This window comes from Haemaphysalis longicornis, unplaced genomic scaffold, assembly GCF_048455015.1.
Source record: "Haemaphysalis longicornis isolate Haplotype H1 unplaced genomic scaffold, Haemaphysalis longicornis Haplotype H1 scaffold_1, whole genome shotgun sequence".
Taxonomy (NCBI): domain Eukaryota; kingdom Metazoa; phylum Arthropoda; class Arachnida; order Ixodida; family Ixodidae; genus Haemaphysalis; species Haemaphysalis longicornis.
The window spans coordinates 396555336-396612878 of record NW_027526203.1 but is presented as its reverse complement, the minus strand read 5'-3'; the positions used below and the strand labels follow the sequence as shown (position 1 = coordinate 396612878).

The 57543-nt window shown below is 48.4% G+C and overlaps 1 protein-coding gene across 1 annotated transcript; it reads right to left on the bottom strand.

Moving 5' to 3' along the window:
• Window positions 1-30667: 30667 nt before the first annotated feature.
• Window positions 30668-32530, bottom strand: LOC144155339 (carotenoid isomerooxygenase-like). The gene has a single exon (XM_077686706.1). It carries the CDS (start codon window positions 32351-32353, stop codon window positions 30830-30832), a length of 1524 nt encoding a protein of 507 aa, XP_077542832.1. The 5' UTR covers window positions 32354-32530; the 3' UTR covers window positions 30668-30829.
• Window positions 32531-57543: the final 25013 nt, after the last annotated feature.

Here is a 57543-nt window from a genome sequence, read left to right as displayed (position 1 = left end):
AATGTTTACGGAGGAGGGCATGAAATGTTTCTCGTCGTCTCGGCGGGCTTGTCGCTTGCGCTCGGCTAGTGTCTCTATAGATAAGGGTACAGACTCGGCACTCTTTTGTTCTTTTGTTCCGTGCCGCCGCCATGATCATTGATCAGTTCGCATTACGTGGCATTTGTTTACACTGCGATGGTTCATGGACGCCGCCATTTTGTTTTTTATGAGTTTTAGTCGGTAAGCTCCGGTAGGCTTAGCTTGTCCTCCCTGCTCTGCGGCTGCGCGCGACTGGCGTCGTTCCGAATGCGAATCAAAGGTAACGCGTGTAACAGCAGCAGAAGTGTGTCCGAAGATGCCGTTTTGGTGCATCTGCGGTAGTGTTGTTAACAAACGACCCTGTCGAAGATATCGGCGATTTAAGCCGTAGATGCGGCAATCTCTCAGCGCTGACAAACGCCAAAATGGCCGCCGTTGCTGACTTGCGTGCCCCAGTGGCGGTGCTCTAACACCCTATCTGATACGCTCGGCTTCTACGGCAGCAAATGCTGGGTCCTAGCTAGCCTGACGCGTGCGCCCGGTGTCTTGGCCAAGAACTGCTTTATTTAGTGGCACTAGTCCTGCCTGACCTTCAAAGATAATCTGCAAACATAATATTTACCAGGAATACATGATGAGGGGGTCCCATTGTTCAAAGGCGCTTATAATCCATAATGCGGTTTCGATGCGTGTTTTGTGGTTTCCGTAAACTAATTCTGAGCTCTATGCTGAATGCCTATACTAGCCTGGGCATCTCAGGCCTTGGCGTTTTTGCCCACGGAGATGAAGCCGTTGGGGTGTAGAGGTATGCAGCTTAGCTGTAAAAAAGCCACAAAAGCAAAGTGGAAAAGGAAAGTGGATAAATGTCGTGGCGAGAAAACCGGGCAGTGCCACTCCGTGCTGGCGATAGCTAAGGCTTCTACAATGCTTCAAGTGTGAAAGAGGGAAAGAGTGAACGGACGTCAGAACTGTTAAGAATAAAGTGGTTGCCCGCCGGCGCTCATACAGGCAGCTTTCTAGAGTCTTCACTTAGCAAGGCCAAATTAGCCGATGAGCTGGTGACTATCGCGAGTGGCCGGCCGATCCTTTCATCCGCAACAGTGGGCTTTACTGTCTTCACTGTTGCTGCCCGTTTTGTGGTATGTACATAGATACGTTCGTATATACGTCACAAAGAGTGGAGGTTTTACGAGTCGAAGCAACACCTAGGCTACGAGGCGCGTCGGAGTGGCGGACCAAGTATTAATTAGAACACCTGGAGGTTTTTATCGTGCGCCAAATCTCGACACATAGGCGTCTTCATTTGTCGCCTCCATCAGAAAAACGACCTCCACGGCCGCGAATCGAAGCAACAATCTGGTGCTTCGTAGCGTGCCGCTTTAGCCACTGAGCCACCACACCGGGTAAATATACATCCCCCCTCTTCTTTGTCTGTGCCGTCACCTCCTGGGGGCCATCCGAACCTGGGGACCTTTTATGGGTGCCATCCGGGCATTTTAAAGCAAAGCTTTTTACCTCTACCCCCCAAGGGTTCTTTCGCGACCGTTGGTGTCACCAGAAAACTCCAGCTAACAAATAAAAGAATTTACTGGCAACGCCGGGAATCGAACCTGGAACTAATAGACTAACAAAGCGAGAGCCCGTTGTCTTACCGATTTAGCTACGAGCCCACACGAAGACTGGGAAGACAGGTGGTGTACTAACCAAGCACATCTACGGGTTTACCCCCTGCGTTCTCGCTGAATGCCACGTGAAAGCGTCACGCGACCAGTCACGCCCATCTAGCGGCCCTGTGCGCACCTTACTCATGTGCTAAGAGTTACAAAAATTAAAGGAAGCTCACACCAATGCATGACATCTCACTTCTACTACGCCAATGTGCTAAAGCCTGTGGCATCCAGTGTTCACGTAAACAATCACAGCTCCTTGTCATCCGCCCTCACGCCAAACCAAGGAATACACTCCAATAATCCTTGATGGCCAGGCCATCACTCCAAGCCCCAGCATCAAGATCCTAGCTGGGCCTACATCTCGAGGCTAACATCAGGAGTGACGTCTCCTTGCAGCGCCTCAAAAACAGCATTAATCAAATCATACACATGATCAGGCGAGTTGCCACCAAGAAGCGAGGCCTAAAGGAATCCGGTACCTTTCGATTAATTGAAGCTTTTGTCCTCTCGAGAGTTACTTACGTCAACCCCCTGTCTTCTTCTAGACAAGGAAGACATAGAGACGCTTTATATAATGATTATAAAGGCGGTCGAGCAGGCCATTGGTCTTCTTATGAGTGCGTCCACACAGAGGCTGCTTAGCACGGGGCTCCACAACACCGTGGAAGAGCTGATATAAGGCCATCTTTCTAACCATAAGGTCCGACTCAGAACTGCGATGGGTAACCGCATGCTTCACCAGATTGGCTGGGCAGCCCAGAATGTCACTCCGCTTGACGTACTCCCAGACTCTTGGCAAGTAAAACTAAAGATGCTCCCTTTGCTTAGAAATATGAACCCCTCACATGACGAGGGTCACCGAAAAGCACGGGCTCAAGCGCTAAACACCACCCTCGATGGGAATCATGCAGTTATCTACACAGACGCCTCCAAACATCGAGGGCAGCGATACGCCATTATCGTGGCTACCTTCAGAACCAACCTCCTTGCGTGTACCTCTCTTAGGACCCAAGAAATGACGCCAGCAGAAGAGGCAGCCATCACCTTGGCTCTCGCTCAACCAGGGGTTCGGAGGGTAGTCATTGATTCCCAGCAAACCTACTGGAATTACCAGTAGGGTTGGGTGTCCTGACCTGCACTGCGTGTGCTAAAAAACCACTCCCCAAACGGTTTCATTCAGCTCATCTGGACACCCCCCTCACACTTCAATGGAGGACAACAAATACGCCCACCCAACAAGCCTGTGCTTTTACCTCCCATGCTATGGAGCTGCACGAGGTCAGTCACCCGCTTGTCACGTTCAGGGAGATAACCCAGCATTATCGCATTCTGAGACAGACCGTACCTTCGCCTTACCCTGACCTTTCCAGAGAACAACAAACTACCCTACGGCTTATACAATCCGGGCTCCTTCCCACAGCCAACGCGTCTTCACTTAACGCATCCGAATCGCTACGACGCTGAATGTAAATTTTGCTCAGAAGTAGGAACACTCCGCCCCGTAATCGGGGTGTGCGGCTTTAGCCTTGAGCACCCTCCTCTCTTTCCGTCAACTACCCAACCAGAGCAATGGGAGATGCTGCTCTCCAGGCCCTCTTTACCTACCCAGCTTCAGTGGGTGGACAGAACACAGGCGCGCGGACTGCATATGGGCCCCACGGAAGAAGGAATCACTCCCCAGGGCTGCACTCTGGGCCGTTCAGAAATCTGAACAGAAGTATTTCTTCCCCCTGCTCCTTCTCTGCCGCAAATCTCGTCGCCTCCGTCCGCGGCGCAGAGACGGAGAAGACAGATCGTCTAACACCGGGTTGGAGCTTACTTTAATTTTATAAAAAAAGTTTCCACTCTTGTGCTACACCAATACAACTCAACCAAACACCGTTCATGCTTCATGCATTGATTTAACCTTAACAAGAATGTCTCTTTGAAGTAATAAATGGTGTGGTTAAGTGCATTTCCCTTCTCTCTGGTTTTGCTATTTGTAGAGCGATGTGAGTGAATTTAAGTGACGTCGCATGGGTAATCGTTATGGGTGCCGTTTACAGCTTTGCTTTCCAACCACATTCACGGGGTGGATTGGCGCGATTTTTTTAGTGCTATGCCGATTTTCATTGACTTTTGCCTAGTCGACTACTTTCGCGTAGTAGCCGAATGGGTTGCAGTCGAGGCTGAAAGGAAGCCACAACTAGGGGCGCTATTCCAGAAGGCCCGAGTTCCGCCTACTCCCGAGTTTCTAGCTGCTTGGGTTAGGAAAGTAGAAATGGTGGAGCATTTCATACACCTCAAGCGAAACCACCGGAATCGCGCGCAGCAACGCCTGCCAGCATGCCTGGCCAATGGACCGCTTACGTTGATAAAGCACGGCTTGTGCTATCTTCCGCATGCAGCAACATCTGAAATCGATCTGCAATACTCATTCCCTATCAAATACTAGATAACCCACTGCTACTTTGAAATCCCCAGCCTGGCTGTTGGCCTCGCCCGGCGCGGGGCGGTCCGTTTTTCTCGGTGTTCTGTTCTTTCACTGAATTATGTTTGCTGCTTGGCTTCAGGGTAGTCCCAGTGCAGCTCTGCGCAAGCACAAACCACGTAATCAAAGGGGTCCACTGTAGCGAACGGAACACGCCCTGCTCCCGGCCATCAAATATGGCTTTTGTTTACGGCTTGCTTCAGTCAGTGTTCACGGCGGGCGCTTTAAGAAATCATCCCGTGTCAAGAGCGTGTTTGAGCATTGGCGAGTGCGTTTTAGACGTTGAAGTTGTGCCATTTCTATCTACTGTGTTTTCACGGTGTATGAAGAAGGCTCCCGTGGGAAAAGCGTGTCGTCTTGGCCTCTCCTATCGGCTTGTGCAACAGTGAACTCCAGTTCGGACCGAACACCCCCGCGACTCTGGCACCATTGGCTGACGGTGGCCTGTGGACTTCATTTTTGTTTTGTGCTAAGTTCTTGTCGCTGCTGGCAGGCATCAAATGACGACTTCGTGGCTACGACGCTACGCCCACACAAAGTGGATGCCATGGGTGGGTGTGGCTTCGCTTGTTACGCCGCGCCCATGAATGGGCTGGGTGTGTTTGATTGACATTAGAACTCGGAAGAAACTCGGGCATGGTTTTGCACGGCCGAGTTGATCTCGGGACGCGCGTGGTGGCCGCTGCTGTGGCGTGGTATATTAGATGCAAAGCATCTCTTAGTCGACCCTCCGTCGTCCGGCGTCCGCACCTCTCTTCCTCTCTACACCACCTGTGATAACACCTCTCTCCCCCTCCTCCTCTCCACACCAACTGTGCGCTACGCGCGCTGCTCCTCCTCTCCCCTCTCCACACCAGCTGTCCAATCACGCGCATGCGCGCTGCTCCTCCTCTCCACTGTCTCTGCTCTGCAAATAAACCCGGTCCGCGCTCCGCTCAGTTGCTTCTTCGGTACTGCGCCGTCTGATGACTGGAAATGGACGCCAACGATTCCGTCAGCGAACTGGCTGGCACACTGCCAGAACCGCAAGCACCTCCGAAGACAAGGCTGCACAGAGGAGAGCTCGCGACGCCGAACGTAAACGGCAGCGTCGAGCAGCGGATTCCTTGCTTCGAGAATGAGAAGCCGCTTTGAAACGCCAGCGGCGAGTAGCTGATCCAGATTGCACGGCTTTGCATCCCCTCAGGGTTCCCACGTGGGAAGATGGTGTATTTTTTTATGGTCACCGTAGCAGGCATATTTCTACCCCGACAGGTCTTTTAAACGAAGGCGGAATTTCGAGCTCGTTTTTAGCTCTCTAAAATTGTTGTGCATTGGTTGTGTAGTCGTCTGGCGACAGACCCCCGTTTGCGACGACTTAGAGGCGGCTTTCGCTCCACGACCGTCGAGGAGGAAGTGTAGTGTGGGCTGTGGTTTTACGCGACGGGCATCATCTACAGGAGCGTTGGTGGCGACCGCACCATCGACCGCCACCAGTCGACCGTCAACCGGTGTGTGCTCAATACGATCAGCGGAGACGTGTTTCCAAGACCTCGCCTTTCTTTTGGGTGATTTGGCGGACATGGCTTCCGCAGGTTCCTACTGCGTGTCTATCCCTTTGCAGCCGGAGCGTGCGCTTTAGTTATCGTCTGCTCGCAGAACAGTTTCGAACGAAGCATTGCATGACTGTGCGTTTTGTTTATCATCGGTGCGGCAGTCTGACCGCCTTGATAGGTTGCGTGACGCACATTTCTTGTGAAACGGTTACTGGCAGGACAGCTTATACGTATTACATATACTGTCAAGGAGACAGTCGACGCACCGATAGCCGGTTGAGGTGGTTTATTCGCAGGGATGAAGCCGATAGCAACCCAGGTCCGAGCGTTGAGATAACCCAGCTCGTTTCTCGCGCATGTACCTTATGGGGTTCTATCTTCTTCCCCTGACACGTCTTTGGCGCATATCCTCGCGTCTGGATAGGACATAATCCCAGCTTCCTCTTCCACATGGTTGATGCTGGTACGGCGCATACCCCGATAGCTTGATGGCCTGTTGCATCTGTAATCAACGATGCGTGCCTATTGTCGGAGGCGATCTTTACACATTTCAACGAGTTTTGTTCAGCGTCACCGTCGTATGGCAGGAAGAAGAGCATGGAAAGCGAGTAAAGGGGAGAGCTAAGAATTAATGTAACCGCCTGATGCCAGAGGGAGGGTAAGCGGGAGTGGGAAGGGGGCGAAAGAAGAGAGGGTTTTGAGTGGATTGAACTCCGTAAAAGCGGCGAAGAGCAAAATAAAATAAAGCAAACAAATCTGAAAAGTTGTTGTCCTTGTTGCTATTCCTTCCCTTCGTAACACATGGCCACAGGGGGGATTGGCCCGCATTTGGGAGCTTTGAAGAATTAGCGTGCCCGGTTCGCAAAATTCATAACACTGTGAATTTGAAAAGTAGCAGTTGTAGATTAGTGAGTGCAGAGTGAAGCCTGAACCTGATGTCACGGGAGTAGGACAGGTGCACACCACCCTCGCAGAACCCCGATTCTAGGGAGGCTGTGGCGTGTTCCAGTCTGATTGCACACCAAGACGAACAAATTAAATAGAAGAAACTGACGCGTACACGTAATAGCAGAAAAGAAGTCGTTTAAATTATTCCGTGCCCAAAGACAAAGAAATGAAAGCGAGGAAAAAGGCGCAAGTACAATGTATTAGAAAAGAAGTTGCTAAAACGTATCGCCAGGCTTTCGCCCTAAAAGCACGTAGGCAGACTGGACCGCCCCGAGGAAATTTTGTGCCGCAAAGCGGAGGGTTTCGATAACGTAAAACGAGCAGGAACTGTTTTGAATGTGGCGCGCTTCTATCACCCGCTTTCTTTTTTTGCCAGTCGGTCATAGTCACGTGATTGCACTGTCTGCCCCCGATGGCAGAAAATACTTCTTAGGGCGAAAAATATCAAACAAAAAGCTCATATGAACGCCTGAAATAAAAAATAAAATGAACTTTGTAGTGAAATACAGATTAAAAAAGTAAAAGTACAATAAAGCAAAGTAGTTGGATTTGCTTGCCCCCAGTAACCACCAGTGCAACAGTGGAACGAGAGAACGCACTGAACGACGTGTCACGCCCAAGTCGCGCATCCTTGGTGCGCGCTGGCCTGGACCGATTACGTCACTTCAATAATCAGCAAGTAGCATGAATCGCATTTTAAAGCGTTTTAACCCTACCCCGAAATATTATCATGAACTTATTATTATCACCACAGCTCCACCTTGCCCGAGTTTCGCTCAAGCACAGGCCTTCTGGAATAGCACACCTAGGTCTGGTATAAAGTGCAGTGGCAAATTGCCATGAAACCAGGCTTCGGTCTCCTTTGTCGAAGCTAAAAGGCACCGACCAATGAATAAAACAACAAACTAAACTAAAATAGACGTTTTGGCTCCAACGCGGGAGCCTTGTTTACAAAATGGTTGAATGAAGATAGGAGCGACCTCACGTAGGCTTTAACACGTGACGTAGGCAGCGCACGTACATGGGGTGCAGGGTTCTACTGTTCTGAAGTGAGTGTGGCGTGGGCTGTATTATGAGTGATTCAGAGTCTAATCTCGCGGCCAGATTCTTCTTCTTTCTGATTACGCGAGGTTTTGCCCAGTCTCACGTGGCTCGCCACTTGTGCGTGTTCGGCGAGGTACACTTGATGTCACTTGGTTTTCATAAGTAAGCTCCAAGCTGCCGTGTTTACAAATTCACGGCGACGACATTAATGTTGCGGCTCTGAGGGGGAGTTTGAATTGTTTTTCAATATCAATGTATTTGCGCAGCAGTGCACGAAAAGAGCGACTACGCGGCGAGATTCTAATCGTCACAGTGGCATGCCGAGTTTAATTGATGTTGTGAACTGTGGTAAATTACAAGAAACGGATTTAGTCGTTCTATCAGTAAATAAAGTTTGTTTGACTTTGCCGTGGGGTTTGTACTGACTAGGCGAATTCTAGTTGCGGATGAATGAAAGTAAAGTTAAGCTAATTTGCGCAGATTAGTTGGGTTACGGTGCAAATATATCTGGAACCCTTTTCTGCAGATCGTAGATAATATAAGCAAACGACGGAGGCTGGGGAAAACATTAATGCCAAGGTATTGGCAGGCTGTAGCTCGAGGTAGTGCTGAATTATTTGTGCAGTGAGAAATTAATGTAGCCGCGGCCCAGCTCGCGTTTTAGTATGCGCGTCTCTTCTTCCGGCAACAAAGAAAATTTGGTCGCGTGGGTGCACGGTCCGTCCTGACGCCGTTTCTTCTTTTTTCTATTATCCTACATACAATCAAGCAACACTCAAAGTCCGTTGTAACGTCACGGAATAAACGAAATAATGGATGTAACGAAGTAAATGAAATTCCCCTTGAAATCTTCATAGAGAGCCATGCATTTGAAACCTCGTTGTGAGGAAGTAAAATTGACCTGTTACTGGATATAACGAACTATGTTAGTCTCCCCCTCCCTAAAAAAAAAAAAGAACCTGACCACGGTGCGTGAAATATTCCGCAAAGTTCAAAAAGAACCCGACCACGGTGTGTGAAATATTCCGCAAAGTTCGACTCTCGTTCGACGAGGCTGTTTTAGAACTCCCGCGTCGACCTCACGCCCAGGCCCAGCTACGCCACGCGCGACCGTGCGAGCCATCCTCCTCGCCCAGCCTTATCCCGGGCAAAGCGGGCGGGCGGGCGGATGACGTAAGTGTTGTTGCGGCAATTGACCTTTCTTGCGGTTGTATGTCAACGGCAATGCCGACGCGGTCGCTACGGGGGAGCCGACCGACGATGCTACGTCACCAGACAACCCTATGCAAGCGACGACGAAGACGCCGTGGTCTCCCATGCACACGTTCGACGTGCCAACGTCGTCCCAGGCACACGATGCGGTTGACCTTGTATACGTCGTTTCTTCGGCGCCCATTGCGGCGGTGAAAACGGCCTCAAAGCGGATGTCCGAAACAAAGTATCATCACGGACTTCTTTCCGGCTATGCCTAGAGTTCCTGTATATAGCTCCCGCAGGGAGCTATATACAGGAACTCTAGCTATGCCTAGCGGACAATAAAATAGGCAGTGTGCGCATAGAGCAAGCAAAATATTTGTCTTCTGTTCAGTTTCTGTCGCTTGCGGGGTCGCGTATCTGCACAGTGGGTCGCGAGGTGGTTTCTTTCTTTGCATGCTTACTGTTGTGCACCCAACTGAGCATACATTCCCGTAAACTGTTATAATTGATATAACGAATTGATGCATATAACGAAATAATTGCGGCCCCCCTTTAACTTCGTTATAACGAGGTTTGAGTATTATCTTTTCATCTAATCGGCATGGCTCTAACGCGTTGACAACACCGTCATATTCATTAATGTCTGCTAGTGACATACATCTGGGCGCGCCACATTGGTTCATGCTGCTGCTACATTCTTCTATGTGACCTCGACATGGCGATGACGTCAGTTACGACTTGTTCGGCATTTTAGCCGTACCCGTAAACGTGTACGTGAAGATCAAAATTGAATATGTCATGAGTGTTCGTGTTGTTTCAAATTACTTGTAATATACTAATGTTAATTCGAAGATATCTGGCGCTGAGCTAACACAGACAACGTAGCTAAAAACACAAGACGATTTAGGCGCTCCGATCGCCTTGTGTTTAACGTCGTCGTCTGAGTTAGCTTAACGCCAGCAGTAAACAAAATACAACTAGCCCCCACCCAAGCTCTGCGAATTTGATCCTAGTGGGACCGCAAGAGTTTAATTAAATGAAGAATTGAATTAACCGGGTACGAAATACAAACTTTTATACGCCTCGAGCGCGGCCTGTAGGGGCGCCACTGAAATCCCCCTAGCGGCCCGTTTCGAAAGCAGGCGCGGGAGTCCGCGCCCCGCTCCCCAGTGCCGCCGCTGATTTTGCGGCACGTTCACGACTGAGATTTACCGTTTGTGGGCGTTTGAAATTCATGTTTGTGTGGAGCAGTCACTCTGTTCGCAAATGGGGTGTGTTTACGAGAGTGTAAATGTTTCCGACGCAATCTTAGTGTGGTATTTTCGGTCTGTATAAGCGCCAGGTGTGTGTCACAGGCCAGCGTCGCGGAACCGGCGTATGATGGAGCCGATTGTAGTTACACTGACCTGAATTTACTAGCCGTGTCTCCGTAACCACCGGTTCCTCAGATGTTGATGCTACGGGTATACACTACGATTTAAATCGGTTTTGTGCGCTTACATAATCAGCGGAGCACTCATACCTGACAGCACACCAGTTACGTTTGCCAATATTATACCTCAGATATTGATCACCACCATTTACAAGCCAGTCTGTGTTAAATTCGGGAATATTCAACAAAAGTACGATGGACAATGCAAAATTATACTCGGGGATCTGCACATGACAGAGTCGTCTTGTCGTGAGGTGCGCGCCCGCAGACCTTCATCTGTTATATATATCCTCTGCGAGCAGCGCGGAGACGGGCTTACAATATAATCCGCGTCCGCGACTAAATGCTTCTTCGAAATATCGTCATATGGTACAGGGAGCCTGCACAATAAACCAGAAACTGAAATCAGAGGGCCTTATCACATACCACACTCTTCCAACGACACATTTCATCGCTTGTTGAACAGCCTGCCCTGTATACTTCCAAAAATGCGTCCGCCGTACGATCAGCTCTTCGTTGAAGTAGAAAAACAAAAGGAAAGTGACCGCGAGACTTAAGTGTGGGATCACTAAAGCGTTCATTGCTTGATTCCGCTCCGCATTTGTACACGGCGTCCCCCTCCCCGCACCCCCCCCCCCCCCCCACACACACCGATTAATCGCGAAATAGCAGTGCATTTCGCGTATAGTTGGTCTAGTGAAACCTACCTGGCTTAAGTTTAGACGAACGTCTTTAGCATGCCAGAAGCTGCACTGTTTTTTTTTTTTTCCGTTAGAGATATTATGCTACTAAATTCCGCATTGGCACAGTATTTATTTTTCTGTGGTTTCATTTCCTTGGTTCTTGCTATATGGCGTGTGTGGGCACATATTTAACAACGCACAGGCTTGGAATACACTTTACATTTTCGCATGGTTTATGTTTTTATAAAAGGCATAAGTTATTGTCCGGGATTGGGTAATCACATCCCCGAAACATATTTTTCTGCGGCGTATATATGCGAAACGAAGCCGCATTCGTTGTCCACGCTGCAAAATGAAGCCAACCTCTCATTGTGCCAGTATCAGGTCTAAACGAGGCGTCAGTAGAATTCATTTGTGCCTGATGTTTTGGAGGTGACATGGGTGATATGTTGCTGCCGTCGCCGACGCCCGGAAGAGCGGCGACGAAGCGCGCTGAACCCGCGTCCCCGGGTAGCTCTTGCAGGCGATCGCGTACTCTACGAAGACACAGCTGCTTTTTAAGTGACCTAAACGTACTCTTTGCCTATAGTCGTCACCATAACAAGTTTTTTTAGGGCGCGGAAAGGCGAAAAGAAGCGAAATAGAACCAAAACACTGCACGAGCCCCTATCAGTCACGCAGCGCAAATCCCGTCAACGCCGCGGAGAAGCGGCGGCAGGCGGCGCAGCGATCGCGAAGCTCGAGGCGTATAGCCTAAATCTGGTCAAAGTAAGTGATAACTTCACTCATTTCGCTTAAATTTTGATAACATCAAAATCACAGAGCTCAAATCAGCTGGAGTCAACAGTACGCTTAGAAAAGCATGGCAAACTTCAAAAAAAGTTTTCATTTCATGCCTCTAGTACATACTTGGAACATGCCAAGCGGCCATGCCTCTGTGAAGGTAATCGCAAGTTGTTTTCAAGGCCGTGAACACTGTCGATATTTTTTACACATCATGAAAATGATAAGATCACTATTAACTATAATTAATAGTGATCTTATCATATATGCTCTTGGCCCATAAAGGAACAGGTTGACCTGCGCCCAATTCCGAACCTGCACGCGTTGATATGGACTTGTTTATTCGTTTAATATATATATATATATATATATATATATATATATATATATATATATATATAGCGAATAAGGATTGGCAGACAAAAAAAACCTCGGAAAGCAAAATGAGGAATGCGGTAGGTCATAGAAACAGATGAAGGATTTTTTGAGTCAGAAAGAAAGTGGTGAAAAGTGGTATATATATATATATATATATATATATATATATATATATATATATATATATATATATATATATATATATATATATATATATATATATATATATATATATATATATATATATATAAGCAGTAGAAGAAACTTCTCGAGGAGCCAGAAACGTTTCGTTCGACTGGAGGACCAGTCTTCAAGATGAAGACTGGTCCTCCAGTCGTAACGTCAGTAAACCACGGTTTTTGTTTTTAATCGTGCGTCTACCATTTTCTCAACTATATATATATATATAGCGAATCAGAAAATGGGAAATGAGGGGCTCCGTGAAATAAGACAGAAAATAAGGGTTGGCAGTCAAGAAAACCTCAGAAAGCAAAGGGGAGGTTGTGGTGGGTCATAGAAAGAGATGAAGAATTTTTTGAGTCTAAAAGAAAGTGGTGAAAAAATGCCCGCCGGGTGGGATCCCAACCCACGACCTCCAGAATACCGGTCTGGTGCGATAACCACTACGCTACCGGCGGGCTGTTTCCCCAGCACTTTCTCGGGTATTTATGTTAAGGTATTTTTGTTTCCTGCACTTGGGGGTGGTAGCCAGCGCCACTCGGACTCCTCGGGGTGAAGGGGACCTTCTTTTTAACCCCCGGGCCGTGACTCGAGTGTCTACGACATGTCGAGAGTGGTCGACCAGCGTTGAACCCTCTTAAGCTCCCTTTGGCACCAAGACTGCCAGAACAGAGGCCCTCGCTACGCATGTAGCGAATCAGAAACTGGGAAATGAGGGGCTCCGTGAAATAAGACAGAAAATAAGGGTTGGCAGTAAAGAAAACCTCAGAAAGCAAAGGGGAGGTTGTGGTGGGTCATTGAAAGAGATGAAGAATTTTTTGAGTCGAAAAGAAAGTGGCCTTTGCTTTCTGGGGTTTTCTTGACTGCCAACCCTTATTTTCTGCCTTATTTCACGGAGCCCCTCATTTCCCATTCTCTGATTCGCTATATGCTTAGCGAGGGTCTCTGTTCTGGCAGTCTTGGTGCCAAAGGGAGCTTAAGAGGGTTCAACGCTGGTCGACCACTCTCAACATGTCGTAGACACTCGAGTCACGGCCCGGGGGTTAAAAAGAAGGTACCCTTCACCCCGAGGAGTCCGAGTGGCGCTGGCTACCACCCCCAAGTGCAGGAAACAAAAATACCTTAACATAAATACCCGAGAAAGTGCTGGGGAAACAGCCCTGCCGGTAGCGTAGTGGTTATCGCACCAGACCGGTATTCTGGAGGTCGTGGGTTCGGATCCCACCCGGCGGGCATTTTTTCACCACTTTCTTTTCGACTCAAAAAATTCTTCATCTCTTTCTATGATCCACCACAACCTCCCCTTTGCTTTCTGAGGTTTTCTTGACTGCCACCCCTTATTTTCTATATATATATATATATATATATATATATATATATATATATATATATATATATATATATATATATATATATATATATATATATATATATATATATATATATATATATATATATATATATATATATATTGCCGCGAACCATACATTGGGTTTGTTTATTTGTGTTTTGCTTTTACCGCCCGGCTGCGCCGGTCTGTGTTATCTCTGCGCCAAGGGAAGCGCGTGTTCCATTCTTTCTTTCTGTGCCGCATGTGTTATCTGTCGTGATAGGGAGAACATTCCGATCTAACGTGAACAGCCCAGAATAATCTTCTTGGATCTAGTATGTTCTCGACGCGAATCGACGTTTCGAGAACCACGCGCGCCAAAAGATAAAAAGCCTGCAGTGCGGACGCCGGGGCATTCGATTCGACGACACTCGCCTGTGCCAGTCACTTTGTTGACCGCTGCTTCGCCGTCTCTGTATTCTTTTGAGTTGTTAGGGGAGCACAAGTTCGCTCCAATAAACGTGTTTCTCATTCAAGACAACTGCATCCTCCTTGTCTTCGTGACATCTGGTGGAGGTGCTGGGTACGCACCCTTCATGCCCACTACAACCTCGAGAAGCCGCCAAGCCAGTCCAACAAGAGCCAGCCCCCGCCTGCAAGATTTACCACCCGAGTTCGGTTTGATGCCAGAAGGGCCCAAGAAAAGGAACGCTGCAACCAACACCATGGTGCAAGAAACAACGTCGCCAATCGTCCTGCAGCAGCCCCGGGAACCGCCATTGTTCCGGGGAGCCCCCGCTGAAGACCCCGAAGAATGGTTGGAGAAGCTGGAGCGCGTCCGCATCTTCAACAGGTGGGACGACGAAGAAACTTTCCGGCATGTCTTCTTTTACTTAGAAGATGCTGCTCGAACTTGGTTCGAGAACCATGAGAGTTCTTTGACCGACTGGACTCACTTCAAAAGGGAGTTCCTGAAGACATTCACTACCGTTGTGAGAAAAGAGCGAGCTTCGCTTTTGCTTGAAACTCGGACACAACACCCCAACGAAGGGGTCGTGATCTTCGTTGAGGAGATGAAGCAACTATTTCGCCGCGCGGACCCCGAAATGACGGAAGAAAAGAAGTTACGCTTCTTGATGCGCGGTGTGAAGGAGGAGCTGTTTGCTGGACTTGTCCGCAACCCGCCCAAAACCATCGCTGAATTCGTGACCGAAGCCAGCACGATTGAGAAGGCTCTCGAAATGCGTGCTAAGCAGTATGACCGGAACTTTGTTGGCGCGGCCAGTGCGAACTACGTCGACAACATGCGGATTCCGGCTGATAGCCTACGCGAGACCATCCGCGCAGTAGTAAGAGAGGAGCTGCGGAAACTTTTCCCGACGACTCCGCAACCCCAAGTCGCTTGCCTAACTGACGTGATCCGGGAAGAAGTTCAAAACGCTTTGGGAACTTCTGTGGCATCCGAAGTACACTGCGAGCCCAAAGCTATGACGTACTCCGCGGCTGTTCACCGACCCCGCCCTGCTCCAACACGTCGTCAAGAGGCCCCGCCCTACCGCCGCCCACTGTCGCCCGCCCGACCCCCGGTAGCACAAACCCAGACACCGAGGAAGACTGACGTATGGCGAACACCGGATAATCGTCCTCTGTGCTACCACTGCGGAGAGGCCGACCACATCTACCGTCGCTGCCCATACAAGAGACTCGGACTACGTGGTTTCTCCGTCGACGCACCACGCCCCCGACCCGGCCAGCGCCCATCTGAGATTGAAGAATACCTGTCGAACACCAGCCGTGGACCAGCCCGTTTCAACCGTTCGCCGTCGCCCTACCCGTACAAGTCGCCGGACCGCCGTAGCAGTGCTGCCTTCGCACGTGGAAGGTCTCCCAGCCCACGCGGGGGAAACTAAAGGCAGCAACTTCTGGAGGTGAAGTTGCACAACGGCGGAAAAATGAAAACCCTCCAACGACGCAGCGACTCGCTGAAGACCATCATTCACGACATGCCCTCAACCCGACGACCCGACCTAGCCCTAACGAGACTCCTGAACACGACGACAGCTACACGGCGCGACGCGTACCCGACCTGACCGAGACGTCCGTTGAGAAGACGACGACAACGACGGTGCACAGTGCCCGACCGTCAACACATACAAGCAGAGATACGACGCCCCGACGAACCCGGAACTCGAGGAAGACTGCATCTGACGTCAAGGTGTCCATCGACGGCTTTGACGTAGTCGCCCTCGTAGACACGGGAGCTGACTATTCGGTAATAAGCGGACCATTTGCGTCTAAACTGAAGAAAGTTATGACCAGATGGGACGGTCCGCACATACGCACAGCAGGAGGCCACCTCGTGACGCCAAGTGGAACGTGCACATCGCGCGTCACCATAGACGGCACAACGTACCCTGCGGCGTTCGTCATTCTGCCTAACTGCTCCCGCGACGTAATTCTTGGAATGGACTTTTTGATGGACAACGGTGCAATAATCGATCTGCAGACCAAGTCAATAACTTTTTTCCCCCAATCACTCCATGACGCCGGAACCGAACCCCGAACGACGTGCTGCTGTAAGGATTGCCGATGATCATGTCACCCTGCCACCCCGCGCAAGCTTGATGGTCGCAGTCTACTGTGAAGATGCTGCTCCTGACGTCGACGCTATCGTAGACACCGATCAAAGGGTGCTTCTCAACCGTGGTGTGTCGGTCGCAAGAGGCATTGCGCGCTTCAAGGAACACCAATCCCACATTTTGGTTACGAATTTCACCGAGGAGTACCAGCATTTAAACAAGGGCGCGGCAATTGCATTCCTCGAAGAAGCGCAAGAAGCAAGTGACGTGATCGCGGTCGCCGACTTTGAACGCACACCCGTAGAAACCTTCAAGCTCCCGCAGCCTTTCGACGTGAATCCGGCGCTACCGCAAGAACAACGGAACAAGTTATTGGCTTTGCTGCGTCGCTATAGCGAATGTTTTTCGTCGAGCGCTAAACTACGTCAGACCCCTCTAGCGAAGCACCGAATAATAACCGAAGATGGAGCCCGACCCACCCGACAGTCACCGTACCGCGTCTCTTCACACGAACGGGAAGCCATCCGGACTCAAGTCGACGACATGCTCAGCGACGACATTATACAGCCCTCGAAAAGCCCCTGGGCTGCGCCCGTCGTACTCGTAAAGAAAAAAGACGGCACATTAAGGTTTTGTGTTGACTACCGGCGACTGAACAAAATCACGAAAAAGGACGTGTACCCCCTCCCCCGAATCGACGACGCCCTCGACCACCTCTGCCACGCGAAGTACTTCTCATCGATGGACCTGAAGACCGGCTACTGGCAAATTGAAGTGGACGAGAGAGACCGAGAGAAGACTGCATTTATAACCCCAGACGGCCTATACGAGTTCAAGGTGATGCCGTTAGGGCTGTGCACAGCACCAGCGACGTTTCAAAGAGTCATGGACACTGTGCTAGCTGGCCTTAAGTGGCACACCTGCCTCGTATACCTCGACGACGTAGTGGTATTCGCCCGGACTTTCGACGAACACCTTGCAAGGTTGGAGTCTGTACTCGAGGCCATTCGTACGTCGGGGTTGACGCTGAAGCCTGAAAAGTGCCGTTTCGCATACGGGGAACTCAAGTTCTTGGGCCACGTCGTCAACGCCGCGGGAGTCCTACCTGACCCGGCAAAAACTTCAGCCATTGCGAACTTTCCAAGGCCGAAAGACAAGAAGGGCGTGCGAAGATTTCTCGGGCTGTGCGCATACTACCGGCGCTTCGTCGCAAACTTCGCACGCATTGCAGAGCCACTCACGCGCTTGACGAAAGATAGCACCCCTTTCAGCTGGGAAAACGACCAAGAAGAAGCATTCTGCGAGCTCCAAAAACGCCTGCAAAGACCGCCCGTGCTCGCTCATTTCGACGAAAATGCCGAAACTGAAATGCACACGGACGCCAGTGATATAGGCTTGGGTGCCGTCCTTGTCCAAAAGCAAAGCGGCTGCGAAAAGGTAATCGCCTATGCCAGCCGTGGTCTGTCGAAGGAGGAGAAAAACTATTCTGCCTCTGAGAAAGAGTGCCTGGCTATTATATGGGCGATTTCAAAATTTCGCCCATACGTGTATGGAAGGCCATTCAAGGTTGTAACAGACCACCATGCGCTGTGTTGGCTAGCCAATTTGAAGGACCCCTCTGGCCGTCTTGGGCGGTGGAGCTTGCGCCTGCAGGAGTTCGACGTTACAGTCGTTTATAAATCCGGCAGGAAACACTCCGACGCCGACTGCCTGTCCCGCGCCCCCGTCGACCCACCACCACAAGACGCTGACGAAGACAGCGCGTTCTTCGGGATCGTGACGGAGAGCGACCTAGCCGCCCAGCAGCGTGCCGACCCCGACTTACGCGTCATAATCGAGTACCTCGAGGGATGCAACGTTGCCGTTCCTAGGACCTTCAAACGCAGCTTACCAGCATTCAGCCTGAGAAACTCCGTCCTCGTGAAAAAGAATTTCAGCCCCGGAACAAGAGCGAATTACCTTCTCGTCATCCCCGCGGACCTTCGTGACGAAATTTTGGAAGCGTGCCACGACGACCCGTCTTCCGGACATCTCGGCACAGCGCGCACTATTGGAAAAATCAAGGCGAGGTACTACTGGCCCGGCCTCACCTCTGACGTCACCCACTACGTCCGGAGCTGCCGTGACTGCCAGCGACGAAAAACGCCGCCGACAAGACCCGCCGGACTTCTGCAACCGATCGCCGTCCCATCGAGACCATTTCAACAGATTGGAATGGACCTTTTAGGCCCGTTCCCTACGTCACGATCACAGAACAAGTGGATTGTCGTAGCGACAGACTACATGACGCGCTACGCAGAGACCGCCGCTCTTCCGAGGGGGACTGCACAAGAAGTGGCAAAGTTCTTTATAAGCCAAGTTGTGCTGCGACATGGAGCCCCGGAAGTCCTAATCACCGACCGCGGAACGGCATTTACTGCGGAGCTGATGCAAGGAGTATTACGCTACAGCAACACGGATCACCGAAGAACGACGGCGTACCACCCCCAAACGAACGGACTTACAGAACGTCTGAACAAGACAATCGCAGATATGCTGTCTATGTACGTTGACGTTGAACATAAGACTTGGGACGAAGTGCTCCCGTATGTCACGTTTGCGTACAACACGGCTATCCAGGAGACGACGCAGCTGACGCCGTTCGAGCTTGTCTACGGTAGAAGGCCAACTACGATGCTCGACGCCATGCTTCCGCACGTAGAAGACGACGACCTCAACGCCGACGTCCACGGATATCTTCAACGTGCGGAGGAGGCCCGCCAGCTCGCTCGAGTTCGTATAACGGACCAGCAGCTGGCGGATGCGGGCCGCTACAACCTCCGACGCCGAGACGCCGAGTACCAACCAGGGGATCGTGTGTGGGTCTGGACTCCCATCCGACGACGCGGACTCAGTGAGAAGCTCCTGCGACGGTATTTCGGACCCTACCAGATTCTACGACGTGTCGGCCAACTTACCTACGAGGTGATCCCCGATGGTGATTCCGGACCATCACGACGACGCACGCGGCCCGAAGTCGTTCACGTGGTTCGCTTAAAACCTTTCTACGGACGATAACGAATTTTATTTTTATTTTCGGACTGTCGCTTATGTTAGCATCGGGTCGATGCACTCTTAGAGGGGGGGTAATGCCGCGAACCATACATTGGGTTTGTTTATTTGTGTTTTGCTTTTACCGCCCGGCTGCGCTGGTCTGTGTTATCTCTGCGCCAAGGGAAGCGCGTGTTCCATTCTTTCTTTCTGTGCCGCATGTGTTATCTGTTGTGATAGGGAGAGCATTCCGATCTAACGTGAACAGCTCAGAATAATCTTCTTGGATCTACTATGTTCTCGATGCGAATCGACGTTTCGAGAACCACGCGCGCCAAAAGATAAAAAGCCTGCAGTGCGGACGCCGGGGCATTCGATTCGACGACACTCGCCTGTGCAAGTCACTTTGTTGACCGCTGCTTCGCCGCCTCTGTATTCTTTTGAGTTGTTAGGGGAGCACAAGTTCGCTCCAATAAACGTGTTTCTCATTCAAGAGAACTGCATCCTCCTTGTCTTCTTGACAATATATATATATAGCGAAGAATAAGATCCGGGATTTGGTTTCAAAAATACACGAGAAAGTAGACACACGTATGAAAACGATGATTGAACTAACGTTTCGACCGGGGTCCGGTCTTCGTCGGTCCTCTACGTTAGTTTAATCATGGTTTTCATACGTGCGTCTACTTTCTCGTATATATATATATATATATATATATATATATATATATATATATATATATATATATATATATATATATATATATATATATATATATATATATATATATATATACAACCCTCAGCTCGAACCCTCACGTTGAGGAAGAAACGTTTCCAATGGTCCAGAAGAAATATCAAAAAGTAGAGAACGACGCGTCTCAGGAAACAGAAACAAATATATATGTATATATATATCAGGGGGTCGAACCGGAACTGAACCAAAGCGAAACCCGGAACCAAACCGGTATTTTTGCCGAAACTGAACCCGAACCCGAACCGTTATCTTTGAGCTCGCTGAACCCGAACGGGAACTGAACTGAAAAAAAAATAAATACCCCCCCTCCCACCTGTTGTTGATAATACGATTTCTCTTTCCCGCGAGATCGACTTCGTAGACTCTCACGCACTTTTTCCCTTCAGGTCAGCCGCAACACTATCAGCGCTCTATACGTGCACGGTCGCAACATAGGGAAAGATATGTCCGGCAGTGTTTCAATGGTAAGCTGCTGCTGGTCGCGCGTGCTGAGTGCAAGACTGAATGAGACACACTTTCGGTATCCTGCAGGCCATATGAAACATCGACTTGATCCCTCCTTCACTGTCACTGTTTATGAGTAATCAGGCTGCAAGATTGCTGCATCGCGCGCAGGTGAAGGTCGACACCATAAACGTTCCTCCCTGGTGCGTTTCGTAATTTGCTTGGAGAGGTCCCACACACGAAAAGTGTAAATATTAGGGGTGGGCGATTGATCGGTTAACTTTATGATTGATCAATTAACGATTTAGTCGTGATTAAATCTTTTAACAGATTAATCGGGTGAAGCCATGTGCATGTGAGCGACATTAATCAAGAGTGCCTTGTAAAATTCTGCGCAAGCAGTCAAGGCTCATACTCGTGTTCAAAATAACCCGCCTTACGTCACAGCAGAAACGATGCAAGTATGCTCAGAGATTATAGTGATTAAAATCGCAAGTTGATGGCCAAGACTGTCGGAAAAGTGTCTATTCCTAGTAAAAATATGCACGATAAAAAAACAAAACTACGACAAACGAAAAAATAGGTATGCTTTGACAGATCAATTAACCAATTAAATTATGCTGATTAATCGAATTAAAATTGTTAATCGATGCCCAGTCCTAGTAAATACTTTACAAATGTTACTCGTACGAGTGGTTCTGTGGCTGAGCTACTAGCCAGGATATATGTTCGATTGCCGCCCCCGGCCGCTGCTTTTGTGATGTAGACGAAAACTAAAAACGTCGGTATGTTGTTATTTCGACGCTGGGTAAAGATGCCCAAGTTCTAGAAATTTTTCTGCCTCCCTGCAATATACGGTGCGCCTCATAGCACAGGCATGGCGTCGGGGCGTCAAACGCGCAACATTTTTACAAGTACGTTCGCACGGGCAAACAAAAACAAAAAACCCATCACTCAGGTATAAATTATTTCGCATAGAGTTCGTACAGGAATAGCTTCTGCTCTTTTTAGTTGCCTTCAGCCCTCGAACACGTGCAAAATAAAGTGGCACATTGCTCTCTAGGTGTCCCTCCTTTTTCCGACCGTTCACATAACTAGACTTGCCGTCACTGCGATGGCAGCAAGTGCCGCGGTGCCTCGTACAATGATTAGTTGATCACGATGCGTGGAGCGGACAAGTTTGGAGTGGCCATTTGCCCTCTTACGTTGATGTCAGAACTTTTTACAAACCACTCTAGTATGTCACGGCCATACAGCTAGCAAGATCATATCTTGTTCTTCGTACCTCCGAAACTGCACATATAATGAAACAAGTTTTTGAGGCATACGATAAAGAGCAACATTGACGACTATTGAAAGTTCAAACAAATCCAAAATGACGTTTCTTATATTAGTTTCAGAATTAGAGCAAAATCTCTGACTTCCATACAATGCATGACATTTTTCAATTAAACCATTTATTATACATAAACTATAGTATTGGGACGAAAATGAAAAATTATGGGCGAATAATAACAAAAAATGCACTCCTAACATGTCAAGGGGAAGAAAAACGGTACGTAACATTTTGGCAGTTTCTGAAGATGAACCGTGCTTGTTACTTTAATTCTAGGGAGTTCCTTTCTGAAATAAAACATAAATAAGTTCGCTTCTTCAAAAGTATGCATGGTCTCGAGAGAAAGGCCTGCGTGGATAGCGTCAATAGTTTGTGTTCACTTAGAGGAAGAGTTTCGAATTTTGAGTGATCCGTCCAACGTGCATGCGACCCAAAGCCGTCTTTGCGATTTTTTTAGCAAGGAAATGTTTCTTTCCTGCAAACACACTTCTGATATCTCATAGGTTGCGTCAATGAGCTATATATAAATTTTTCTCCCAAATTAAAAATATCGAGCTGACACACTTGTCCCATCTTTCTAGAAAATACTCCAAACTAAAGTCTCTAGGACGACATAAGGGCTAGACAAGAAAAGTGCTGGTGAATCGCCATTACTTCATTTGTTTACTTTATATCTGGCCGAATCATTTAAAGCTTGTCTTTGAAAACGCACCACTGTTGTAACGAACTGCACAAGTAAACTGAGACGGGCTAGTTGGTGCATGATGCCACTTAGAAAAAACAGCGCCAAAAAATTATACGACAGGGAGTAAAGACAAACACTGCGCTGAACTGCCAACTGGGGTTTATTTAGAAGAACAATGAATATATACTACAATCAAAAACAAGGAGGAGAGAAGGAAATCCATAACACAAGAGAGCATTAGAGAGGTCGTGCCCTCATGATGCGCAGGACAGCTTTGGGGACCAGATAGCAAGGCTGACCGATGCAGGTTTTCCGCGCGAGCCGCATAGCGCGCTAGCGGAAATTTCGCAGACCCACAAGCAACGCACACCATGCACAAGGGAAGAAGGGGCCCCAAGAATTGCGGTGATACCGCAACGTTACTAGAGTTGGTGATACCGTATGTCCATAGCGTGTCCCATCGGACTAAGAAGGCGGGAGGTCGCGCGGGCGTGCGTGTTGTTTTTTTCGGCGCCTAGAAAACTTAGCGGTATGTGCGGCCGGGTGAATGCGGGGCCGGTAAACAGCAAAAAATGTAGCAAGAAACACGCCAATCGCTTCAGGGAGTGTATAGAAGGTGTTGTGTACAAGATTGAGCTCTCGTGTGGCAAAAGCTATGTCGGGCAAACTGGCCGCTGCATTAATGACCGGTTCAGGGAGCACGCAAACACGGTACGGACAGGCACTGGCAGCAATCTAGCTGCACACTGTGCAAAGCAACGTTACTAGATAGGTTCAGTTGTCAAACTCCCCATTCGTCCCATGCATTGAAAATGGCACCGTTTCTTGAACGTGTCACCAGGTGGCGGTAGCGTTCCACCCGGCTCCACTTTGCTCCACGTCGTCTGCTCATAAAGATGGTTATGTTTCGTTTCTCACAAAGATGGTTATGGCACGCACTTTCCCATAATAAACTACACCACCCGACACCACCAAACAGCAATCGCTCACGAACCACACCGCACTTGCGACGAGACGATACTGCCGACACTGAAATCAGACGATGCGACCCAACGTTGATGCGACCGGACGGCAGCCAGGCCTCGGCTGCCGCGACGGATCCGCTTGCGACTGCAGCGCCACTGGCTCCCGCGTGAGGTGGCAGTCCCACGAAACGCGGCGGAGTTTGACAACTGAACCTATCTAGTAACGTTGGTGCAAAGTGCCAGCAATTCAAGATATCCCCACCAGCATTTGACCGCACCGTCATCCTGAAGCGGTATCGCGAGCAGCGCACGAGGGAGATTCACGAGGCTTTCGTCATCCACACAATGGGAGATAGGTGCGTGAGAACACCCTCTATCGAGTTGTACGACAGGGAGATAAGATAACTAGGATCATGATCAACGCATTACACGTGGCTGCTTTCATTTCCACAATCAACTTCCATTTTTTGTGTGTTTGTGTTATGTCTTTCCTTCTCTCCTCCTTGTTTTTGATTCTAGTATATATTCATTGTTCTTCTAAATGAACCGCCGTTGGCAGTTCAGCGCAGTGTTTGTCTTTACTCCCTGTCGTATCGTTTTTTGGCGCTGTTTTTTCTAAGTGTCGCCACTGTTATTGTGAAAAATCAATATTTTGAATTTTTGTTGGTATTTTGTGTTTATGGCCGCTATAAACTAGTAAACATTTTTTTTCTCACTTCGCTGATGACGCAACGCATAAAAACCAGTTCGCGAACCGGTTGGGCAACATCATTTAGTCTAACTGGAAATGAACCGGAAAAGGAATTCAGCCGAACCCCGGAACCGAACTGGTTCTTTCTGTTCGACACTCTGATATATATATATATATATATATATATATATATATAAATATATATAAATATATATATATATATATATATATATATATATATATATATATATATATATATTATAAGAGGGTTTTCAGGCTTTATTCTTCAGCCGCACCAGCAGCAGCGGTAGCACCGAAGCACCAAGTCGCGCTGACCAGCAAGTCGAGACGGAGAGCCAACGAGACGAGACTTCTTCTTCGTCCCCGCGATGGCGATGGGACATCCACGAGTTGGTGCCTCTTCCATGTGTGGCTTCTGTGTCACATACCCACGTATTGCGAATGACCAGTGCTGTCCACGCTCCTACATTATTTAAACGAGTATGGTGTTGGCGATGGTCTTCCTTACAATTGCCCCCGGGAACGAAAGAGCCATCCTGGCGACTCAGGGAGATGAAACTACGACGGGGTCAATGTAAGGCTTGAGGCGCTGAACATGGACTATATCTTTGCCGCGGCAACGCTGATCGGGCGACGGAGTGAGAGGCTCAACCACATAATTTACTGGAGACGTCCGCTTGACGATGCGGTAGGGACCCTGGTAGCGCGAAAGCAGTTTACTGCTCAAGCCTGGCGTAGACACTGGAACCCACAGCCAGACAAGCGACCCTGGTGAGTAGGTAGGAGCGGGAGTCGTTTCGTCGTGGTGCGACTTCTGACGCTGCTGATCTTCCGTAGTTAACGATCGGGCCAACTGACGACACTCTTCGGCCTGCTTGGCAACGTCGGAGATGGGTGTGCACTCTGACTCATCGGGCCGATAGTGAAGTATGGTGTCCAGTGTGCATGAAGGCTCACGGCCATACAAAAGAAAAAACGGAGAGAAGCCGGTCGTGGCCTGCGTGGCGGTGTTGTATGCGTAGGTCACGAATGGTAGTACTGCGTCCCAGTCGGAATGGTCCGCCGCGACGTACATAGCAAGCGTGTCACTCAGAGTGCGGTTGAAACGTTCGGTCAGTCCATTGGTCTGAGGGTGATACGCCGTGGTGGTGCGATGGATCGTGCGGCAGGATTTAAGAAGGGCCTCTATAACTTCAGACAGAAAAACCCTTCCTCGATCACTGAGGAGTTCACGCGGCGCCCCATGCCGTAAAATGAAGCGCCGAAATAGGAAGGAGGCTACTTCGCATGCGGTAGCAGCAGGCAGGGCGGCAGTCTCGGCGTACCGGGTCAAGTAGTCGACAGCAACAACGACCCATCGGTTGCCATCTGCAGTGCAAGGAAGAGGTCCATAAAGGTCGATTCCTACACGGTCGAATGGTCTTGCTGGACACGGTAAGGGCTGCAAAGGCCCAGTTCCTTGGCGGGGAGGATATTTTCGGCGTTGGCATCGAACACACGAACGGACGTATTGACGAACGAAGCGGTACATGCCTCGCCAGTAGTACCGCAAGCGCAAACGCTGGTATGTTTTGGGGACACCAGCATGGGCGCAATGTGGCTCCTCGTGAAAATAGGCACACATTTCAGAGCGTAGGTGGCGCGGAATTACTAAGAGCCACTTGCGACCTTCGGGTTGGTAGTTCCGACGGAAAAGCAGTCCGTCGCGAAGGGCAAAGTGCGACGCTTGCCGGCGTAGTGTCCGAGATGCAGCGTTCGTTGATGAGCCAGACAGAAAGTCCAACATTGAGGAAATCCAAGGGTCTTTCTTTTGCTCGGACGACATAGAGTGGATCTCCAATGGCGACACGTAGCAGTCGGAGCTTGAGACCCGGTCGCTGTCATGAGGCAGCGGGGAGCGCGAAAGGGCATCAGCATCATTGTGCCGCCGGCCTGAGCGATACGTGACGCGAATGTCATACTCCTGTAACCGCAAAGCCCAGCGCGCTAGCCGCCCAGAAGGATCTTTGAGCGAGGACAACCAACAAAGCGCGTGGTGATCTGTGACAACATGGACAGGGCGCCCGTAGAGGTACGGGCGGAACTTCGCAAGTGCCCAAATAACGGCCAGGCATTCTCTCTCGGTCACAGAATAATTTGTCTCGGCCTTTGTTAGCGTGCGACTTGCATAAGCAACGACATACTCGTCATATCCTGCCTTGCGCTGAGCGAGAACTGCCCCCAAACCAACTCCGCTCGCGTCCGTGTGAATTTCGGTAGGGGCCTCAGGATCGAAATGGCGCAGGATTGGCGGAGATGTGAGGAGATGGCGCAGTTTAGTAAATGCGTCGTCGCAGGCCGTGGACCACTCACAGATGCCGCCTTCTTTGCTGAGGAGCTTTGTCAAAGGCGCGATGAGAGATGCAAAGTTGCGAACGAATCGGCGAAAGTATGAACACAGCCCAATGAAGCTGCGGAGGGCCTTCACAGTTGTCGGCTTGGGAAATTCCGCCACAGCACGTAACTTGGCAGGATCAGGCAGGACACCAGCTTTAGAGACAACGTGGCCAAGGATAGTAAGCTCTCGGGCAGCAAAACGGCACTTCTTCAGGTTGAGCTGAAGGCCTGCGGTCGTCAAGCACGTCAAAATCTGCTCAAGTCGAATTAGATGCGTCGAAAAATCGGGAGAGAAGATCACAATATCATCGAGGTAACAAAGGCACGTCTGCCATTTGAGTCCACGGAGAATATTATCCATCATCCGCTCGAAGGTTGCAGGCGCATTGCAGAGGCCAAACGGCATAACGTTAAACTCGTACAGGCCGTCAGGAGTAATAAAGGCCGTTTTTGCACGATCAGCCTCTGCCATGGGAACCTGCCAATAACCCGAGCGTAAATCAATGGAGGAAAAGAACTCTGCGCCTTGTAGACAATCAAGGGCGTCATCAATTCGCGGCAACGGATATACGTCTTTGCAAGTTATCTTGTTGAGCCGGCGGTAATCGACGCAAAACCGAATAGAGCCGTCCTTCTTCTTGACAAGTACTACCGGCGATGCCCATGGACTGGTGGAGAGTCGAATCACACCGCGTTGGAGCATGTCCTCGACTTGTTCATCGATTACGCGGCGTTCAGTGGGGGAGACATAGGGACGTTGCCGTAAGGGTGCGTGACCACCGGTATCGATGGTGTGTTCGACTGTGGTGGTACGTCCCAGACCAGTCTGGACAGAATCAAAAGACGTCCGAAATCGGTTCAGCAGAGCGAGAAGCTGGTCTCGTTGGGACGGTGAAAGGTCGGCATCAATGGCGCGAAGGATGACGTCTGCAGACGGGGAGGATTTTGCTCCTGAAGGAGCACACAGCCCACTGATGTCAAACGGGGTTGAATCGTCGGGCACAGCCACAGCGACAACAGAATGAACGGTCTCGACATGGCCGACGCACTCTCCGCGTTGCAAGGTGCACGGACACGACCCGTAGTTGGAAAGGAGAAGTGTAGTTTGGCTGTTACGGATGGGAAGCAGGGAGAAAGGAAGCCGAAGACAACGTCGCTGGTGAAACAGGTCAGAAGGCGTAAAGAGTACTGTCGCATTGGACAGAAGTCGGCAGGATAAAGAAGCTAGCACGGCAGAGTGAGGAGGAATGCTAACTTCTTCCGTGAGGACCAGTTTGATGGCAGAAGGAGCGGGCGGTTCACCGGTGGTATGATCCATGAACGGGAAGAGCTCTACTTCGGCACGGCCACAGTCGATGACAGCTCTATGTTCAGAAAGGAAGTCCCACCCCAGTATGACATCGTGGGAACAGGAAGGCAGGACAACGAACTGAACAGCATACATGACGTCCCGAATAACGACACGGGCAGTGCACATGCCAGTTGGATCAATGGGATGAGCCGTAGCAGTCCGTAATGAGAATCCAAGATGCGGCGTCCTAACCTTCTTCAAGCGGCGGCAAAGTTTGGCGTCCATGACAGAAACGGCGGCTCCAGTATCGACAAGGGCTAAGATTTCAGCGCCATCTATGGTAATACGAATGACGTTTGCGGGAGAGGGAGGAGGCCTTGGGCAGGTCGACGACGGCGCAGTTCTTGCCTCCGGAACTGCGGCGCCTAGTTTTCCGCTTCCGTTGGAACAGGACGACGACGCAAGGGAGATAGTGAGCGGCGTCGCGGAGATGAAGACCGACGGCTTCCGAAGTCACGACTATCGGGCGGCATAGACGTCATCGGCGAATACTCCTGCATCAGTGGGGAATGGGCGTAAGGAGAAGCTGCGGCAGGGTTGCGTCCTGTCACCGTGGCGCGGCGGCAATAGCGTGCCACGTGTCCAGGAGCCCTACAGGCAAAGCAAATTGGGCGATTGTCCAGCGTCCTCCAAGGGTTGGTGAGCGAGGGACCAGACAACACCGGCGGACGTAAAGGCCGGGTGGTGGGGAAAACGACGGGGCTCCGAGGCATGTACCTGGCAGCGACTTCAGCGTAAGGTCGTTGAGGGATAGAGTCGGCAAAGTGTATTGGAGCGGCCATCGTCACGGGGTGCATAGAGTCTGCATAAGGCAGGGTTGAAGTCGCTGGAGCTTGGGGTATGGTGGCGGCATAGGGCACAGGGGCAACAACGGGGCTTGACGGCAGTGCAGCTGGGAGGGAGTCAGCGACTTGCTGCTGGATAACGGTCCTGAGTTCAGGGCTGAGAGAAGATTTGTGCTCGGGCACATAGTTGATGATGGACAACTGCCGAGCCACTTCCTCTCGCACAAACTGCTGGATCCGTTGAAACAAGGTACCGTCGCCGACGTTTCCTCGACGATTCCGCCCGGGCCGAGACGATGCGATGTGGAGGCCAGGATGGGGATGACACCGCACACTCCACCAAAACTATAAGAGGGTTTTCAGGCTTTATTCTTCAGCCGCACCAGCAGCAGCGGTAGCACCGAAGCACCAAGTCGCGCTGACCAGCAAGTCGAGAGAGAGAGAGAGAGTAAACTTTATTTGAAAATAGGAAGACGGGAATGTGGAAAGAGTTATGGGTGAAGTCCTATTTCCAGGACTCCAGTAGCAAAGGCTCCCAGCTTGGCTCTCTCTAGCAGCTCACGCTGTGTCGAAAGGTCCGAGCTGGACAGTGCTAAATCCCAGGACTCTCTGGATGTTTTGTAGGTGTTCTGTTGCCAAATTATAGGGCAGTTCCAGACTGTGTGGAATAAGTCTGCTCGTAATTTGCATTTGTGGCATTCTTCGTTATATCTCTCTGGAAACATGAGAGACAGTCTGGATTTGTGTGGGAAAACGTTGGTTTGAAGTTTTCTTATGTTTCGTGCGTCTTCGGCATCTAACATATGATGCGGTGCGGGCATGGTCTTTCTCGCTTGCCTTTGAGTGTAAAGCCTTTCATTAAGCGACATGCAACGGACCACTCTTACACCCTTCCTCCCAGCAAGTCGAGACGGAGAGCCAACGAGACGAGACTTCTTCTTCGTCCCCGCGATGGCGATGGGACATCCACGAGTTGATGCCTCTTCCATGTGTGGCTTCTGTGTCACATACCCACGTATTGCGAATGACCAGTGCTGTCCACGCTCCTACATTATTTAAACGAGTATGGTGTTGGCGATGGTCTTCCTTACAATATATATATAAAGAAAGAAAGATAAGTCGGCAGTGTAAAACGCGAAAGGAGGCACAGGGGTGTTGTTACGCTCTTTTTTTACTGCGGTTAGTCAAGTTAACATGGGTTCGGTCCCCACTCTGGGCGCGTGTTTTTCTTTCTTTCTTAGGTATATACTAACCATGGTAAAAAAAGAGCCTAACAACACCCCTATGCCTCCTTTCGCGTTGTAGACTGCCGACTTATCTTTCTGTATTTCCTCAACGATCCCATTTCCTAACTATATATATATATATATATATATATATATATATATATATATATATATATATATATATATATATATATATATATATATATATATATATATACAGTAAAAGAGAAGACTAAAGGGTAACGAACGAACATGTATAAACGTTTCGGCTTGGGGCAAGCCTTAGTGATTCTGACGAAGGCTTGCCCCTAGCCGCAACGTTAACACATGTTCGTTCGTTAACCTTTAGTCTTCTCTTTTACTGTACATTTTACCGGCCCCATTGTACTTTATTCATACGCTATATATATATATATATATATATATATATATATATATATATATATATATATATATATATATATAGTCTGAAAAGATAAAAACTCACACAGAGGGCGAAAAAAATAAGGTTAGTAGAGACAGAGACAAACGAGAAAGACGTAGAAAATAAAAATAAGTTTACTGACGTTTCAGGGAGAGGACTCCCTTTCTTCAGAGTACAAGAAACTTTTTGTACTCTGAAGAAAGGGAGTCCTCTCCCTGAAACGTCAGTAAACTTATTTTTATTTTCTAGGTCTTTCTCGTTTGTCTCTGTCTCTACTAACCTTATATATATTCTTTTTTTGCAGGTCGAAATTACCAGGCACGCCATAGTGGTGGGAAAACGATTTATTTACACCACTTTGAAAGCTTTAAATTGCGCTGAAACAAATTATAGCATTCGACTTGCTTGTTGCCCTTAATGCTTTTGATATATATTTTTTTCGTTACGTACGTGACGCAAGCCCATCGTGGGCTCTTCATTGTCGTTTCCTACGCTTTCTCGTTCTCCTGCGGTAGAAACCACCCGTGGAAATCTGCTGGAATCGGTTGGGGGCATTCGAAGTCCACAATGGCAAGCTGTTCGAAGGTTCGCGCGTCCAGCACAACCAGGGCAAGTTTCTTCTCGTCATCACCGTGGACCAGGGAGCTGAGGATAACACCGTCATCTTCTTCGACGGCGCCGGGTCGAGCGACGAAGACCGGTTCGGAGGGTAACCAGCCCTCTCGTTCCCATCGCAGCCAATCTCCCGTGGTGAAATCAGTTTTGGAGAGGAAAGCCTTGTGCATCTCGTCCTGGAGCTGGCTGAGGGCGTACGCGAAGCGATACGGCTTCCCGATCCACCCGTCGTTGACTCGGGGAAGGTCCCCGCGCAGGTTGCCCTTCGCCAGGGTCTGCGGTTGCACGCAGACTCGCTCGCCCGGGCCTCTGTTCAGGGGCAAGGTGAAGCGCCACAGATAGCCCAGGTTGAACCCACCGCGATCTTGCGCTGTGTAGTCCAGGTCACTGATGATACGGCCGTCGTCGTAGCCGCACAAATCGACCACGATCTCTTCTTCTCGTTCGAAGGCGTTGACGTGGTGGAACGTAAAGAACGCCGGTGCCTCGAACACGGCTGGGTGCAGTTCCCCCGTCCTCTTGTTCATCACGTGAAAGCGAACATTTTTCTTCGCGTCGAATTTCAGGGCCGTCATGAAGCTACCGCCTCCGAAGTACCGACGTCGTAGCATAGACGGCACGTGCATACCGAGGCTCTGCTCCAGGATGACGACCCACTTTTCGGTGAGAGCGAAGCTGTGGATGTAGGGCACGAACATGCGGGACTGCGTCTCCACCTTGCCCACGGCGCTCGCCCGATCCACGGAGCTGGCACCGTGAGGAAAACGAACCAAGACGAAGCAAGGCCGACCAGCCATCTGCGTTCCAACGTTGTACGTGGCGCCGTCCGTGGGGTCGAGAAGCGGGTGCGCGGTGGCAATGTGAACGGCCACCAGGTCGCTCAGGTTCTTTCGGTCCAGCGTTTCCAGCGTATCGGGGTCCACCCGCAGCATGTACGGCGTCTCCGTGAGAGCGTACACCTCGTCTCCTATCGGCATCACGTTTACCAGAGCATTGTCCGTCACATCCGGGGAGAAGTACGATGCCAGTCTCTCGAAAACGCTCGCACACGGGTCAGGGTGGGCCATAGTTCCAAACTCAGAGACGACGATTCGGTTGGCCCTCCGGTTGCGTATGTACGCCTGGCTTTGGAGGAAACGGTTCTGGTAGAGCACTCGACCATTTTCGATGCTGAACTGCCTCACCAACGCCGGGCCGTCGAAGACGTGGTTGTATCGATCAGGCCCTATGCCGTTCGCACCGGGCCCGTTCCGCAGAAGTTTTCCTCGAAGCCAAGCTGGCAGCGCGCCCTGCAGCACTCCGCCGACCGGCTCCGACACCTCGGGAACGCACGAGCGCCCGTAGAACTTCCTCAGGTCGAGGCGCGGGGCCGATGACGATCCCTGTTCGGCCGACATTCCGCGCCGTTCGCTTGGGAGAGAATGCTCGACGCGGCCAACGCGGCGGCTGTCAGCGGAGCACGAATGCGCCGAGAGCTTCCAAGGTCGTATCGCTCAGATGTCCTGCTGGGGCGCCACTCGAAGCCCCACAGCGGCTTGTTGCGGAAACAGCTGTGGGTAGAGAGGCTTCAGGTAGCCTTTGACGCTGCTGCTATCGGGAACGTTCGCGGCTGCAATTTCTCATTATCTGTAGACGGATCAACCGTCGGGAGTGTTGGTTATCATACATGGCGAGTTGAGACAAAACAGCGTAGAGGGGTGCAGAATGGAAAAACGCCGGGAGAAGCTCTATGAACTGAAGTTTTACTGAAGAAAACGAACTAGCGATTTTTTTTTTATTGCTGAACATGCGCACACATATCAGGTAACCGGCGCAAACTTATGTAAAAGCAAACTAACGAGGTGAGTGAGTAAATAAATATTAACAATGGACATCAGTTTCTGATGGCAGGGCATCCGCCCGTTGGAGCTTAACTGCTCACGCCTGCATTTACGAACATTTAAAAAACGAAAACACTTTGTTGGGCCAAGACTCGACTAATGCACTTATCCGCAAGCTTGTTTACGTCCATGGCCTATATTATCGCCGGCTGAAACCACGATAGCGACTTGCCTATGCGCGCCGATTCTGCGTGCCAAATTTGTTATTGCTTTTTCTTTTGTTTGTTTGTTTGTTTTCCTTTCTGATAACACTGCACCGGCTGGCGCTGCTTTTAACCCTCATTTCCTCGCTGCATACGCGTTTGGTCGGCCTGCCATCGTTGTTACTTTGTCATTTTCTCGGTCCGTTGGGCTCAGTCTCTGCCGATTTCCACTTGGGCACGTGCACACCTTCTGTGGGCTCGACAGTGGGCTCAAATAATTGTTTTTGACTCGAAATTATTACTTGGCTAGGCTGGCGAAAGCACGCACACGGCCGGCGTCCACCGAACGCGCACCCACTCGGATTTCGTCCACAAAAACGTTTCCACAGCTGCTAACCATTTGCTAACGCGTTTCATGGCTTCCCACATGTTCGATAGCGCGCTTACATCTGAAAGAATAAACCCCCCCAAAATATTCAGCGCGTTTCAACAGAAAAAAATGCAACAGAAAAAATTAACAAGACGCACTTTGCGCCCACTGTTTCACATGGTGCAACAAAAAAAAAAAAAAAACACGGGAATAAACACTCAGCGTGCGGTCAATTCCCATTGGCCTACGACGCATAGCACGATTATATAACAAGAAAAAAAAATTGTGCGCGTCAGAAATTTTCCGCGGTCTTAGTTGACCTTCAGCTTATGTGCGGGCAGTGTAGCAGTAGCATGAATAGTGGTTTTTTGAAAAAGTAGCGGTCGTAAGTCTGATACCGAGGTGATAGGTTATAGTCGACTTAAGCAGGAGCACGGCCGCTGGATGGGAGCGTGAGTGCACCCTTTATCGAGCGGCCGTGTCAAGAGGCTCGACGACAAACCTAGCCAAAAGTAAAGGTTCCGATAGCTGCGGTACGAAGGCAGTGGCTCAAAAAGATATCGTGAAGATAACTGTGGTCCTCACCGCAAGCATTTAGCGGGGACGGCTGCCATAGCCAAGTTTACCATTTGTTGGGCTACCCCGACGGAGCTCCTACAAACGCGGCGCTCCGTTACGGTGAAAGCGCCGCACCCGCTTAAAAGGTTGCCGTCGATTAGTGCTCCCTTCGCTGGAAAAAAAACATCATTTTCCGGCAAGAATGAAGCACTTCCACGCACGGATGGGCCCTGTTGGGATGTTTATACAAATCCGAGCCTTCCCTGAGCCCTTTTGCACGTACATAGACGAGCTTCACGTCAAAAGAAAGTTCCTTGGCGTAAACCGAATGTTGACGAAGTTTCCGCGTGCCTAAATGAACAAAAATGCTCCGAAATAAAGAATGCCAGTTGCGCAGCCGGAAATGGTAGCAGTGTAGTTTACTTGCATACGTTGACATTTGCATAGCAAAGAAACGGTTCTGTTGACTTAACCATTAATTCTCGTTGCTGGCTGGTATTATAAGTAGTGATCTTTACAATCGGCATTAATTGGCAGGACCGCTACTTTTTATGCGAGGAGCCGCCGGCCACACTGAGAGCGAACCGAAGCTGCGACTGCGAGTTTGGGGATTAAAATTGGCTCCATCTGTCGGAGCGTGCCGTACCTACACAGCAGTCTTTTGGCACGCCGGTTCCCATTATCTCCGGCGGCGATGGGCAGGTTGGTATCTGTCGTGGCCACGGGTCGTGGCTGAAACTGACTGTCGTGTTTGCACACAGTGCTTGCGTTGTCCAGATGGAGCACACCTGCGCTCGTGCGACTGTGCAAGAACCACTTGCAACGAAGCTTTCCTTCGTTTTGTGCGTTGCCCACGCTATACTTTCAAAATGGCCTCCGCCCTTCGATCAGCTGTTGGTTCAGATCTTCAGATCGACAAAAAAAAAAAAAAAGTGCGCAGCTTCTGCAGCAGTTATCGCCAAAGCATTTCTTCCGTGATTTCGTTCCGCATTTGAACGCGGCAATATTTAAACGTTCCGGATATATGCGTTCAGAAATAATAGTGCTATTCACGTCGGGATCCGACGAGTCCTATAGCTGGCTTGTGTTGAGACGAAAGGCATTGACATTTCCGAGGCTGCGCGAATTATTTCCTATCTGTTTTTGAAAGACACGTACGAGATTTTCTGTTTCCTTCCGACTGACGGACGCTTTACTATTACGTAACTTTCTTAAATTACGTTGCCTTTTCCTCTGAGGCGTCAGTGAGTATGTTAAACGACGCAGAGCCTTGCAGTATGGAAGTATACGAGGAACTTTTCAGCGTGGCTCCTATTCAAAGAAGCACAGGTAGTTGTAAGCTATTGTGCAGTCACATATACGCAACCAGGGGCGGATTTGTGGGCGAGTCCTGGGAGGGGGGAGAGTTTTCTTTCGCAGCGATGACAATGATGATATTACAGATAATATTAATTATCTTATTGTCCTTCTACTACTAATATAATTAAAATTATCAATGATAGTAATCAATCGCGTTTATTTACGCGCCCAGGGACAGCCAGTACGGAGTTACGGGCGCCCGAAACAGCAATTTCTTGGGTTTATTTAAACATTCACTTTATTTATTTAAACATTCATTTAAACTAGGGGTTTATTTAAACATTCACTCGGTGTATCTTAGCTAACTGTGTAGCTTAATGTAGCTTAGTGTAGCTTAGCTAATATGACTTAGTGTAGCTTAGCTAACTAGGGGATTATTTAAACATTCACCTGCGTATCTTAGCTAACTGTGAATATCACCATGATTTTTATTTACATTACATTGCGGTCGCAAGTAATAATGCAAATAAAAGCAAGTTGCACTTAACTTTCACCATTTTTTGCTATCTTGCGCTGGTGTAAAGAACTGTGCACGTCCTCCTCAATGCCTCGTCCGTCGTCGTGAACCCCCCCTTCGGACTGCGTGTTAGCACTGATCGATGGCAGAAACAGGTGGATGCTGTGGATCAGTGGTGTGAAACGGTGCCATCTGCCGGCGCATATTAAGATCCCGCCTACAATGAGCGCCAAACAATGAAGCAGAATGGAACATATTGTGCCCTGGCGTGCATGCACGCAGCTGTCCCGGAAGGGCTGCTTTGGCCATTGGACCCCCTTCCCTCGCCGTCCGTTCCTTCTCACTGCCCCTGATCCCACTTCCCTTCGGTGGTAAAAGCAAGGCAGTTGTATGCTGGAAATGCTTTTTGGGACCCACAACGGGGCTCTCCATTCTCGGTTGTGTCGCTTTTACTACTGCACTACCTGTCCCTGAACGGGAAAGCAAGAGGTGCGCCTAGATTATGCAAACTTTTGCCTGTTTATGCGCTGCAGTACTGACTCACGAAACGAAGGGGGGCCTGCCCTTTCCGACATATTCAAGCTCGGGGAACGGACGATGCAGTTATATCTCTACCTCTCGCCAAATGACGACTTCCAACAATTATTTTTCTGTAGCGAGATACGCACCAACTTCACGAGTCTTCTATGGCTGCTCTCCCCGCGACGGTCAGCCAATTTCGTCATGCCCCTGAATCAAAACAAAAGCTAACAAAAATTTCGGAACGTTATATACAGAGCGTCCGCAGCATTCCACATTTCTATCTTATTTTTAGTTGGCAACTGATTTTTGTAGTTTTTTTGTGTGTGTCTGGTTTGTATTTTGTTGTTCTATTTTTTCCCTTGCGTGTATTCCTCCCTCCTCCTTTTGGAGGCCAGAGCCCCCCGAAATGAAATCCTGTGTACTTTACCGCGCTCCTAGAGAGAGAGAGAGAGAGAGAGAGAGAGAGAGAGAGAGAGAGAGAGAGAGAGAGAGAGAGAGAGAGAGAGAGAGAGAGAGAGAGAGAGAGAGAGAAAATAGCGTTTAATAGTACTGGCGAGGTTAGCCTGGCATAAGCGCCTAGCTTGCTACACCATATTATAAGAAAAGATGAATTTGATGAACGTGACGATGGTGACTACGATGACGATGTATTTCGCAGCAAAGTCAAAAGGTCTTTGGTATTTCGGGATGCGCGTGGGTGAAATGTGTAGAAATACATAGCTATTGTGGATGTGTCAACGGAAGCGCGCATAGTTGCGCTCACAACGTTGATGCCATATAGCTACCTTCTTTTCAGGGAAGTTGAACAAGATGTACGCATCATACGAGGTCTTTTCTGAGAAGTAACTGGGAAGGGTAGCAAAAAGTGGCTTATTGGTTTCTCTATCACAGTTCCACGTTTGGTACGGCGTTGGATTATTGTAGAAGAGTTACAAACGAAAAAGAACAAGACCAACGCGCAGCATTTGCGCAGTTGCGAGGGAAAAGCGGTAACTCGAGTTATCAGCATCGGGGATGCCGCGCCCTGGAACACGTAGGATGACAGAGTTCTTAAAAATGTTAAACACAGGCGGATTGGTGTTACCAAAAACATACTCAACATTGCAGAAACATTTTCTCTCTCGTTTTTTCTATCTTCGTTTGTGGTGTATAAACTAGACGAGCGCATTGAATCGCACCGAGCGAGGAGTGTGCTTTCCGTGCGTATGGGCTTCGATCGGTTCCCGGCAAAAGCGTGTGCGCCACGTTCACGTCGCAATAAACGAAAAACAGGAAACGAAAAAAAAAACGGAAAAACAACTGTGCACAGCGTGCACCAAAGCGCTTTGTACGGAGGGTGCAGAGTGCTTCAAGAAGCGCGTCAGCCCTAGACAGGGAGTTATCCCGGCCTCTTTCTCCCCGCTTTTAGGGAATTTATAATGAGGTAGGGAGGAATACATCAACGCCAGCCGCTATTCAAGTGCGTCATGTTTCAATCGTTGGGTTTGGTGGCTCTTTTCCGCTCTGTCCAATGAATGTTCGGGAAGTCTTGCGATGTCTACTTGGCGGGGAATAAGAAAGGAAGTGAACGTTTCGCATGCAGGGGGCACGATGCAAGGAGGAAGAGCACGAGGTCCTGAGGTCCCCAGGCCTCAAAGCGCCAACGTAGCTCGGCACACAGAGGAGTGCAAGTAGGAATAAAAAAAGGATCCACCAGGATTGTCTCTTTTTCCTAAAGTTTGTGGACGTTACAGGTCACATCCTGACGGGTTCAGGCAGTCGTTTTATGCCATGTTTAAAGATAGCCTGCAATCTATGACGTTTATAAACAGCCACAACTAAATTAAGGTGTTAGCGATGGGTGTAAGCTATAAGCGCCTCACAATATTCTGGTTATGTTGGGCTCGCGGGTGTGAGCGCAAGAACCGCATAAGCCAGGAGGGCGAACGGCGCAACTGATAAACGTTCAACGGAGTGGAGTGACCCGAAGCCGACAATGGTTTTACGGGGACCCGCAGCGCGCTGCTTAGCACGGGGCAGCAGGTTTGATCCCCGGTGGCGACAACTGTCTTTATTGAGAGAGCAAAAAAAAAAAAAAATGAACCGCCCGTATTTCAGCCCATGTTAATGACCCCCTGGGAGACTAAATCCGCAGTTCTCTACTACGGCGTGCTTCACCCCGTGTAGATTCAGTGTACAAAACCCCCATTTTAATTTGAACTTTGGCTTTTTTTCGGCATAAGGTTCCATGGCAAGCGCCGGCAAAGGATAATCCACTCATAAACTATTTCTTCCCGTTTCCACTCCTTAATTTGAGCACCTGGGGAAGATGCTTGACTCTGCATATCATCGAATATAACAGTCAGATTGGTTAATTGGCGCTTTCCGGACGATTCCAACACAAAGTTTTTATGGCGAATTCGATATGTGCTCACTGAAAAACAGCGGCCCACTTCCACAGTTTTATTATATGAAGAAAGAAGAGGAGGAGGCAAAACGTTTATTGAGCAAAAAAAATAATAAAATGTGGGTGGCCTCCTCAGTCCAGGGGGCCGCGCGCCGCCGCTGCCCGCTGGATCGGGCTGCGCTGCTCCAGCTGGTCAGAGTTGGTCAACGTTCATTCACACTGCTCGGCAGTTGGGGAAGGTAGAGGAGCAGGGTGTTGAGGGCACAGCAAGGCGAGGGGGGCAGTGGTGGCAGGAACTTAAAAACTATAGTGTGACGAACCTAACAACCTTGTAAGACCTAATTTATGACACCGAAATTCTGGGATTGTTCTTACAATGGTTCTCACTTCGAAAACAAGATTGTGAAGGAAAATCTATTAAGGCCACTTTTAGTAGACACCGCTCTGACCCAAACATGGACTCCAATACCGGGCGACATGCCGTTCACGGGTGTTGACAACTACAAGTTTATTTATGCTATGATCATCCCTCGTTTATTTCCTCTCCAACGCAGATACAATCCAATGGGAAGAACGGTGCAGGGAAGAATCAAGAACATCATGTGCAGTACCATGTTCCATGCACAAGCCGAAGTTATCTCAGTGATGAGCCATGAACATCAAGAACAACATGTTTATTGGCAAATCGTACGGGATCTTTCTAGCTTCAAAAAATATAACACAAACAACGACACAAAAGTATTCCGTGCTATGTAAAGACTCACCGAGCGCAGTGACGGCACTGTCTTCGACCAAGCCTCATAGAAGCTTGGTTTTAAACCTGGTAATCAAATCATTGGCGCCAGCTTGTTCAAACTCCGAAATAACAGTCTGCTGTCTTCCGGGTTGCCCTGACATTAAAAGAAGTTTAAAAATATAACCTCGAGGGATAGCGCACGCATCTCCCCCTTGTAAATAGAAACCGTCGCCATGTCATCGGGACGCCGAGGCCCTTGGTCTCCTTTTGTTTAACGGGAGTGAAGAAGAGGACCAAAACACTGCAGACACTGCACATAGAGACACAATCAGCATACAGAATTTTCTTTATCAGCACCTGAATCCTTTTATAAGATGGAAGCTCAGCCCAGTGCTTCGGAGTTGCCACTGCGTAGCTGGAATCAGTCCGGAATCATTCCACCGTTTCATGACAGCGGAGTGGAATGGAAGCACTACTAGGAGAAATGAAACGAGATGTCCACCAATGCCGCTGTCGGCTTGGAGTGGGGCTTGAAGGAGCCTCAATGGGAGCCGCAGGCTCCGTTGTTCTTCAAAGGTTCTTGGCTCCCCTCAGCGGGTGGGTGCCCCTAACACCAGCACCTTACTGCTCAATAAATGTTCATTCATCATTATCATCTCTAATCTGGCGAGGATGTACTGTCATGGAAAAATGAAAAGTGAACATGAAAATATGAACTAGAACACCCAAAATCAAAGAATATGGTTCGTAGAGATTACATAGTGGCTCAATTATGGTATATTAGCAAATTTACGTTTACAAACCTTCTTATGGAGCCATGAGGCTTTCATGGGCAGAAATTGCTGTATTTGTGTGTTCTGGTTCATATTTTCGCGTTCGCATTTAATTTGTCCGTGACTGTACGTGGTTGTTGTGCGGTCTGAAGGCGTGCATGTACAGTGTGGTTCACCGTTAAAGGGAACGAGACAGCATTGTTTCAGAACGTCTCCTAAAGCTGACGCGTAAGTATACAAAAGCAGAAAGGCGCGCCTCCAAAATCTGGCTTTCAGCGCGGCCTGAGGCACTCAATGAGCAGACGCTTGTGCTGAATTGCGCATTTTACAAGCGTAGCAAACGAATTTCGGTGTTCCCTTTAACAGTGGACCACACTGCACGTGTTGCGTAATGGGTTTGGTGATCTTAAACTTTTATGTGATGGGGCGAATGCATGGACGAGAGACGGTGTCCTTGAATTAGTGTAAGAAGTTGCATTATTTTAACATAATTTTTAGGTATCATAAAATCAATTTGCTGAGTCATGCACATACTGGGAGGGAACACTGCCCCTTGCGAATAAAAAAGGCGGTTTTCTTCTTCCCAATCTTTGCAAGTATTCTAAGCTTGATCGAACAAGATATGTTTGCAGGAGGATGTCACCAAACGCTATGTGCGGCCATCCTTCGGTCTTGCAGATGCGCATTTAATATTTTTTTGGCATCCGATGCGTTTCATAACGTAATCCTTACGTTGAGTTTGGACGTACTTCGACATATCAATCAGTACGATAGTTTTTTTTATGTTTTAGAATTAAAAGAATGGAATAGAGTCGTCCAACCATTCAATAGGAGAATGTGCACGCCTATACATTGCATTCCTGGAAACTGAAAAGAATGGAATTTCCGCTACAACTGAAGAGACTGGGAATGAAGCAGGGGTGCCAGCTCGGCAATGTAGGCTGCACATAAAATGGAAATAACTGTGGAATGAGCAAACCAACAATAAGAAACATTAAACTAAACCCATGTACAGGACAACAAAACGCACGCACGCGCGAATGCACTTGTTTTCCTTGCCACCGGAACGCTAAAGCCTGTTAGTGACGTGCAGTGGGAAGCTCACGATGCCCTTGCATCATTCACAATTTTACATCATCATCATCATCATCATAATCACCACCACCACCACCACCCCCATCATCTTGTAGCATTCTGAGTCTGAGCATTCATACGCCCTTCCTCCGTACAGTGCGGCTACCGACCGACTCTGGTTATGCCGACTAACCAGAAAAACAATGCCGACACCTCATCTTCTACTAGACGCAGAGGAGGCCAGAAATCTTAGGAAAATTTAGACAAATACCTACCCACATAAGTCTAGATTAGCACTCATGTTTCCGGATAAGTATAACGAAGAATGCCATAAATGCCATCAGAAGGCAGATCTCTTCCACACTATATGGAACTGCCCGACCATATGGCAACAGAACAACTACAACACATCAATAGAGTCCTGGGAAGCGGCACTGTCCAGCTCGGACCCCTCCAGTCAGCGAGAACTGCTGGAAAGAGCCAAGGTAGGGGCTTTCGCCACTAGAGTACTGGAAATAGGATTCCACCCTTGACTCCACCACCTCCTCTTCTACCTTTGTTGTGAACAAAGTTTACCACCACCACCACCACATGTATAGTGCGCAATTTGGGTGGCGGTTTTGTACGCTTTCTCCGAAAAACTTTTTAACAACTTTCCTTGAAGCGGTAGCGAAACGTAGCTGCTCGTCTGCTCAGTTAAGTGGGCGTTGTCCCTCCAGGCGGCATACTTTGCCGCTAAACAATTGTTTCGCGAAGTTTGAATTCAAATATCTGAAGCGAAAATATAACGGGGCCATGGCAGATCCCAATTTGCTACGCTCGGTGATGCTCGCTCGCGGTCATTTGCTTCTGCAGGACTAACGCTGTATACGCTGGCACGCATTTACAAAATTTTGCCCTGATTCATAAGGCCAACGTCTGTGCTGTGTTAGAGCGCATACAGCCTTAGAGCCCTAACACACAAAAATAGAAAACGCATACGAAGGAAAGACCACTTCAGGCCCGTGGGACTCGAAGAATTGACAAATGTATACGAAATGCGGTCGCAGAACACGAGTGGATTCCCGTTTCTGCCGTTTTCTAAAAAGTTGGTACACACTTTCTGCGGACGTAACCTCCCAGATAGCCAGGTTCTATACCGATAATAACCTCTGTCTGGAAAGAAGCGCACATAGCGTACCCCCCTGGCACTTGCAGAATGCGTAGATGTATACGTGATGCGTGATACGTGATACCTGTGGAGTGGGTATGTACGGGTCACTGCAGGCGCGGCCTTTCAGAAGTCCCGGCATAGACCGATAACAAGCGCTGCCTGGAAATAATCGCATGATGTGGATACGCGCCCAAAACTGATTTTTTATATATCGCTGTGTCTTCCGAAAGCACCCTTGTTTGCGCGTTGGGCTTCTGAGCATAATGTCACTGGTTCAACGCCCGTCCAAGGCAGTGAAAAACAAAAACGACCCTGTGTGCAAGATTTCAGCGCACGTTAGTGATCCCCGGGGGGTCCAATTTAGTCCGTATTGCCCTACGCCACGGCGTCACTCGTATACCCCAGGTGTAGGTTCGGTGCATGAAATTCCAGTTTAAGCTTGATATTTGGTATTTGGTAATGGTCTGAACCCGTCGGTTCAGACAGAATTTGCAGGACTGTCAACCGAAAGTCGTCGGCTGTTTCTTTCCTTCTGGCTTCTTTTAAGAAAAATCTAGAAAGAAAATCATGAAGCACCACTGTCAACTGGAATTTATTTGCTATTTCAATTTATACATAAAGGTGTACAGGATTGCAGACTCCAAAAGTACCAACCAAGGCTGTAGCGCACGCGTTAAAACTACCTATAGTTGCCAATAGAGCTTTTTTGATCTTTTGAGAACAGAAGAAGGGGCACTGGCAAAATAACCTTAGCCTTATACGGCATCGAGTGCGCCTCTTTGGCGAAAAGATCTCATCTACGCAGGACTGCTGTTTTTCTGACCCCACGAAAGATTTGTAGCCATCACAATGCGCAGCCGAATCGTCGGATATCGCTATCAGCTCAGACGCGCGCCAGTACTCCTCGAATCTCTCGTTGACACAACGCCCACATGCATCCGGAGAAACAAGTATTGTACGTAATTCTTTCAAGCATTCCGCGAACTAGCATGCTTGCCGGATAGATTTCGATTTTTTTTTCTTATTGCCTTGCACCGTTTGTCCTATTTCAGAGGGACGACAAATGAAACCTGCACGTCGCGCCGAACTCCTGCCTTGTCTGAGTCTACATGCTTCACACCACAGACGCATTGCAACGTGCACTCGTTTTTAAACGGGAATGAACTTGTACCGCCCACTCCCGGAGTTTAGGGGTGTCCAGCCATCCGTAATTTAATACCTTCTTCGCACCACGTTGCCTTGAGAACTCCTATCAGTCTACGAACTGTCTGTAACCTGACAGGAATTGTCAACATGCGAGACAAAGCAAAGTGTCCCCCAGCCTTCCACTTCGTACGCGAAGCATTTCGTGAACTTGGCATCATTCTTTTAGATGCGACTGCATCTCATTGACTCGCCTTGTCCCTCCATACGGCGTTGTCCGTCCACACCCCTCCCCCTAGACTATAAAAAAAATAGTTAGCGGCACCCGGTTTCGATCCAACGACCCTGTGGGCGGAACGCGAGGTACATGGTGCTCTTCCCACTGCGCCACAAAACCGATACGGAATCAAATGCTACGAACGCGCCCTATATCCTTGACTCATTCAAACTACGTCAAGATGCTACTGATACAACGCATGATGGGGCAATGATTAACACTTGCAATAAAAGAAAAGAAGCTCCCACTTACAGCAACAATGATGGAGTAAAGGTCGTTGCGACAGCGGAGCCCCAAGCATACCACTTAGAGAGATTGACCAAGATTGGCCAATAAAACATAATAATAATTATAAAACATAATAATCATACGCGTTCCCGACACGTTTCACGCGATTTCAGAATCAATCCAACGGAAACACCAAGTGAACCCCACGATGCGTCGCATCTACACAGGGTTCCCCTCACGGGGAGGTGGGCGAAATTTTTTCTTTCTTTTTTAACCAGAATTAAGCCAATAACGAAGGCATAATTCCTGGTACGCTGCGGCGACCACAGGGAGAAAGAAGATGAGGACCCTACCAAGTTATACGCAAAATCATTACGGTGGTAGCTCGTACACGCCAATTTTCTTCATTGCAAAAAATATATAAAAAAACCTCGGGCCATTGAACGCTACATTCCTTCTTCAACAAAACAAGAAATAAAACCTGCGCAGCTAGGTTTAAGCTTTCTAAAGGTCATGAAATAGCATCAGCCCGTCACCTAGAGCAGTGATACGCGTGTGTCACCCGGAAGGAGTACGTAAAAATAGCGTGTTCGCAAACAAATTAGGAGGGGTGGCAGCAGGTATAAGCACCCGGGCACATTTCCACAGAAAACATAATCGGGTATTACACCTGGCCCGCATGAACACAGAAGAAAAGCACTCGGTCCAGCCGTATCTAACGTTTTATTAGTTTTTGGCGTACCAAGATACGTTTGAAGGCTCTGGACCGTCTGCTAAAACCGAGTCCCGCAAAATTGTCTGCAATATGGACGTGCCCACAGATATCAGATGGAAAATCCACAATAGACACTTGGTAGGCTCTGATGCTCAGCTCAGACTTAGAATCTCAACGAAAGATCATCAACCTCAGGCAGCCGCCAGGCCCCGAGGGATGATTGACGACTCCTGAAAAACCCATTGATTGATATTGAATAAAAGTGTTCCATCCGTTGTGAGTGAGGGCGCATTCTTCGTTGACGTCAGTCATCACCTTCCAGTGGCTCGAATGCCTCTCGGTTCGAATATCTGGCTCGAATACTTCTGCGGTTTTTACGTGAAGCCCAGATGCAGATGTCATCGGCATTTCGGGGAAATGGTCACGCCGTTAGGTGATTTAGATGTCGCATGTTAGAAATGGTGGGACTCAAAATGACGCCTTGGGGAGTGCCTTGTGTAACCACATGTCGCATCATGTCGGTTTCTTTAGTGGTCATTTAAACAAACCAATTCTCTAGGAAGTCGCCTTGCTATGCATTATACGCCCTCGGGACCCCACGAACGTCATCTCTCTTCAAATAGCCTCATGGGCAATGCAGTAATTAAAGGATCGAAACCTTTATGAAAGATTATCAGTGGCTTAAAGCTCGAGTCAGTTGAATTTTCTATAGTTTGGATCGACACGCTATGACGAAACAAAGAACTACACGAGAACTGTGTCTCAACAGACGAGACAAGTTAATGTACTATAGGCTGCGCACTTGCTAATAAAGCCCTAATAAGTTAGCGTAGCGAGGTTTTTTCTTTTTTTGTTTGCGATAATGCGAATGGGGTGACAAACCTGGGCGACCATAGCGGTGAATCAGAGAGTGTATCGGAAGCCGCATACGTCAAGTTCCCACCAACCCCAATAGTCGTTGACTGCGCTCACTTCCGGTCCGGGTAACTTCCGGTGGACCCCGCTTACTTCCGGATCGCCGTCTCTCTCGTTCGGTAAAGCCATGCAAGACATTGCGTGGCTTTCGGCTGTACCGCCATCCTCAAGATCGTGGGCAGTGGGGACTCGAGGATCTACAGCGGTCGATTATCGCGACACGTTGTTCAATCACTGCTGCACAAGGGACCAACGACTGGACGCTACGTGAGCATAGCAATACCCGCATGGAAACCCCCCACTCATTGCATGGCCTAACCTTCTGAATGTTCTATTTTTCTCTTTTGCATATAAAAATTGTATGGCATACTCTGCAGTTACTAGCCACTCATAGTGGGTCGTAGCGCCTGATCGAAGCATGCAGCTCCCACAAAGATTAATCGTAGAATCTTCCCCATCAAGTACAATTACTTTTAAAGCGAAGCTTTCAGCCTCTCACTCATGATGTCCGTACGCGAAAACGCAGTGCATAAAAGCCAACTTTCTCACAGTAACCTCACGGTAACCTCACGGTAACAACACGGTCACCTAGTCGCGCAAGAATCCTGTTAATGCAATTAGTTTCAACAGAGGTGTCGCATATCAAAATAGCGCCCGTTTCCTTCCCTTTTCCCCGCGCCTTTCATAGCGCTGTTGAAGTTACGGCGCACCGGCTGCACACTAGGAAGTCCCCATAGGTCGCCTTCACCACGGCGCTCCGGGATAACCTGTTGTAGTTAGAGAGTGTGCAAATTCGGCATATATGCAAATTCGGCATACAATGTATTGACATGTAAACCGCAATAATTATGATTTGGGGGTTTTCGTCTCATTATTCAAATTACCCGTATGAATACAGTTTATATCCCAAATGTGCCCACGTAAATCGAAAAGCATTACCGTTGCAGGCTCACTCCATGTTCTGAAGTTGATGATAATGAAAAAGTATTTTTGTTAACTTTATTTTGAACCTATAATGGTTCGAACTGTTATGAACTGATACTTTTTGCGGCACAGCTGAACCGTAACTGAACCATTTACTCAGCGCCATATCGGAACGAGAGAGGGAGAATAACGGAATGAAAATAATTTCGTTCCACACGCAGAGCCCAAGCGAGGGTCGTAGGACGACTAACTGACACCACGCAGCCAAAGAGGCCTCCCAGTTTGATTCTGCTACCTCCTTATATCTCCACGCTTAGCGCATGGCTCGTTCGTTGTAGCATGTTGTCCGTATGAATTGATATGGCTCCTGCTCCACGATGCGATATATCAATTAATTTATTCCGTTTCTTTGGGGACAGCTGTCGATTGAAATTCTATGAAGGTTCATCATGCCGATAATGCCATTGTTACGGTTTTTTTTTGTGTCGGTTGTTGCTCACAGGACGCTATTTTGATGGTTTCGTTCCAGTATGCGCCTGTGGAGTCATTTTTTTAATTATAAACGTTAGTTTTGTGAGCCGAGAGCGGTCGTTCTTTTTGTGTGTTCATTTTCGGTCTTGCCCATCCTTCTTGTTCTTGGCTGGGTTGTGGTCATGAGGCTGCCCTCCCATGCTGGTAGCTTCTGTTAACGGTTATGACGACCGATGGGGCTCCATCGTAGAGCTGAGGGGCTTTCTGTGTTCCTGTCTTCTGAGTCTTGTTTTATCATGATTTCCTCGTCTCCATCTTGTATGGCGTCCTCTTGCTGCCACACCTGAGCCTACCGGTTAAGTTTTTTTCAGTTTTGTGTGTCTCGGTAACCAAGCGACGGTTCTTATATATGGAGCTTCAATGTAAAGGAATTCAAGTTTCTCTCTTTTTATCTTGGCGATATTGGAGCAGTGTACCATGACATGCTTTGCACAACAGTATCCCGCTCGGTATGCACTAATTACGAGGAGATAACGGAGAAAAAGTGAATCGACATGACTTTAGATGAGAAAAGAACGCTTTTCTTTTCAAGTAACCAACAAGCCAACCTTCTACAATAAGCGTTGGCGGTGACCATGCAAGGGACACTGTGCGAGTGCCACGAACGTACAGAGCACCTAAAGGGCATTTTGAGCCCGCACAACGCAGAGCTAGATCGACTACGTGAGTCCCAATGAGAAGGAGATAAGGGAATAGATAGGACGAACAAAAAGGAAATTAACAGCAAAACTAATCTGCGGAGTTACAGAAAACGTGCGTGATTCGTGATGAATATACAACAAAAATCTCTTGTGCTTTTTGTTCCTATTCACAACTATTTCACATTTTGCGCAAACCGAATTGGCATGTGCGGAATCAAGGTAATCCATTTATTCATTTTAGGCCTTTTCACGATTAATGCACTAACACATCCTGCATTTTAGGTGATGTCGAATAATTGATGTGCAAAGCTTGGCCTCATTAAAACTTGTCTAAATCTCAATACGGAAAAGCTTGTTATCGGCATAATTGCTCATATGAGCAAGTGGCCATGTTTTTGCCCACATTTTCTGCAAATAATGATTGTCAACGGAATGTGTGGCACACTTCGGCTTGGTGTATATTTCGTTGGGCCGTTGTTTCTGGGGAAGTGCGGGTACGGTTGGCTCTCGTAATTGCACCAAATCTATCCTGGGCTTAGATGCCAAGGTTCAGAGCCAATACCGCCTTTTGAAGCTAATGATTTCTTAGTGGGAACGATGGCGTTCTGTCAAAAATCTAATGCATTTCCCTATAGACCGGTCGGTAGATCGAAAAGGTCTGATAAGATCTCTGGACACACGGCGCGGGCGTGAAACCGGGCTGCCATTGTGCCAAAACAGTTACTTGATTATCGCGAAAAAGGAATGGTTCTAGATAAGACAATACACGCATCGATCATGAAGAAGCAGTACAATAGTGTACTTGTGTCTCATAAACCACGTTTCGGCACACATTTAGATCGTTCGTAGATGCGTTTACATAGTGCGCGAAAAAATCGTTGCATGGGATCGTTACTCATTTGCGATTTGGGTCTTTGAAGGATCGATGATCGATTGAACGCACTTTTAGCTTTCGCGTTTCTTTGAACTTTCTCGGGGAAGGGATGGGAAACTTTTAGTACTTACATATGCTTATGTAGCTCATGCAGCCTCGTGCCGTGGTCACCCCCAGCAGATTGCACCATTGTGTACGCTTTGCACACTTTGCGAATTCTCGATCAAACAATCTGTGAAGCAGCTGCCAGTTTTGGGCTGTTTTGCAACAGTACTACCTACAGGGTGATCAAAATTAAGTCGACAGGTTTTTTTTAAAATTAGGTGGTTAAATTTACGTGAAAACCGCCTTTACAGTGAGGTCATGCGCCCAGGGGGACACATAATTAGGTGGTAATTATTGATGTCGGTGGCCTAATTATTTAAAATTGAATAATTAACTTTTTAGGGGCTGCAGTAAGCAGACATGTTTGTATTGAAAAGTTATACGCAACTGTCTTCCTACGCAGTTTCATTTGGCAGAATTCTTCTAGCGCATCCGTACTCCGAGATATCTAACTGCGAAGTTTAATTGCCGTTCGCATGATTACGCATCCTAGACAGCGAAGACCGGCGCAAAGCTCCTTCCCTTTGTTTTGTGTTTCGATAGCGGTTCCGAGTACTGCAGATTGCGATAACGCCAGCGAAGACTGAAAGGGTGCCAATTATCACTTTGCCTATACCTCCACCCCGTTGTCAAACTAAAGACGGTACACAGAAGGCACGTCACAAAAGGGAGGAGCCTGGCGCTGGTCGTCGCTGTATTGCATGCGTAATCATGCGAACGGCAATTAAACTTCGCAGTTCGATATCTCAGAGTGCGGATGCGCTAGAAGAATTCTGTTAAATGAAACTTCGTAGGAAGACAATTGCGTATAACTTTTCAATACAAACATGTCTTCTTACTGCAGCCACTTAAAAGTGAATTATTAAATTTTAGTTAATTAAGCCACCGACATCAATAATTACCACCTAATTCTGTGTCCCCCTGGGCGCCAAACGTTACTGTAGAGGTGGTTTTCACGTAAATCTGGGTGCCTAATCTGAAAAAAACCTGTCGACTTAACTTTGATCACCCTGCATACTATGTCTCGTGATCAAGCATTCTTTCGCTTTGGCCGGACTGCTGCATCGACAGACAGACAGACAGACAGACAGAGTATGTCCTTTGATACAACGATGCCAGACGCGTTAGGGAAGACACGTCTCACTGAGCAGATAAATCGCTCCCATTTTTTATGACATTTAGCCTCGACATCTCCTGCTTTTTTTTTCATTGTTTTGGTTTGTTTGTTAATTTACACTTTCAGGCGCTTTCGAGAAGAGCTGGGCTGCACACATAAATGGTCGACAAGCACATTATAAGTTCAGCGAAAGGAGCCAGTTAACGCTCGTCTAGTTAATAGAGAGTTTTAGCTAACCGTGTTCGACGGTCCGCTCCGGTATTGGCGGCACACTCAGCGCAACCGGAGCCAATGCCGTTCGCTGCCAAGCGCGCCACGCATGCGCAATGACGCTCCCGCTCGCTATCAGAGCGGAGCGGACCGTAAAAAACGGTCAGCTAAAACTCCCTATTGTCTGCGCGTTATTCTAACGCCATTCCAGCTTACGATCCCAATTTCACCGATGCCTACAATCACGACATTTGCGTCCCTCCGATGGAGGTATGCACAGGTATGCTGGCATACACAAGTACACGACTTCCACATTTGTCTTTGCGCCGGTGGTCTAGTTAACTTTTCTCTCCGAGCGACGAACACAAAGCTTCATTTCCCTCCCGCCAGTGGTATCGGCCAGTAACGAACGACAGCATACAAGTCGTTTCTATAGCGCAGGCGACGACACGCAACCAATGCCGCTCCCAGCGATACCGGCCGTTGCTTCATCTTACACCAATCTATAGCCTAGTCACCGACGAACATGTGTCGCCTACATAATTCGCTTGCCCTTTCACCGTGACAGAGGCTCAGCGCTGCTCGTTTCCTCCTGGCGGACGTCGAAAATGACGACGACAACGTACCGAGTTCTGCTGAAACACCCTTCAAGGAAAAGGCCAGGCGGGCGAACACAGAATTCTCTCGAGGGTTCTCGAAGTTGCGAAGGTCCAACTGCAAAATGTTGGTTGTATGCGGATTACATTGGCGTGCTTGGAAGACCACACAGCTGTGGTCTATACACGCGGACAAAAAATAAAAGGAGATGTATGTTGCATGTACGTGACAAAAAGGCAAAGCTTGGGCTACGCACAAATCCAAGAGAGTAGGCGTAACGATAAAACCAGTGACATGTATAGTTAGAGCCCACGGACACTCAGCCAACAGGGGCCAACAAAAAAAAAAAGGTGTATAAAAGACTACGACGACGTGATGCGTGGTCAGGGGAGGAAGGCGACGTATAAAGAGAGCAGCAGAGCACACGAAGCTTCGGTCCTGGCTTCGCCTGCAGCGATAACAGAGATTGCATTAGAATAAGAAAATAACAGCCGCAGGCGCACAAGGAGCCAGCCGCATTTCTCTACCCCAGCGACTCAGTATGTACGGGAGGCTGCGCGCGTCTCTTTATTTCAGCTTTCCGGATGAGGGTGGACCCTGAGACAGAATGGAGCCCTCTTGGAGCGGTTTTTTGTTGCAGGCCTCGTGGAAGCATGCACACGGGCACAAATGCAAGAATGAAGGACGAGCCAGGGAGGACGGCGGCAGGAGCCTCCTGCCCACAACAGGAGCAGGGCGGAGGGAGGCCCTGTGCAGTGATATGTGGACACATCCGGTGAAGCGCTAAAGGCAGCTTGGCATCGGACGCCTGCACGCTTGACCCCCTCCCCGAAGAAGATGGATCTCGCTACCATGGCTGCTGTGCCGCCGCCGGAGGCTCGGGCTGTAGCCTCGCTCTGCGGACAAATTGATTCCGCCACGATCGTGGGGACAGGCTCGGTGGAGAGCGCCCATCCATTCGATGCGTTTCTTGCGCGTGATTACCGGCTAGGCTCAACACAAACGACGGCAGAAAAAATTCTAAGCAAAGATGATTTGCACGGTATTCTGACCATAAGGGTCTACACAAGACATGCACGTTGAATTGCTTATTAAGAAAAAAAGCCATGTCAACGGCATCCGACTCACTAAGCGTATTGAACAACTATAAGTATAGATGCCCATGGCATCTATAGACAGTACGTATAGTCGGGCGAGTAAAACTAGTTTGAGGGGAGTCCCATTATCAAGCACCAAAATACCTTATAAAGCGGAATTTACTAACTGTTTTAGTAAAGGGAAAAATATTGCTCTACTGATTCCACTAAAAATAAGAAAGATTGGTTATCATTATATAAACAACTAACAAACCAATATGCAAAATCCACTTGGATTGTGTAATTAGCGGTTAAGGAACAAACCAAAGTGATTTTGAGGGAAAGAGGAAAATTAAGTGTCATGTCATGCACCAGTGCAGCTGCCTGGGGGTTATTGGTTGGCCACAAACTCAGCTATTGCTAGAGGAAAAGGCGAAGACAGCCGGCCGCACCAGCGGACTTTTATACTGAAGACCCCGAACACGAATATGCTGCTTCACCTTTTATTAAATGGACTCTGCAACACTTCCGATAAACGCTCTCACTCCTTCCTTCGCGTCTGGAAGCACTGCGAAAGCTATAGCCATCGCCAGCACGGAGCGGCACTGCGTGATTTGCTCGTCGCAGCACATAGGCCTTCCGTTTCTGCTTTGCTATTGTGGCTTTTTTTATAAAGGGGATATTGAATGCTTTCATTGCTGCAACTGAAGAAAAAAGTCTACGAGGACACCTAAGCCTCCTTACGATGTAGCGAATGTGACAACATTAGTGCATGTTTCAGGGCTCGAGCTCTTCTCGGTACAATTGAAGTTTCCTCTTAATGCGTACACGGTGGCCACAAACCGGAATCTCGTTGCGAAGAAACTGTCCTCCATGTTGGAGGTGACGGATGTGAAAGCAATCAGAAGCCTCTCTCTCTCTCTCTCTCTCTCTCTCTCTCTCTCTCTCTCTCTCTCTCTCTCTCTCTCTCTCTCTCTCTCTCTCTCTCTCTGTCTCTCTCTCTCTCTCTCTGTCTCTCTCTCTCTCTCTCTCTCTCTCTCTATATATATATATATATATATATATATATATATATATATATATATATATAAGGTTAGTAGAGACAGAGACAAACGAACGAGAAAGACGTAGAAAATAAAAATAAGTTTACTGACGTTTCAGGGAGAGGACTCCCTTTCTTCAGAGTTTTTATCCTTTCAGACTATATATATATATAGATAGATAGATAGATAGATAGATAGATAGATAGATAGATAGATAGATAGATAGATAGATAGATAGATAGATAGATAGATAGATAGATAGCGAATCACAATAGGAAATGAGGGGCTCGTTGAAAATAAGACAAATAAAGTTTGGCAGCCAAGAAAACCTCGGAAAGCAAAGGGGAGGATATGGTAGGTCTTTGAAACAGATAAAGAATTTGGAAAGAAAGAAAGAAAGTGGAGAAATAATGCCCGCCAGGTGGGGATCCGAACCCACGACCTCCAGAATGGTCGTGGGTTCGGATATATATATATATATATATATATATATATATATATATATATTCTTTTTTTTCCTCGTCCATTTCCTTTAACGATTCCACGTCACATTTCTTGATCACCATCATCCTTTTCCCTTGCGTTGGGACTGCTAAGCACTTATGAGTTGTGAATGCGAAAGTATTGCTTTCCAACAGATCATCTCATCATCATCATCCTAGCGCACACCCACATCCACACCGCCATGGGTTCTTTCTCCATGCACGCCGCTGAGTGACGAATTTTTAGTCGAAAAACTGCGCATAACATACGGGATTGTGAAGGAAGACAGGGCTGGCGCAGGCTCGCAACTGAATTTACAGTCGCACATGAGTGTGCGAATGAAGATTGCCCTTGTGGGGCAACAGATTGGGCTGAAATGAAGGAGTGATCTCCTCGGTCTGAACAACATTGCTTGGGTCTGATTATATATGCACACGCTTACGCCTCCTTCCCGCAGTGGATCCGGTACAGAACATTCAGAGGCTCATTTGCATATTTGAAGTGCAGTAGAAGTCAAAATATTGCGAGTTTGCGGCGATGGTGCTACATTGACCTGCTTCAGTGAACGTGCTAGTGCCGCCATCTACCAGACATCGCACAAAAGTACTCCCGCGGCGTACTCCTGCTGCCCTCTACCTAACATCACGCGAAGCGTGCTGCCCTAACGAAAGCGCGCATTTTGAAATGACTGCCTCCTACTGCGGTGGCCGGGTTCGTCCTACCACGCTTACATCAGGGCTTCTGTCTGTACACATTTCTCGCGCTGGGAATAGTTTTACCACAAAAAAAAAAAAAAAACGAAACGGCAAAAAATTAGGACCCACTCTCTGAAGGTGGATGACCAGCGAAGCTGTCAAAAATACACATCACATGGTTATAACCATGTGATGTGTATTTTGTGATGTGTATTCCCAACTGCACGCTGCTGGTCCCAGCTGGGTGGGACCAGAGGTGCTCAGCTGGGAACCGGCTGGGACCAGCTAACATTTTTTCTTGAGATACAGTACAGAACAGACGTGTATTCACTTTTCTCACCATTAGGTAATGGTAGTCGCTACGGCTTTGGGATAATGAAACTTCGAAGGACCAGCGTTTTATCCTAGCAGGTGAACTTGGGGCTGTACGTTTCCCTTCCGTAGGAGACCATGCATTTGCATTAGACGGGCAACCCTTGCAACTTCACTGGGAACTACCTAATGATAACGAGTCACTGAAACTCGCCGTAATGATAAGTCGTCTTAGCGGTACTACGTTGCGGGATAGTTTCGATCGAACAAGAGTTAGAGCCGTTTTCTGTAACCATACATTCTCCGTAGACGGCCAAGTGTTGACAACAGTTGCAACGTTTATAACTTACTGTGAACTAAATAATCAATAAAAGTAAATGAAGCTCGGAGTAATGATATAGATTCGTTTTAGCGGTCAGTTGTCAGTTAATTGTTTGTGGAAAGTTTCGATAAAACAGGAGTTACCGTCATTTGCTGCTGAGAATTGGCGATAAATTTGGCTTTGCTACAAGGCTGTTTACGCCCCGCTGAACAAAAATGCATGAAACCCTAGCTATAAACAGGTACGCTTTATGTATTGCCCGCATCGCGATCATTTCTTCAACGCATTAACTACTTAAATAAACCCAGCGTGTCTCTCGGCGTGCAAATACTAGTTGATTCGTAATTTTTCGGCGTGAGGAAGAAATTTCTCATGCAGCGCGCTGGAAGCATATTTCTCACCGTTATTTCTCGAAAGGTTAGGTTGTGCCAGTGGCGTTGCTGGGTAAACTTGCACCCGGGGCCCAGAAAATATGCCCCCCCCCCCCCCCCCCCCACAAATACAAAACAATTATTAATAATAAAACTAGTGTTATTGTTACTATTAATGATATTAATGTCTTCCATTGCTACCATATTAAGGCTGGTTCTCACTTGCGACTGGAGCTACCAAAAGCGATTTCTGTCGCTCTTGTCACTCGGCATCGCCCTCGTCGCGTGACAAGAGGGATTGGTCTCGACAAATTTTGTACCTTTCATTTAGATACCAATGTAAAAAAAAAACTTTTCACAGATATTGAATGCGTGGGCTTTGAAAAGTCAATGCAAGCATGCATAATATGCAACATGCGATGCGAAATGAAGCCACAGGATAATTAATGTGTAGTTATTTATTAAGAACTAGCAATATATCAGAAAAATACGCAGCGGGATAAGAAGCCGTCTGTTATTTCGGCAAACAAAACCATAATAGCTACAAGAGCTTGGCTTAGAGAACCCCAGACGCCGACTCGGGTGCAGATCTCGAATACACATCACCGACCCTTTCAGTAAATTAGGCATCGATAAAAATCGTAACAGTAAAGCATCGTGGCTTGTCGCTCGTGAGCACGAAAACACCGTTAGCAACCGAGAAAGGAGTGGCCAAGAGCTACTTGCGGCAGCACAGGGTGTAATGCGGCAAACCAAAGTGGGGTGGGAGAAAGGTGAAAGCTGATACGCTGCAGCGTGAGAGTACCACATCTTACAGTCGATACCAAGCGAATGATTGCTTGCAAGAGCACTGGAGGTGTGAGAGAGTCTCAGGCCTCGTCAGAAAATGACACTAAGGTGGTCGCCGGAGGCGCTCGGAAAGCTTTGCAGCCCGCTGTGCCGACTAAATCGTGCAGACGTCACGCGGGCCTGGAGGAGGGTCGCCAGCAATGATAGGGCTTTTTAAAGGCAACACATGCAAGACAAATCAATTTTCGTGTGTCTAGGAACACACCTTAAACAAATGAAGCTTGAAAGACCACAGGCGGAGCCTGGTGAAAGAAGGCTGGGGGAGAAATAGAAGTTGTCCCAGCAAATAAACAAAAGTCTTTTTGAGGTCTGATGTTTCGCTGTACTGGGCGACGGTTTTGCAGCCGGACGTCTTTGTCGTGCTGCCTGACTTGTTCCAGTAGATTTTTCCTCTCCCCAATGTATGGGTAGGGGCACTCAGCGCAAAAATCTTGTATACGACACCGGGCGTCCTGTCCTTTGTGGCACAGTCTTTGACAGTTTTTTTAGTAATGTTTAACACAGAAACTGCCCCTCTTGCCCACCTCAGTTATCGTGTGGTCCCCCGTCCATCTTCCGGGATGGGAGCACTCAGAGGATCGAATGCCTAATGATAGAAAGTGGATGACGTACCAGGTGTTTATATTTTTGTTATGCAGTTAATTTTGTTGCCCTATCCTTTTTTTTTTTTTTTTACTCATCCTCCACCTTGAAAGGTGAACCTACCAAAGCAAAATATTTAGGTCATCAGCTTCAAATATTTCTTTACTTAGAACTCCGAGGGATACCCACACGAAAAGCATGATAAAATAGATAGAAAATGAACACAAGGCTGTCTGCTTTATTTATGTGCGCAACGCAAATACTCATTTATATTGCTTTTAACTTAAAGGAGAATGAAATAAAGAAACGTAAATTTACCTGATTAACAGTTAGGTAAATAAAATAAACGCACACATAACTGTTCTGTTTCTTGCATAATTTGTTCGACAAGCTACTGGTCCGTTGTTCGCTTCGTTCGTTCGACAAGCGTCCGTTGTTCTTCTAGTTTAATTACACGAAGCCGCATGGGATACGCCCCTTCCATATATCGCCATCTTCGTGCAATCGCCATGTGCCGGCTGCGTCGCTGGGCACGATGAACGAAAGTCAACGACTTAAAAAAATATTAGCTATCAGCACCCGATTTCAGATCCTTCGCGATTGCTTGGATCGCGAATTGGTTGGCTAGTGCGAGCACTGAAGGAATCTGGTGTCACCAAGGGAAATCGCGACGACCCATTTGTCTCGCCCATTGTTGGACACCTGAGCTCCACCACTTGCGCACCTCCTCCCAACACAGGCCTAATTTGTACAGTTAGCTCCTCCGCACCAACCTTCATTGCATGTTTCACACTTACTTTCATTTCCTTTTAATTCAGTCTCTGCTTCCTCAAGATTCAATCTTCCCCATATTTTTTTTTTTCAAGTCATTTTCACCTTTGTTTCCCTCCGAAAATATGACAAGCGGACCGGGGTACACGGTCTCCGACGTGTCTCCGGGAAGACTCCAGAAAATGCTAAACATTCACCATGAGCCCGTACACGACATCTCATGTGTTCAAAAAAGCCTCGTGGAAAGCCGCCGAGGACACATGACCAAAGTCTCGTTGGCCCTGATGCCTCCCCCCCCCCTTCACCCCCCCTCCGTACTGCTCTCGTATGCCGCCCCAACAGTGCTCCTGGACATGATGAGGGGGTTTTGTTAGCCCCCTGTCGTCCCATTTAAA

Coding starts and splice junctions, on each gene's coding strand:
- LOC144155339 (XM_077686706.1), bottom strand. CDS start 32,353: ATGTCGGCCGAACAGGGATCGTCATCGGCCCCGCGCCTCGACCTGAGG.